Source organism: Ambystoma mexicanum, chromosome 2p (assembly GCF_040938575.1).
Source record: "Ambystoma mexicanum isolate Mex_15411 chromosome 2p, UKY_AmexF1_1, whole genome shotgun sequence".
Classification (NCBI taxonomy): Eukaryota; Metazoa; Chordata; class Amphibia; order Caudata; family Ambystomatidae; genus Ambystoma; species Ambystoma mexicanum.
In genome coordinates this window covers 246,621,409-246,693,497 of record NC_090923.1, presented here as the reverse complement: position 1 = coordinate 246,693,497, position 72,089 = coordinate 246,621,409, and positions in this window count along the sequence as shown.

Sequence of the window (72,089 nt, the reverse complement as noted above, 5' to 3'; positions counted from 1 at the left end):
GCGGTATGGGTTTAACGGCACCGGTAAAGGTGCCGGCGCTGTTAAACCCATACCGCCTCATTACGAGGTTCCCTTGCGGGCCCACTCTGGATGTCTGGTCAGACCAGAAGTCCTTTGCGGGTCCCGCGAGGGGACCAGCATGCTAACAACGGGCCCGTTAATAATGGGCCCGTTGTTATCCCATTGAGCCCTATGGGGGCTCGAATGGGAATGGGGATGGCCTGGGTTTCCTGAATGGGGAAATAACGGGCCCTCCTAGGTCGGAATGGCCCAGTAATTCCCCATTCAGGGAACCCGGATGCGGACCCGAGTTTGGAGGCAGCCATTCCCTTATTAAGGGCATGGCTACCTCCAAACTGGTAATGAGGCCTCATGTGTTTGTTATACATTAGTAATTTGTATAGTTAGTACTGTTAATAAACCTACAGCACATTGTACATGGCATGTGCTGCAATATTAGCTTCATTTATAAAAAGTGCACTATGTCTCTGTGGAAATCAGTGTCCCCTATCAAATTAGTGCATGGTGGAAATGTGTGCACTGCATTGTTCCAAAGGGACTATGAATTGTACTGGGACAATTTTCACTGGCTTACACAAGCTATTTATTTATTAAATGTAGATTCAGTATACTTCCTCTAGCAAACCTCCACAAGGTCTGAGATCCTTCTAAGTCTAATAAATGTCTCCTGTCCCATGGTTACAGAATCCATCTGCCACTTTCTTCTTCTGTGTCCTCTTTATACTAGACATAGGAGATTGTATCTAAGACCCATATTTCTTATGAATAACTGCTATAGTACTACAGGTGCACTTGAACTATTTAAAAAGACAGATGACCTGGCATTAGTTTGCATAGTGGCTAAGAACATCCACAGACCTTGGCTTTTGAGGAAACATATGTAGATGCATGCCCGTGACTTAATAGTCAAGGATTGATCTCACTTTTGTTAGCATGTTAGTACTTATACCATCCTCAAGGTGCTATCAAGACCCACCAGTCATATATGAGTTATCATGACCTTTTGAAAATATCTGTTCATAGAACTGTTACTTCTTAGTTTTCAGCATGAATGTGGTGCATTAATATTTTTACAATATTTGTTATGTATTGTATGTTTTATAATTTTTATATTATAATTTTGTACACCTAATTATGTTACATTGAAAAAACATATTTTGATTCACTGATTAATTTGCGCACCTCCAGAGTCAGTTATGCTGATCCAGTGCGGGAAAAGAGAGACAGAGAAACCCTTGGCCCGAACAGCGCTTCTTCCATGCTCTCAATGTGGCCCCTTCTCTGGGCGACATTTCTTTTTCACTCTGTAAACCTCCAGGTGGGATTTCTGCAGCTTGAGACAACACTCTACATTCGCACTCCAGCACATAGGAGGGCTTACAGTCAGTCCGCTCATTCCATGACATTGTAGGAAGACAACCAAGATATAGACACGCAGGGCTGCAGGGTGCAAACTGCAGCACACAAAATAGCAACGTGTGCATTGTCCACTGCATTCTATTGCCTGCGGCCACCTCTTTAGTGCTAGCCCTGTCTCCCTTTAGTAAGACCAAAGCATCAACTAACAGTCACAACTAAAAATGTGTGGTCACCTTGTATTGCACATCGTTATTGGCTTGCCAATTCATCTGCAAACTATGGGCCTCATTACGAGGCTTGAGCTGACGGAGTGAAGGGGGCCAGTCCCGTACCAGCCCCCTTAATTCCGTCAGGGCTGATTACAAGCTTCCCATCGCAGGACCCGGATCAGATGCCTGGTAAAACCGGGCATCCTTTCCGGGTCCCGCAAGGGGAAGAGGGAGGTAACAACGGGACACTTATAATGTGCCCATTGTTACCTCCATGGGCTCAAATGGGAATGGGGAATGGTTTCTGCATGGAGGATTTACCGGGTCCTCCTATGTCGGAATGACCCGGTAAGTCCCATTGCAGGAACCCGGAAAAGGAGCCCGGTTTGGAGGCAGCCATGGAGCTAATAGCTCCATGTCTGCCTCCAAACTCGTAATGAGGCCCTATGAGTCAAGAAAGTATTAACGAGAGGTAGAAGGAGGACTGATCTGTGTAGATCATGCAAACACCTACTTTCCCCCATAACGAATTCCATTCATCAACACTCTGCCTGTCACTGTAATCATCTAACCTGGCATTCAACAGCATCTCCTTCCCCAGGTAACTAGTCGTGTTTATGCATCCGGTGTGTGCATTATAAATAGCCCTGCTTTATTTACGCACTGCTCGTGAGTTGCCTCCAATGCCACAATTGAAATTAACAAACTTATGATGAGTGCATCCATTCAATTTCGTGTCACATCTCATCTGCAGGCCGATATTGCATCTCTGCAAAGTTTCCCTTCAGTATTTCAGAGAGTTTAGGCCAGAGCACTGCTTCTCAGCCGATGTGATTGCAGTGCAGTTTGCTCGGCTTTTCCCTGGCAGCTCAATTATTTCAATGTTATGGCTATTTGGTTTGATGTCAGCTGCGATACCTTTTATTGGAGCAACATAAACATTGCAAAGGTGCTCTGAAAAGCTGAAGTTGGCTTCTCCGTAAATGGTTGCGAGAAAGGCCACAGTTCTCGCCCCCAAAATGATTTGTTCGTGCGCAAGGCGGGGAAGCATTTTTTCTTTTACTGTTTTGATTTCAAATTCGTGAAGACATTGCTGTGTTTGTCACTGCCTTTACAGATGTGTTAGGATTTGTGCAGGGCTGTAGTGCAGCGGTGAGAAGATTGAGAGAACGCATACAACCTATTAATATTAAAAGTTTGTTTTTATTATAGAGTATTTCGCTAAATCCTGCTACCACCTTTTAAGTTTTTGCTCTTAGTTACCAATTTACTGCCACCAAAAAGAGCAACGACTAATTCCATGGAAGTAAGGGTATTGTGAGACGTAGTGGGAAAAAGTACACGTTTTTATTTGGTGGATGCTTTTGCTGCATTACCTTTCTTTCAGTATTTCTACAGAAACCGTAGGCATCACTTGGGTTTCAGAGTTGTTTTATGGCAACAGGCTTGCAGTTTATGATCTCTCCTTCTGATTTAATTAAGCAAAAGAGAGGACAGACTCGAAAGCCCTGCAGGTTAAAGTCATTGAAGCAAATGGGCCTCTCATTGTGCGAGCAGAGGCGAGAAAAGCTCTGAGAAGTTATCCCCTACACCTGTCAGTCACCTCCTCAGGGCGGCCAAAACCATTGAGATAAGCAGTTTCAAAATATTTCCATCGCTCACTCCCTCTCACCAACTCTCCCTCCCCCATCGTCATCTCCAGCGCCTTTCCAGTTACTATGAGAATTACAGACCTGGGCAAGGCTTTAAGGGCCCGCTCCAATCAGGATAGCTGAGGATGAGCCTGGTGTCCATAGTCACCCCATCTCCTTCCACGTTGCCTCTTTTTGAATATGGTAGCTCATTTCTAGCTTATCAGACAACAAATAATTCTAGCATTCCTTGCATTCCACCACAAAGTGGAAGTCGTTTCGACCATGGCTATCTTCATCCTAGACTAATATAACAGATCTGCTACTCTCCACCAGAGGTATAGACAGGGTAGGGCTTGAATATTCAAGGTCCACCCACAATCTGTAAGTGCGCCCTCAGCCCGCAGCATTGTGTGGGCATTTACAGATATGTCAGTGTACAGGCTGAGCAGCAAGGGTCGCTCTCTGGCTCCCATGAGCCACACATGTCAGGAACCAGGAAGTTCTCCCTGATTCCTAGTTTGTCTGTATGGGGCAATGGGGCCAGAGACTTACGGAGGAGCTGAGTAGGTGGAGTGATATTAAGTCCTCAGGGAAACAGGTACATAAAAGCAGTTGTGTGTGTATGCATGTGTGTGAGGATTGTAATTATGTATGAATGTATGCCTACATGCATGCAATGAGGTGGGTGTGTATGTTTGTATTTGACGGGGGTGTTTATAAGTACATGCATATGAATGAACGCAGTGTGAATGGTGTACATAGGTGCGAGTGTACATGTAAATGAGAATGCAGTGTAAATGTTCTGGGTGTTCTTCTGAATGACATAGAAGCTGTATGGGTGTGTAAATGGTGTGTACAAGTGTGTGAATGTGTTTCTGTAGTTCCTGTGAGCAAATTAGTATCTATGTGTACGTGTGTATCTGTGTGCGTGTGAGTGAATGTGGGTGTTTATCTGTGTATGCCTGTGTGCCTGCCTGGGAGTGTGGGCTTGTTATCTGTGGGTATGTGTGTGTATATGTGTTTCCTGGTGTGTTTGTGTGTATGTGTGAGTGATGAGTGTCTGTGTGTGCGCATTCATGTGTGTCTATTTGTGTGTCTAATTGTGTATCTGTGTTGAGTGCCTGTGTACCAGACCAAGTCCCCTTCTATCTGTGGTCTCCTCTTTAGGAGGCCCCTATGGCAACAGCTCCAGGCAGCACTTACAATCCTGGCTACACATCTCGTATCCGCAAACAATTCTGAGACCCTGCAGTACTGGCTGCTTCTGCATCATCAGGTTTACATGCCGACAATATTAAGGGGAATAGGGAGGGCATTTATATCAGCATGGCAGGCATGAACGCATTCACTGTCCCTACTGTCACCCTCGGATGTCATCCTGAACATGGAGCATTCATGAAAGACCTGAATTTGCTTAACTTCGAGAAAACATTCCACTAGAGGAGTCCAACACTCCAGCTGTTGATTTATCATCTGTGCAGCCATCTAGACAGTGCAGGAATTCACCTACAAAGGAGGATCTTTAAAACGTATTAACACTAGAACATTAATACCAATCAGATCACGCCTGATTTTCCCACAGGCATATAAACGTACATCAAACTCACATGACATTGCATTGAATTCCAGGGTTGTTACCTTTGGCATGTTGTGTTAGTGTCCATCACGGGCCCCATGTCCCCACTTTTCCATACGCCTTTCCCTATGTTTCCTAAGTCCCATTTCTTGTTAAACAACAATCCTCACCCACCCCATACCTTTCCCCCAAGCACTCTTAAGAGTATGCTTTGCATGCTGCATTGTACAAAACATTTAAATAATAAAATAAATACATGCATACCTGGGTTCCTGGAAAATCTTGTGAACAGATGGGCATGTTATTGCCTTAACTCACAATTGGTGCAGTGAGGTACTTTGCATTACATTACACCACTTGGCACATGATGTGGGCATTCTCACAGATGATGGCATTACCTTTTATAGGTGGAAGTATTTTGTGGTAAATGATGGCAATTCCCGGTGTATTTTCTGAGTACCTGGGAATTGGATGCTAAAACCAGTTTACAGTTCGATAATATGAGCATATGATGGTCGATCTTTCTATATTGTGTTAGCACCTTGCCCTAGAATGACAAAACCTGATCCCAGAGCCTCTGTAAGAGTATTTCAGATATTCAGGCCTATTACATCTGGCCCTTTTCTTGCCATAAATATTTTCTTAAATGTGTTATTGCTGAAGAGGTGTATTCTGGCAGGTCTGGGCTGCCATGCATGTTTATAGGGCATAAAGAGAGACCTTAGGTTTAGGGGAAATATCTGCTACTGTAGATAATACACAGGGTTCTAAATGATAATCAATCTTCCACTAGCATCAATTTGAAAACAGGCTGGATAAATATGCTTGTGACTCTTCAAGTCAAGAACTCAGAAATCAGATTTCTAAGAAATCTGAACTTGAGTTTTTTCTTAGTGACCAGGCTCTTCACTCTATCTATAACCTGCCAAACCACAGACAAGATCACATTGTGAATCTATTATTCCGCTCCTGCTCTAAGCCCCCCTATATAATCACTCCATTGTTTCCAGCACCATCTCCTTTCCAACATCTGACCTCTCCTCAACACTTGACTCACCTATTACTAAATAATGTGTAAGTCCTTGGCCTTTCCTCCCTTTCTCTCTGTCCTACAGTTCTCAATCTCCCCCTTCACATCTGATACCTCTTCCACCATTACTGCCTTGTCCAGTTTCCAATCCCTACTACACGACTCATTCTCCTTTCACTTCCCATTGCTAACTTTCACCCCTAAGTGTCAGTGTCCTCAACATGGGCCTCCCCATTCATGTGTTGTCTGCTCCCAGACATGAGTTGATTGCCGTGCAAATGGGGGTGTATCCACTCACATGAGCACACACAGCACTACTTCTCAAACCTGAACTTTCTCAAGTTCTCTCTTGATAGAGTGAAAGGGAATTCTAGAACACCCTCTTTAACTCTCACTCCAAATATCCTCACCAACCCTGTGGTTCTCTAAACTCAATTCTCACTCTTCCTAAACCTAAAATGATCAACTCCACTCTAACAGTAAATTACCTAACTGAATACTTTGCTGTAAAAAATGCTAACATTAGAGACACTCTCCTGACCTTCCTACCACCCCTTCTTCCTACTTTCTAAACTCTGCCTACTCTACCTTCATCCTCTGCCTTTATTCCTCACTTCACTCACAGAAATAATGAAGAGGTCCTATCTCTACTTTTGAAGGATAACTCCTATTATACCCCATCAAACGTCTTGCGTCTCAGCTAGTGAACCCTATTGCCCCCTTTAGTGGCATTTCACCTCGCTGAATACTTCAATCTATCATTTGACTCTGCTTGCTTTTCAAAACAGCACAGTCATCCCTCTTTGAAAAAGCAAGGGGATGTCCCAAACATACCAGCTGACATTCACCCTGTGTCTCTCCTTCTGCAATAATCTAAAGTGCTGTAAAGATTTTTTTTTCAACCGTTTTACCAATTTCTTAGACATCCACAAGCTACAAGAAGGTTTCTGTTTTTGTCACTTCATGTAAATTGCTCTCATGCTTGTCGCCAACTTCATCAGCTCTGCTAAGCACTCCAACCTAACCTCTATCCTAATTCTATTTGCATTGTCCACTGCCATTCAAAGTGTCAATTACTTTGATCTCCTTAACACTCTATCTCTTCTTGGGATTCGTGATCAAGCCCTTGACTGGATTGAATCCTGTCTGGAATATCTGTTGGCGCTCCACAAGGCTCTGTCTTGGGTACTCTCTGCTTTACAATATCCACCTCTGCTCTTGAGCCACTAATCTCCTCCTTTGGAGTCTCATACCAATTCTTCATGGATGACACCCACATTTTCTTCTCTTTTCCTGATCCTTCGTTTGAGCTATCTATCAACATTTCAGGCTGTCCTTCTGCCATTAAATATTGGATGGCTTTGCACCCTTTGATGTTAAACCATTCCCTGCCAAATAATGTGTCTCATCTCCTTCCCCGCTTTATGCAGTTTCCACCTGAAACTGTCCCCTACTCCTCTGAAGCTAAAAACATTGGCATCATCTATGACTCCTCTCACATCATCTCAATTTTCTTCTCCAAAATTGCAATGGCGGCTCACTTCAACCTCCTAAATATTAGGGAAATCGGGCACCTCTTTCCTTTCACCACTGCTAACTATCTATTAACTACTCTTCTCTTTTTGAAACATGACTATTGTGCCAGCAACCTCTTTGGTCTCCCTATCTATTCTTTCTGTCCTCTCAACAAGATCATTAACTTTGTGACTCTCTTTGAACTCCCCCACTTCACACCAACGTCCTCACACTGTCACCAGGCTGGATGGCTAATGAGGAAAACCAGGACCAGATTATAATTTCTTCTTCCGGTTCACAAATCTATCACAGTTAGTCACTACCATAGCTATCCTTCCGTATCCAAATCTTCAAGCCGTCTCTTAATCTCTGCCTCTTCCTCTTCGACCACGCTTTTTGAACATCACCCTCCCTGTGATTCCGCTCTTTCTCTCTTCTTGCTCCACTTGCATGGAATTCTATTTCCCTATATATCAAAGAAACAGTCCACACCAATTTGAACATAGCCACATGGAAAGGCTACCTTCTTGACTCCACGTTATCCTCTTACCCTACCTCTCATCTGCCTTTGAGCTGACATTTTTCCATTGCCTCTAACCTGACACTGTGCCTCACTTTCTCAGCCTTTACTTTAAGACTTCTTCCATCATGGTCACATCTCTAGCATAGTTGTCCATACCACCTACCTGCACATACACATTTCTAATGTTGATTACCCTGTGTAAGTCCACCCATGTATTGTCACTGGTTAAAGTTCCATTTACTGAATGTCACTCAAACTCACCCCATTGTAAGAAGTTCATTGTTTCCTATCAAATCTGATATCTTAGCTATTATACATTCTATTGCAATCCAAAGGATATTTTTCTTCCCTGTATATAAATAAATACATAAACAAAATAACTGTGAGAATGCTGATGCCGTAATACAGGTGGTAGAAGAACATATGTCTAGATACCTTTTATTAGTACCCAGCGAAGGAGAATCAGAATGAAAGAACCATTCTGATTGGTCCTCGCCAGGGCATTACCGGGCAGGGAATCCCTCAGATTCCACGCCTCTGACCCCGTTGGGGGCGTGGCAGCCCTTCAGCCAATGAGGAGACTCGAAGCAAGGCCATCCACACTCCGAGCCTCCACACAGCTGGCGGCTTCCTTTGTCACCCGCTGGGGTTCCAGGTACCTTTATTTCTTTTTTTCCCTCCCTCCCTTCTGCCCTCCCAACCCTACTTACCTTCAGCCTGCTTTGTTGCCAGCAGGGGATGAAGGAAGCCTCCAGCCGTGTGGAGACTCAGAGCGGGGCCATTCCCGCTCCGAGCCTCCACATGGCTGGAGGCTTCCTTTGTCCCCCGCCAGGAACCCAGGCATGTTTTTTTTCTTCTTTTTCCCCCCTCCCTCTATCCCTTCTGCCCTTCCAACCACATTTACCTTCTTCTCTTTATTTTTTCAGTAGCAGTCATGCTGGGAACTGAAGTGTTCCCAGTATGTCCGCTCCTGTTGGCCGCCATGGAAAGGGAAAACGGAATCCGTTTTCCCTTCCCCTGCAGCCATTTTCTCAGTCATTTTTTTTTTCCTGTTCAGAAATGCTGAAGCGTTTCGGGACAGAAAAAAATGCTTTTAGTACCCCGGTCTCGCAGATCTTGCGGGCCAGGGTACTAATAGCAATATGCACCTCGCGGCTGGATTTCACTATTGGCCCGGGGCACTACCGGACTTGGTAATGCCCCGCCGCTCGGAGCATATTGCTTAAGTAATAGCTGTGAATAATAATGGTGATTATTTGCATATTCTAGCAATAGCTTGTAAATGGAGATCATATGTGGACATAACTGGCAAGTGATGTGTGTGCCACTGCATATGATGATAAATCCTGGCAAATATTGAGAGTACCCGAACATAGTATGGCAATAGCTCGCACATAGTATGAACAACTGGATCTATGCTGTTAATACCTAGCAAACTTTGAGTACCTTGTCAAAAGATCACAATACTAGGCAAATGTTTTGAATACCTGGACATATGAGGTTAACTTGTCAACTGACGGGAATACTTGGTTGTATAATGGTAATGCCTGCCAAATGCATACTACCTGTGCACATGATGCCAATTGCTTACACATGTTATGAGTCCTTGAACACATCATTGGAATAACGGGCACATGAAATGAGTAACTGGAAATAAGTTGTCAATGCATCGTGAACTGTGTAACAGTGCACCTGATGGTCACACAAGGTGATTGCTTTACCTAAATTGACACTATTTGGAAAATGGTTTGCATGGAAATATGGTGCCAGTATTGCCAAACGGTGTGAGCAACTGAACATATAATTGCAATGACTGGTATATGTTCTGAATAACTGGTCTGACAAAGTCCATTACCCTAACTTATTGCTAGAAGGTTGGAAGAGGCGGGACCTGCACCAAATTAGTGATTGTTGCACCTGGAGAAGGAATATAGGGAATCCCCCGACCACCCACCTGCATCCACACATGGGGAGGCCATAGTGATATTCAGTGTTGGCCAACTGCTACTGGTGGGTTGAAAACGTCAGGGACAGCCCTGGGAAGGTTCATCCAGAACACCACTGGCATCCTATGGGACCAGACATCGGGACGTGCACATCCACCATGCCCTACTGATATACAGCAACCTTAGGGGCAATAACAAGGGCCCTTGGTGTGCCATCAGTGGCCCAACCCATAGAACTAGTCAGAATATGGATAGGAGACTGCCCCAGTCTCATGAAATAATGTCTGCGCCTGAAGCGAGCTTCATCCATGAAAGAAGAAATGTTACACAAATTGACAAACACTGATGAGTGGGGGAATACATTTATTTCTATAAAGTGGGTTCAGGAGGGATCAGCTCCTATTAGAATCCATGATCGGGCAACCTGAGGAAGTCCTGTGGTTACAAAGCCTCAATTGAACAATGCAAGGGTGATTTCCGTGTGCAGTGTCAACAGAAAAATAAGCAAATAGCCTTGGCTTAACATCATGGTGGTTTCAAACCTGCAGTTCCTTGCAACAATGGAACCAATGGCTTACTTGCTTACCTAGAGATTTCCTGTCCCCACAATCACGTAGCAGGGGAGAAGGGAGACCCAATCTCACACAGGCACTTAGACAAGGGCTTTCAAAGAAGGGAGAGAAATGCCAAGCCGATTTCTATTCCTTCCAACAGCCTACATGGCAGCCTGTCCTTTTGCAAGCCACCACCAAATCACATGACCCAAAACCTATGGCAAAATCAGAATCAACCTCAACCCACTACGCACAGGTGTCTTCCATAACAGTAATTTACACCCCAGAGGAGAGAGCCCAATATTTAATGCAACCTCTTCAACCTGGCAGTGTAGGATGTTTAGGTATGAGCTGTAGAAAGGAGTTTGGGGGAAAGCAATGAAGGAATAGAGTACTGCGAGGATGCCATGGGGAGAGAGCTGGAAGTTGTAGGGCGAAGGAGCTGACATCTGCTTGAAGAGAGATGTTGGGAAGTGGAGGGTGATGGAGAAGAAGCTAAGAGTCACCAGGAAGGTGGGGAGTAAAAGAGGTCAGACAAGATGAAAAGTGTCTTTAAAGAAAGGAGCATTGCTGTGGATAGAAAGTGATGGACAGTGTAGAAGGCAAATTATCAGAGAAGAATGGAGAGCGAGGATGAGATTGGAGGGAATTTAGGCAGAAGGAGAAGAAGAGGAAAAAAGGAAGAGATGTCAAAAGTTGGCTGTCCAGGATCTGTTACTCATGAGAAAGACAGAGAAAGACATAGAATAAGGGAAAGGGAAAGGTTAAGGCTTGTAGCAGTTGTTGCTGGCAGATAAGAATGGAAGGGAAGATGAAGCCATAGAGGGAGGGGAGCAGGCCTTCCTAAAAGGCAAGCATAAGGACGACCATGGAGAACAACCTTGTGGGGGGGGACATTTTAATCAGTATGAGGATGTATGTGATTGTGCAATCTCACAAGGTAGGGGCATAATTGATATGATATAACAATGATATAACATGTGGATCCTTAAATCATAACAAGTAGCTGACTCTCTAACAGGGGCCTCCCTGAATCTTCCAATTGGACCCAAAATATTCATACCCAATTGGAAGAGTGACCAATATTTTTGCTTCCTGGAAGATTTATTCAGGATTTTCCCATAACAGAGGTGTGTTGGCTATGGTGGCACTAAGTGGCATACTTAATTGAGAGGTGCTCTGGGAACCCTCAACCCAAAGAGAAATACCAGTCACTTCTTCTAGACATCCACTTAAAACCAGGATGAACAGCCCTCATGGAACATTGGGAGAGACCCAGTTCTACATTGTTACATTCTTTAAACAACTATAAAAGCTATCACACATGTATATGTTTCCCTTTTTCCACATACATATCCTGCCTTTGTTCAAGAGGACTTAGGAAGACATCCCTTCAGTCTCAGGCTGTTTTGAGTTGTTTTGGTATTCAGTTCTGATCCTGTCGCCTATCTTAAACATTGTATTTTCCTAAACGGTTCTCCCCAACTATGCAACTTCATGTACAGCAAAAAAAAAAACGAAAGAATTACAATGTACAACTAGTATTGTATTGTCTTCTGTCCCACTTAGCAATCTCTATGACAATAGACATAAAGTGCCCCTACACATCACATTTTGTGAACACTACAGCATATGATGGCAATAACAGGCAAATTGGTGTTCCTAGACATATGATTACAGTAGGCAAATGACATGTGTACCCAGGGCCCCACGACAGATGGAGACTGTAGCTAGCATATGAGGTTAGTACCTAAGTAAAGGTTAGAACACCTGGTCAATAATGTTAATTATAAGGTGTAGGAGAGCAATCGGTGGCATATGATGTGAGTACCTAGACATATGGTATCACCATATCTCCAACCTGTCAATCGATGCTCTTCTAGTTTAGCTGTCCTTCTTCCCTACTCAAGCTCCCCACCAGCCTCTTGTCTTTTGCAGTTGGTGAGCTGGTGCAAGAACATCGGTCAATCAGCCTTAGCCCCACCAATCTGTTCAGCCCTGCCCCTTCCATTCTATTCATACTTTTCAGATCAAATGTGTCTTTTGCCTAGGCATATGAATCATAGAGCAGGCAAAGAAAAGGGCAATTCTTGTTTGGATCTGTTCTGAAGGGAAGGCATCAGACACAGCTGAAACATGGAAATGGCAACCATAATGGTGAATGACAATCCTCTTAGTATCCTCGTTGATGGCCATCTTTGTCTTCTGGTTCTTCTTGAACTCTCACGATCATTCAACAGATTAGACAATCAGACACTCACACATTGTGCATCACTGCATGGGGATCATCATGAGCATCCTCAGCTGGTTCAAATAATATATTGTTGACCACTACGAGCTTGTCAACATGTTTTTCTCCAGATTACCAACTATTCACATCACATATGGAGTCAGGCAGGGACCCATCTTATCTGTGGTGATCTTCAACATTTTTACTAGGAACTGCTCTGAATTGTCCTCTTTCCACACAAAATCCACATCCACAAATACACAGGTGACATGCAGTTCTACATCGAGATATGCTCCTTTGAAGACATCCACAGGCTCAAGTCATGCCTCACACTGATCCAGTCCTGGATGTCCAGTGCTTACATAAAGCTCAACTCCTCCACGACAAAACTCCTACTGTTAACCAATGGCACAAGAACACCCTGAAATCCAGACCTGGCTCTCTGCTTTGCTATGAGCCTGCAGGGCTTCATACTTCCAGCAGTGCAGCTGCGTCAGGTTCCTTCGTTTTTACATCAACAGACAGCTCTTCTGAATGCAGCGCATAGCAAAAAAGACACAATTGACATGGTACCAATTTCCTACCTGTGGACAATCAAGCCCATCATCTCAGAAAACATCTAAAAATCTGCTATCCAAGCCATTGTTCTCCCCCAAATGGACGGCAGCAATGACCTAATATGTGTTCTACATACTGCATTCTGACTCATCAAAGGACCTCACAAAATCGACCAATTTTCCCTTACCCTCATAAAACTGAGCTGTTGGATCTTCTACACCACTGTCCCCCTGAAGTCCCCAAGCTACCTCACTGAGAAACACAGCATCGCCAAAGGCCTACCAGCCACCATCAGAAATAAGTAGATTTGAAATCAGCTGGTGCAGGAAGGATATAACCAGGAAACATACGTTCTCCGTCTCTGGAACCTCACCCCCATCAACAAAAGACGTTCTCCTTCACTTCTACATTTCAGGAAGTAGACAAAGGCAGCTCTCTTTAAGGAATAGCTCCTCCCTAGCATGTAGGTCCACACAACCTCCACTCTCCATCTAACCTGAGACTGGTTGATCTGCTCAGCCTTGCTTCCTCCTCTGATTTCTTATAATCTCGTGCTGCTAAATTGCCCACCTTCTCCAACCCTGTTATTAGCTCCCTTGTATCTCAGCTTCCTTTACCATGTCCGTCCCCCATGACTTGTAATACATGCATTGCTTCCCGAAATTAAGACCATGCTCAATAAATACAATAATAATTATTATAATAATAATTATTATTATTATATTATTATTACATTATTATTATCATTATTATTATTATTATTATTATCAACATCTTATGCAATGTATGAGTACCAATGCATGTCATCACATGCCGTAGAATATGTCATGGGAGCATTGGAATAATATGTTCTCCCAGAAATAATGCTGACAGTACAAAAAGCTATGCTTCTTTGTTTTACAAATGCGTGTATGTCATTTTGAATCATTTGTAGTAAACAATGTCTGCAATAGGAGAATGTTTAAAATCAAATTGTTTTGTTACAGGACATACTGACGTGGCATCTTGAATCTATTGGCATTGACTTTTCTTGTTCCCATTATTATGAGTTGTGCAGTAATGGTAAAAACATGCAGCATAGGGACTTCCCTATTTGCCAAATACAATATGAACATGAATGTACAGAACCTAATAAACAATGCATGTTTTACATATTACATAGTGTATTCCACAAACACTGTTTAACAACTAATTATGAGTTTTTTGACAAATTAAAAATTACCTCCATAATATTCCTGCACCACATGTTTTGCAGTTTGTGATCTCAACGAGGAATAGATGCAAGCAATCATGTGTCTACAGGGGTGGACTGGCCTTTAGGGAACTCTGGAGATTTCACAGTAGGACTCTGCACCTTGGGCCTCTTTTGTGTGGTAACCTATTTTATTTCCAAATGTTCTCATAGGAAAAGTGTTGGGCTGAAAATGTAATTTAGGGCCACTTTGAACATTATTTCCAGGGCCTCTTTTAGTTCCCAGTCCACCCTTGCGTGTCAAGGTGTATACAATTGTCAATGAGATGTAAGCATACAACAGATAGATTTGTTGGGTGTCAGTGGAAGCAACCTGCATTTGAGTGTGAGTTTATGATGGTGTATGGGGGAGACATAGTATTGCAGAAAGTGGGGCCACCGAGTTTTAGTAAAGGGAGGATGAGTAGGGCATCTGTACTAAGAGTGTTACAATCACCCTGCATGCTGTGTATGGCATAATTGGCACACTTTGTTCAGCCATGCAATTTCTCTTACACATTCACAATCCATAGACCATCACCTCCATTCTCAAGTTCATACAGGGTGAGAGCAACATCAAAATCCATATTCCTTCTTCACAAGTTGTTGCCATTCATGCATTTCTGTTTGACTGGAAGTTATCGGCATTCCTTTATAATGCTCCACATAATGTCACAGCCAACATTTTCCATTGTTTGGTTTTAGATACACATTTCGAAATTGCCCGAAGGTATGTCTTCCTCCCCATTGCTCATGGACAAATAAATACAGCTGAAGTAGGGTTCGAAGTCATTGAAAGTTACCCAAATGCACTTGGGACTTTGGGCTCTACTCTGATTCCATTGCCCCCGACTCCTAACCTGTTATACAAGGAACCGTTGTATATGTTTTTATTATTTTTAATTATTTTTGTATACAGAAAGCAGCAGAACAAACTCACTGAATGATTTTCCTGATCCATCCATATTGGCCATGATAATATAGTAGATACATGAAGTCAAACAGCCTAACACAAGCATGGATGTAGGGCATGTGACATAAGTGGCACAATGTTTCCACCACACAATTTGTGTAACACACTCATATACCAACCCAAGGTACAATGCCATTACATGAATATACAGCAACACCACATGAATTAAGGGTGTAATCCTCCTGCCCCTGTGCTATTCTCCTGTGAAGGGAGGGCAGGAGAGGGCCAACTCGCTGGTCTTGGAAGCAAGACGATGCAGAGCAACAGAGCTCCGAATACCAATCCCGGAACCGCGCTTTCAAAACCAAACTCGGGTACGGTATTAGGTACGTTATAAAAAAAAAACAATTAAATAAGTAAAGAGTTATTAAGGGTCATTGAATGTCCAATGTACCTGTAAAGCAAAATATGTTGGTGTACCGCATTGCAGCAACATTCCCATTTAAATTTGGCTGGGGTAGAGGAAGAGAGGACAAAAGCGACAAGACTACATGTGTCACAGTATACTGTCCACATAGTAACCTAATTAGACGTGCCATTAAAATAAACTGGCACGTTATTCAACATGACTCTCAGATTCAGAAAAGCCCACTCTTTGAGTTCAAAAAGGGCAAAAGCTTACATCAAAGACTGGTCAGGACATACACACAACCTAGGGAGCTTACTTTGACTGAACACCTGGGACTACCACTGATATGGGGACACTACGCGTGTGGGGATCTCATAGAGTCTGATTCCACAACCCATACAAAACACTTCACACATGCTTGAGTTTAAGAGTTGTCCAGGGTCATCGAATGTCCGGTGTACCTGTATTGCAAAATGTGCTGGTGTACCCCATTAAAACAACACCCCCATTTAATTTTACAGGGGATTAAGGATATTCTTATAACACGCATTTGGGACCACTACAAAATGTACAACTTGGCAAACACAAGATTGGGCATTTACACTTCATAATTGCAATATGACATCCCTTTTCAGTTGTCACCAACCAAAAATAAATAACAAAATAACAACACTGAAAATGGGTTATATGATTCAGCTCAAATGCCACAATATGTTAAACTTGTAGCATGCATCCCCTACTGTTTCTCCAAGTACTGAGATATTTTGTAGAAACCATTTTTAAAGGTAGTGCCAACTTTTAATTTACCAGTTTTTTATATAATTACCCATTAGTTTATAAACATTCTACTTTTGGTGACTGCTGAATGCATCATCATAATTATATATTTTTCACACCATTGGATGGGGTTGTCAGGGCTTGTAGAGGTGGAACACCTCAAGCTTGGACCAGATCAGTGCTCTAATTAGAAGAAGTCATTGTAGTTCTGGCCAACCAATCTCAGAAACACTTAAAGGTACCCCTATAAAATAAGATTCAGAGGAGCTCAAGAACCCTATTTAAGCAATTTGTTTAGGAACTAAAAAGCAGCCCTTCTCAAACCAGTCTCAGAGGAACTTGAAGCCATAGTTGCCAATCAGGTGTCTGACACACATAAGAGATAAGCAAACCTGACCACGCCAGTCTCAGGGGAACTAAAAACATCTTAAACAGGGTTAATCTTAGAGGAGTTTAGAGGATTATATGCTAGGCTCTACTCAAGGGCAATCAAAATGGGTCCCAGTTAAACTAGTTTGTTTGTTTGTGTGTTTGTGTGTTTGTTTGTTTATTTATTTATAGTGCAGACCAAACCCGGAGGTACCTGGACGCATTACAAGGTTATACTGTTACTTAGTTACACATAGTAAATTATAAAGCAAAAATACAATGTACATTATTTACAGACACAGGAATCTACAAATAGACAGGCAAAGTTAAAAAATATGCATTTAAATATTCCAGGCAATTTACAATATACAGATGTGTTATACAAAGGTTCAGATTAAGTCTCACAGGGACTTATACGGTGCATCATTCGAAATTATCCAACTTTTCATATCTTTTCTGAATGTGAAGAAGGACAGTTGGATCGTAATGTAGTGGGTAGAGAGTTCCAAAGTTGGGCAGCCATGACTGGGAAGCTGCTGCTGCCAGCTTTTTTGAGTTTATACCTGGGCATTTGTAGGCGGCCAGAGTTGGCGGACCGGGTAAGTAAGGGCAGATTATTTTTGGAACATTTTTCCACCAGGTATTGAGGGGCTGAGCTGTTGAGACATTTGTAGGTCAGGGATGCTGTTTTGAGTTGTATTCTCTCTTTAATAGAAAGCCATTTGATATCACATCTAGTGGCGGAGATGTGTTGTCCACGAGGTAGGCTCAAGACAGTTTGGATAGCATTATTCTGCAAGATCTGGAGTTTCTTAATGATATATTTACTGGCACCTAGGTATAAAGCATTACAGTAGTTGATTTTCGATAATACTAGTGCTCTGGCCACAGTGGTGCATAAATGAGTGGAGAGAAAGGGCTTGCAGGCATGGATAAGCTTACAGGTATATTCTGTTGTTGAAGTTAGGGTACCGACCTGTTTGCGCATATTCAAGGAGGAATCTAAATAGAAGCCCAGTGTTTTTGTCTCTGGCAATCTTTATGTTATTTTCATCAATGTTGAACGATCGGTATTGAGCGCTCAGTTTTTTAGTGTTGATAGGGTTGGCTAGAAGGAGTAACTCAGTCTTCTCATCATTCAGGTACAGACCATGTGTTGCCATGCAGGCCTGAATGATGAGATATATTTTGTTTAGAAGAGATAGGTTGTCGTCATAGTTGCCTGTCAGAGGTATAAGGATCTGGGTGTCATCTGCATAATTTGTGTATGTGACACCCAGGTGGTCCAGATCATCAAACAATGGTTTGGTGAACACATTATACATGGTAGGCGATACACACGATCCTTGAGGGACTGCACAAGATATTGGGATGGGGTCGGCTGCAGCCGATGCAGAGAAGACTCTTATGGACTTATTGTTTAAAAGCGATTGTATCCATGCTGTTGCTTCTGTTGAGAAATGTGTTGCTGTGGAGAGGTGCTTAAACAGAACCTTGTGATCAACCAGATCAAAGGCGGTGGACAAATCTAACAGAAGCAAGATGGCTGATTTCCCTTTGTCTTTCAAATCGTCTATCTAGATCTTTAGGTCAATCAGGGCTGTTTCTGTGCTGTGTTGGGGTCTAAAGCCAGATTGACAGAGTCCAAGTAGTTTATTGGTTTCCAGGTATTTTTGTATCTGGTTACAAGCTACTTTGTCGATAATCATTAATAAAAAAAAGGGACTGTCGTAATAGGCCTAAACTTAGTGGCTATATTAGGGTCCAGTGATGTTTTTTTTAGAAGTGGGAGTACCCATGAGTTCTTCAAGTTGGTAGGGATGGTGCAAGTGCTAAAGGAGACGTTGATTAGCGAAGTAATAAAGGGAGCAAGTAGACTTGCCACTTCTTTTATGATAGTTGCTGTACAAGAGTGGCTTTGGCAATTAGAGGGTTTAAGAGAGGCTTTGATTTTTTGTACTTCATGGGGGATTCTGAGGTAAATTTGAAGTGCTGAGCCAGTTTAGGTAATGTAGGGTTTTGTTTCCGGGTATTCCCTTGTGGAGGCAAGGTACTCCATTGTAAAGTCAGAGTTTTTTGGGGTCTATTTTCTTTTGAAGCATGATGATTTTATTGGCTAGGGGATCTTGCATTTTGGTACACCAATTCTGGTCCTTGATGCAGCTCTTTGTAGGGGGGGTGGGAGATTCGAGTTCTCTTAGAATGGTAAATAGTTCTCTCGTCCTAGAGCAGGCTGTATCAATCCTGTTTTATAGGTGTCTTGTTTTGCAGATAGGATTTCATTTTTATAGCTGGCTGAAATGTTTAGAGGGCTTCTTTATTAGCTATAGAGGGGTTCTTTTTCCAGGTAGTTTCACATTTCCCTTTTTTCATTCCTTACGTTTTAAAGTTTAGGAGTGTACCAAGTGTTCAGATGTACTATTGGTTTACTTTTGTGCATTTCTAGAGTTGCAATAACATCTAAGGCTGAGTTGATGGTTTTGTTATAGAGGTCCACTAATTCCGATGGATCAGAAGAGGCAAGTAGAGGTTTAAGCAGCTTAAGTTTCTCTACTGTTATGTTTTTTTTGTTACTTGTTAGAACAGATGGAGCAATAGGATTCTCTCTAGTAGGGAGTGTACAATCTTGTAGATTAAATGTCAATAGGAAATGGTCAGTCCAAAATTGCTATTCGATAGAGGTTATGTTAGTTACACAATTGTGGTCTGCTACCCAGTCTAGGATTCTTCCTTTTTCATGTGTGGGGAGGAGTGCTCTTTGAGTGAAGCCTAGTTCAGACAAGGAATTAGCTAAAGTTAGGGTAGGTTGGTCTGTAGGGTCATTGAATCCTAGGTTAGAGTCGCCTAGTATGAGGATTTTAGAAGTTGGCTTTGTGTTTGTGGTTCTCAAAGTGTTAATTTCTTTATCAAATGAGCCTATTGCTCCAGGGGGTCTATAGATTAGGTATATTGTTAGGGTACGTGAAGAGGTGAGGGTCAGTTTCACTGTAAGTAGTTCAGTCTTTGGGAAGCATAGAGTCGTTGGGAAACACAGCATTGGCCTAAAACATTTCAGAGGAGCTAAAAGGATCCATGCTGAGAACATTTGCAAAGTAACTCTTGCAGGAACTTACATATCTTTGTGCAAGCCTTTTTCAGTAGAGTTCAAAGGAGTACTATTCAGACCAGTCTTAAGAAAGCTAAATGGAAACTCTAGTATACTGACCTGCATTGCCTCCCTCAGGAGAAACCTTAAATACACTAGATAGAAAAAGACAAAGCAAAATTCAAAAAAGCTATGACAGGACCTGGTTCTTAGGAATTCAATGTTTTCCCCAGCAGAATCATTCTAAAGGATCCCAGAATGCACATTATCAGAGAAACTCAAAAATAAGTCTTGACAAATCAGTTTATGACAAAATCAATGGAGCACTGGATGGACTAATCACAAAAGAATCCGAATGACCCAAGGCTGGACGTGTCTAAGAAGATTCCAACAGAGCTTTGGACAGAATAATATCAGAGAAACTCTAATGTGCCTTGGTTAGACCAGTAACAGATGACTTTGAGAAGTACCGGATGGACTGACCTCAGAGAAATTCTTCAACGGTCTGACTGATTCAGTCACAGAAGAGCACAAAGGAGCACTGCATTGTCTAATCTTAGAAATACTCTAAGCAGACCTAGCTGGAATAATCATGGCAAAACTCAAAAGTACCATGCCTAGATCAGTCTCTACAAAACCAAATGTTGCACAGAAATAGGAATTCTAATGTAAGAGGATTGCCTAGACCATTTTTCCTGAACAGAGAAGATGTATTGCCTGATAATATTGGGCAAACCCAGGGTAGTCCTGACATGATGAGCATCAGGAAGTCTTTTAAAAGCACGAGTGCCTCTCAGAGGACTGTGGAAAAACACTGATCTGGTAAGAGTTCTATGTAGCCAGTAGCCCATCTGAGACACGGCTAGAAAGGGCTGCAGGATTTTCCCGTAAGGAAAAACCTAGAAATAAAGAAATAAAGACACATACACAAGTATTCAATAAAAGGTTTTATTAAATATTGTATGTGTGTGAGTGTGCGTTTTACATAAGTATATGCATTTTAGAGTAGCCCATCCAGTACACCATATGAGTGGATGGAATGTTGAAAGGGAAATAAAGACAAAGACACAGAACTGCCCCATTGAGGAATGGACAGGGCAGGGCAGCAAATAATCTAAAGGATATTTGAACAAAAGAAGACAGTTCTGAGACAGAAACAAGAGAAAAAAAAGAAGAGACAGCAGAGGGAGAGGAAATAAAACAACTCCAGGTTGGAGGGTGCCCCCCCCAGGGCCCAAAGAACATGTGATGCTGGGTTACATTTGAGGAGCCTCTACGTGAGTTAACCTTGGAGTCGGGCTGCCCACAATGTCATGGTACGGGGCAGCCTGTCCGGGGTCCAAACTGGACAGCCACAGGAGATCAATGGGCCTGAGAAGCATGCATGGGGCTGCATGGGCCAACAATATGAACTGCCCAGTCTGGCCCATGTGAGGGGGGCAGCATGGACAAGGCAGCCTGGCCATGCCACAAGTCTGCCTACATTCTGGCCTTTGGGAGGGCCTTTTGAGAAAGTCCTCCTCTGCCACTAATACCAGGAGGTCCGGGAGGTGAACAGAGGAAAGCCAAGGTAAGTCCTGCAGGGCAGCCTGGGTGAAGAGCGGGACACTACATGTCCCATGCTACCTCTTCATGGCAGCTTGGTTGAAGAGAAGTCATGGGCTGATATGGCGAGGCATCCCTGGTGAAGCTCCAGTGGCCCACCAACGATGTCTGTGCAAAGCAATGCAGAGGGGGTGGGCCAGGAAGGGAAACAGCATGCTGTCACAGAGGTGCACATGCCGGGTTCCCCATAGTAACTGGGATGACGTCTGAACCAAAGACTGAACCAAAGATGTTGGCCAGGGCACGGCGGTGAAAGCACACGAACGGGGTTGCCCAAAAGGGTTTTAATATGGCCAAGATAATGGCAGTGATGTGCGGGTGGGCTTCCCTGAACATTTTTACCAGTGCAGGGGGTTGTAACAGTGATGGCTAGACCCCCAATGCACATTGCAGGCCACCCAAAGACATTGAACAAAGAGAAGGCGGTATGTAGGTGAGGTTGTCCCGATGCAGTGGGTGGGGCCACCCAAAAGAAAGAACAGTGGGACCTGCCCCCAGCACTAGAACTGGACAGATTCCCATTCATGACACCCAGCCAGTAGAGGCAGTCCTATAAGATAATGAAAGTGGGTGACTGCTGCAGTGGCATGATGTTTTATATGTTTTTTATTGCATATGTTGAATGTCAGATACGAACTGTGGGCCTGGAATAAAAAAGAATGACCACATATTGACCCTTAAGAGCTACGAACACGCGGTGAATGTAGTTCACGGGTTTAAGAAACCACAGCCCTATGTCATTCAGAGCCCAACCCTGCCATGTGTATATTACTCCTGCGTCTATGTATTAACCAGTTGTCAATGATTACCGTTCTGAAATCCCAGCTGACAAGACCTCCTGCAAAAGGTATTGCAAAGTTTGTAAACTGCAGCACATTTCCCAAAACACCTGTTCATGGACTGTATGGAATTTGGTACCTATAGATAAGCACCTATGAGGGCCTGGTGAACGATTATGGTTTGATAAGGCCAGTTAACTATTCAGACTACTGTTTAAATACCGAATCATTGTCGGTGCACATTGCACTTTATCGGGTATGTTTGCAAATTAAAAAATTGATAACAACTTGAGCAACCGACCTGATAAGACAGTTCGCTTAGGGACGGGGCTGGTCAGATTAGTTTTGAGAATTTATATTGCGTAATTGCACACAGCAGCTTTGAGTAGAGTAACAGTAGAATAACAGTATTCTAACGTTTTTTCACGTTCTGATTCTGTTTAACTTATATATTTTTAATTTCTGAGTCATATACATTGATACTGCATGACGATGGAATATGTATAATAACTGAATCATCTGGTGAATTTTAGGGCTACCTTGTTCTAATTGTGATGAATTTCTAGAGGAAAGTGAATAAATATAATTGTGTTTTAAGATATTTTACTCATTGTGTTTGATAATGCACTGTATATGTGTTGTATAGGTATGTATGTTTTAAAGTATTGTGTATTATGAATAATTTGGAAAAAGTCTTATGACTACATACAATAAATACATAATAAAGTATGTCATTGTTAGTGTTTATGTATATTTCTGTATATATTGTTAATTGTGTATTAAATGTTAAGTAGTGTAGTATATATTTATAAATAGTTGAAATGTTAAGTAGGGAGTATGCAGAGTGAAGCAAGTTATTGGGTAGAATGGTAAGTAGGTAATGTTAAGTAGGTTAGCTGTGTAGTGTCTGAATAATAGAGTAGATGGGAGGTGCCTGCTGTGAGGTAGTGGAAGGAAATGGCACCCTGACTAAATCCCTCTTAGGAGATGAAGGCACACACCTGGCCTGTAGGGTATTTTGTGGAGATTTGGGGCCTGACGGTATTTTATTACCGCCGAAAAATAACTTAGCAATAATCACTCTTTGTATTCAGATTTGGCCATGTGCAACAATAATACAATGGACATGCATTATTTCAGCACCCAGACCTGCATATTTGGTATACGTGGTTGGTGTGCCACCATGGGCGAACTCACTGACTTATTTACGACGGAGAGCTATATGTGGTAGTCTTGTGGTAATTTCCACTACCTTATATACGGTAGGGAGCTATGTTTAGAGAGTCTCTCTTCCCGTTGGCTCATGTACCTCCAACAAGCTATGCTACAGTCACTCACAATTATTCATACTGATTTTGACATGCACACATCTGTCTTAAAATGACCATTGCACCGTTTAAAAATCTCCCCACATCATCAGCATTGTAATGGTAAACAATAAACATCACCCGTCTGTTTTCAAATATTTTTCTGTATTATAAAAGTTGTATTTAAAAACGATCTCATTCTTTACAGAAATAAAATGGTACAGTCAAAGCATTGTCTGTGACACTCTGCAAAGAGTGGCGGAGAACAGAACTCAAATTGCAACATTAGCACTTGATTAAGACACGCACAGGAATCCTACACTGACTGCATATTACCGTACACACTCAGCTCCCACACTTCTCATTACCTTATCTTTTTAGTTGTTCTCTTTGTGAATGTGGCTCTCTTGGATTAACTCCAGCAAAAAGGAACGCTTGCCTTCTCAAACCGGAGTCATTGCCTGGAATTCTCAGCTTTTGCAGATAGGAATGCCTCAGCCAGTGGAAAGGTCCTTCTTTCAGCTCTCCCCAATCTCAACTGCAGCAGGACACAGGAATCTGCATTCAGTCAGGAGCCCCACAGCCAGGTCTTCTCCCCAATAGTGCAGAAAGATGTCTCCTGTCTTTTTTCCTGATACTGCCCACTAAAACTTTCCTCTCAGCCCTCTGTATGACGTGTCCCAATGAAATCCATCATCTCTCATCCTCCTACTCTTCAACAATAGCTTCGCTTATACATTTGCAATTGTTGCAAATCTGACTTCCTTCTTCCTGCAGTTACTGTGCACAAAAACACGGAGAATCAGGCAGAGAAGAGAAGAAAAAAATCTGCACACGCATTTAAATGGTTTTCAGAGTATGCCTAATTCTGCAGTGGAGAACACATTTTATTAGTGGGTTATGTTAAATAAGGTTTTATTAGTCAGGTTAATTGTTAATAGGTTAGCTGTTAATTTTCAAATGTGTCTCTAGCAATATAGGCATTTCAGGTGAAAAATAGTGTGCATTTTTAAATGAGCACGTGTGCTTTTAACTGTAAAAATAGATTTGCATCTTATATGTTAAAATCGTTTTTGACTGAATAGCCTGTCTTTCCTTGTTAATCTGGTAACCCATATAGCAATGCACCGCACCCTTGTGGTGGTAATGCAAAAAAAAAATGTGCTACTTGTGCAGTAGTGCTGTACTCTGTACTGTAACACGCCAAATATCCTTACAGGCCACACATTTCAGTGGGTGGTACCAGGAATTAGGTAGACGGTCTGCTGCATCAGTCTCACCCTATGGTCCCTGACAGCCCTTCATTGAAGTATGTGCTAATGGAGCAGATCCCCATTTAGCCGGAACTCACACTCAGGGAAATTTCGGGAAGGGGATTAGAAATGTATAAAAGTGAATACATGTTTTTAGAAACAAAGAGGAGTCCCCGTTTGGATCCCTAAAAAATCCACTTTGTTGCATGTGTCCAGATTAGTAAGGTAAGAACCCCTGGTGTAGCCCATCTCCTTTTTACAGCAATGTTATTTTACAGGTGCAGTGCTCCTCCCTAACCGGCTGACCTGTGGGTTGTGGGTGTTGGTTCCCATGGAGACTGTCCCTTGTACGGGATGAGGAAGGTGGACGCTTTTGCTTGGACCAGGACCAAAACACAGTGGCTACATATGTGGAACCATACAAGATAAACAAAGCTACATGAACAGTTTCTGGAAAAAGTGAAGGGTGAGAGGCATCATCACAGCATTACACTGGGAAATGCAGTGGAGAACTCCATGACTGATTTTTGGGAAACTGAAATGAGCACATCTCTGGATGGACTCTGAAAACAACTAAAGCATAATAATTAGTCCAGTTTTAGGAAAGAAGACACAGAGGTGTGTTGTTCTTACAAGTCTCTGGAAAAACTGACTAACCCTCAGTATAGGAAACAATATATATGCCCAGCCTTTGAGTGCTCTGACCTAAAAGGTGTCAGGAGAACCATCAGGAATACTGACATTACATGTTTAACCAGACTGGTGTTGCCAAGCCCCTTTGAGGTCCTTCTCAATTGTTATTGCAATCAGGGAGAATTGATTATCTTGCTCAGGGAAACCCTGGTGGATGCTTGCCTTTATTGGTCATACTGCATACTTGTAGAGCACATGCTGTATTTTTCCTCATTAAAAAAGATATTTTTTTGTATTTTAGGAACTCATAGATTATAACAGTGATAGAGAAATGCATCAATCTAACAAAGAACATTTCTCGTGTACGACCAAGTAAATCATGATTGCACAGGCTTGACACTCAACAGGGAAACCTTTGTAGTCCTTGACGTTACTAAGTCATATGGGTTTTAGTCCTGATTTCCTGAATTTGGTAGACCTTTTTACGTAGGTGCAGGTTTAAGAGTTAGGGTGCATGGGCGATGTGCTCAAGGGTTTGGATTGTTGAGGGACACAATATATGGATACCCCTGTCTCTGCTCCTCTTCGTCCCGACTTTAGAAACATCCTCATCATGGATATGACAGGATCCCAGGGTGGAGGGTTTCTGTTGACCATAGGCGATGAAGGAACCAATATCACTTTACGAGGATGCCTTCTGATGTATGAAGGGAATCCCTATTTAATATGTCCAACATTCACAGATATAATTCAAACTATCGATTTGTGAAGACATTTGCACACTATGCCCCCAAAATGTTAATTCCTTTTACATGAGCCAGTGAACACAGCATGTTCACTACCAATAGCCCTGCAGACCAAGTCTGTTGGTCTCTATCCAGGGTTCAGTCCCAAGTATCTGCAAGCAAAAAGCAATGTCCTTGACCAGACAATAGACCGCCTTGAACCTGTGGATTGGGAGATGGCGTGCAGACCTGTAGGGCTAGTGGTAAGATGCCGAATTGCTTTGTTCAATAGGCCTATCAGTAGCCATGACAACAGACCACTGTGAGTTGCTTTAGCGTTGATAATAGGTGTGCTTTACATGTAATAATATATCAGAGCAGCTAGCAAATCTTATCCTAGTGCACCTGACAGTTATTCATGAATTACTAGATAACAACATTTTTTGTAATGGGTTATGCTCCCTATTTATTATATAATAGTGGCTTTGGGTGCCCAGGTCATGGCCAAAGGTCATGCATCATACTAAGTGATCACTGGGTTATTGGTAGCATGTGGACCAAGCATTGTCATTGTTTGTGGCCACATGCTTTGAACATTAGACAAAGCAGGTTGGCCGGGATGTCATGGCAAGGCTGATGGCTGTGCCCCGGGAAATTTGCCACTGGTCATGGCCTCATCCCAAATCAATTGAGCATCTTGTGTGGTTTGATGGTGCTTGGCGTACATCCAAAGGTTATGCCCAGTGAATGGGGGCAGTGAGCATGGCCTAAGCAAACTGTGTGTGTATCGGTTGGCAGAATGTCACACGCAGTGAAATTTAGTCACAAAGCATAGCCACAAGCTGTCCAAACAGGTCATATCATGTGATTTAGGGTGCCGTTGGCATGGAAAATGTGACCCTGTGCATGGCTACAAGGAATGCCCATCGTGCACATTGGTTGGCTTGAGGATTCATGGTGTATGGACAAAGGCCATTTCCTAAATAACGTGGCCACTGTACTTGGCCACAAGTATCACATTTGGTAATTAATAAGATAGTGGTTAATTACACATTCACCATACACATTGATCATTATTCCCCCTTTCTGTATGTTTATAGCAAAATCCTGATGCTCGTGAGTGGGCAGGGCTGGTAATGGGCAGCCAACCCATGCCCAAGTAGAGGCCTGTTCACACTTGAACATGGGTGTAAATGCCATGAGCACAAAGGGGGTCCTTCTGGGGTGACACTAGCGATGTACAATATATTTTAGGGGAACATGATCCAAGAGGATTGAACATGCTCAAATTTCCTTAAAAAAAAATACAAATGTGGCCACCAAAAAAATAAAGTGACTTATTCCCAAGCGCAGTCATAGAACATCGAGAAAAGCAGAGTCAGGTGGGTGGGGTGAGTAGTGGAATTCCAGATAGGCAGGAGAGAGATTAAGGCAGACAGAGAATGGCGGTGATGGGCTGGACATCGCAGAAAAACATGAAGACACCTGAAATTGTGTATCTGACCGAGAGAACACTGACGGTCACTGATGGAATCCACCATTGTAAACACCCACTTTATTGGTCAGACGCGCTGTTCTGTGTGCTCATCTAGTGGTTACTACTTGCTTGGTGTGCAGACTTATTTATTCATTTATTTATTTTATTTATTGATCGTTGTTAGGCGCTTATACAGGAAGTAAATAGGGTTTCAAAGCACCCACAGGGCAACAAGGAGGGGACATCAGGATGTAAAACAATTAAACAATGAATACAATGAAATACATAAAGTATTAAATACAGTGGGTGGCGGGGGGGGCGAACCTACTATGCCTTGTGAGTGTCCAGAACGTGCAAGTGCAGAAGGGAGGAGGAAATGGGAAAGGTGCTGTGGTGCTCAGGGGTGAGCAACAGGTGAAGTGCAATGAAGGGTAAGGGTGAGGGTGAGCCGAGGCAAGGGCAAAGGATAGAACAGAAGCTGGGGCAATTTTTGTGGGAGGTCAGAGCCCAGAGGATGCCTAATGACCCTGCACACCAAACAAGTAACTTAGCCAGTAATTGCTAGCCAGCACAAGCCAGGTAGGCTTGAGCGTAGAGAGGACCATTAATGGCCATTTATTTATTGGCTATTTAAAAGGTGCCTATACAACTCAACAATGTCTCAAGGCGCCATGAGGCAAAAGGATAAACTGAACAAGTGAGGAAATAAGACACTAACAATGAGAATAAATAAGTAATAAAACTGGAAGCGGTCCTACTAGGCCTTGACACATTAGGAACATCCAAGTGCAGAAGGTGGTGTGGGTGTAATTGCTGAAGGGTTCCCCTGGGCGGGGCCACAGGGGTGAAGTGCCAGAGGTGCCTGTGTGGAGGCACCGGGTAAGTGCAAGGGCGGATGGATGATCCAAGGTGGTGGATGTATGCCGACCAGCAATCAGGTGTGGGCTCAGCAGGCAGTGCAGGGAATGGTGCTTGTGGAGATTGGAAAGAGAATATTTAGCAAGAGAAAACTGCAGATAGCTTGGTCCTAGGCCCCAGAAAGCAGTGTGAATGATGTAGAGGGTCTTGAATTTGATCCTGGCAACCACTGAGAGCCAGTGTATAGATTTTAGGTCTGGAGAGATACAGCCCCAGGGCTTGAAGCCAAGGATAAGTCTTGCAGTCCTATTCTGGATCAGCTGAAGGGGGTGAAGGGAGGAAAGGGGCAGGTTAAGGAAGAGGATGTTGCAGTAATCCTGCCTGGAGAGGACCAGAGCTCTAGAGACATTGAGCTTCTGGGGGAAGATGAGGAAAGGCAGAATGCCTCTGAAGAGGTGAAGTTGAAAGTGGGCCTTCTTGGCAAGATCCAGGATGTGAGGAGTAAAGGAGAGAGAGGAGTCACAGATGACCCCAAGGTTTCTGGCCTTAGTGGAAAGAGAAGGGGAAGAGCCAATAGACAGTGGCCAGAGTGCTGGAGGGATGTGGGGAGCAGGTGTCCAAATAGAAAGAATCTTTGTCTTACTGCATTAAAGCATAGATCATAGAAGCACACCACAACTGAATGCCAGACAGACAATCAAGAATGATGCAGAAGGAAGAGGAAGAGAAAGAGGGGATCTTGAAGAAGCGTTGTGTGTCACTCATGGAAATGAGGGGACAAGACGGAGACCAGGTGAGTGAGAGGTGCAAGGTAGATGATGAAAAGCCAAGCCGAGAACATAGAGCCCTGGAAAACACCACATGTAAAGAGAGTGGGGGAGGAGTTGAAGGAACCCAGGTGCACATGGGAAGGATGGTCAGTGATGAAGGAGATCAGACAATCCAGTGTTGGTCTGAGATACCGAAGGTATCTGGTAGCCGTTTTATGAGGATAGAGTGGTTGACCGTGTCAAATGCGGAAAGAGAAGCCAAGGAGAATAAGACCAGTGGGAGTGTTGGAATCGAGATTTGGCAGCAGTTTTTTACGGGTGTTCGGGAGAGCAGTTTCTTTGCCTCTGGATGCTCAAAATCCAGATTGATAGTCATGAAGACAACCAGCAAGTTCAGTGTGATGGGTGTGGTAGGACCAACTTCTTCATGAGTTTCCCAAGAAAAGGGTTAGTAGAAATAGGGTGGTAGTTGGCAGGACAAGAGGGGTCGACCGAAGGCTTTTTTTAGGAGTGGGATGCATAAGGGAGTGCTTGAGAGTAGGAGGGAAGGAGCCAGAAGCTAAGGAGTGGTAACAGAGGTGAGCTAGAGCCAAAGCGAGAGATGAGATGTTGTCCTTCATGGTTCTGGAAGAACAGGGAGAAATCTGTTTCAATGAGAACTTGTTAGAGCGGACTACTCTAGAGACCTCATCGTTGTGATAGTTGAACAGATGGAGAGACTGGGGGGTGGAAGAAGAGCCAAGGGAGGCAGGGGGCAGGAAAAGGAAGTGGGAGGGAGAGAGAGAGCTTAAGATGGCCTGAGGTTTAGAGGTGAAATCGGTGGCCAGTGCAGTGCAGAGGGCCTGGGAATGAAGAGGCGATGTAGAGAATGCAGATGGATTGCAGATTTTGAAAAGCTCAGCCGTTTTATGAACCCTCTTCTTGGAGTGGATAGAGAGACGGTATTGCCTTTGGAGTACACGACAGGCCAGTTTGTCAGAGGATGAACCCGAGGTCTGCTATTTTCATTCAGTGACTCTGCACTTGCATTTTAGAGAGGATAGATCAGAGTCAAACCAGCTGTTACACTTGAAGGCAGGTTTCAGACAGATCCTCATGACAGGGCCAAGAATGTGAAGAGTGTTAGAGATAGCAAGGTGAAAATTGGCAAGGACAGAGTCAGTAGGATAGTCAATAGCGGGGGTAGGTGCGAGATAAAGGTGGCGACAAAGGCCACAACTGACTCTCGTTGCATCAGTCAGATGACCACTGAGGAGGCTGGCAGTGCTGAGGTGGCTCAGTCAGAGGGCAGAGTGGTCCCAAGTGGGAAGAGACGAGGTGGTGGTCGGACCAGGTGAGAGGAGTCTTGAGAAGGTTGGAAATAGGCAGATCACGGGAGATGAAGGCATCAAGAGTGTGTCCGGGAGAGTGGGTGGGATCGGAAGGGAGAATAGTGAGGGACAGAGAGGTACAGCAATCACACAAGAGTGGGGAGGGGAGAAAGTGGAATCAAGGTGGATGTTGATGTCACCAAGGAGGAGGAGTTTAGAGGTAGAATCCAGAAGAGAGGAGGTGAAATCAGCCCATTCCGAGAGGAAGGGTGAGACGATTCTGGAAGGCTTGTAGATAGTGGTGAGGGTGAGAGAGAGAGTAGGAGAGACACCAAGGTTGCAGACAAGGCGTTCAAAGGAGGTGTAAAGCTGACTGGGTATGATGGAAGCAGAGACCCATTCAGGGAAGATCATGGTAACTCCACCACCAGATTGGTTGGGCCGAGGATTGGAGAGGGTCCTGTAGCCATTCAGGAGAAGGGAATCAAAAGCAGTGATGGAACAGGCACTGAACCATGACTCTGTAAGAGTGAGGACATTGAGTTGAAAGTCGTCAAGTTGGTGGTAGGTATCAGAAGAGTGTTTGAAAGCCTATCGAGCATTCAGAGTGGCTAAGTGAAGCCGGCTACCACCTTTGAAAGTTTTCCACAGGGGTGGAACACCCATTAGAGGTGGTGAGGGGGTGAGAGAGAGAGGAAGGACGAGTAGCAGGAGAATGTAGGAAATTGATGAGGGTTGGCAGGTGCCAGTCAAAGAGGAAGAGATTGGGTTGAGAACTCTGGGCCATGATATTGCCATTGTGTTATGGCAATGTTATGTTAAAGACACTTATAAAGAGAACTATCACCCAGAGGCATCATGGCGCTATAGAGATCCAGTGAGGGAGAGAGCCAGGGGTGGAGCACTCACATTATTGAAATAAGGCAGTTTTCAGACTGCAATGAAAGGCCAGGTGATCTGTAATAGCTCGACGTTTCAGGGGCAGATTATATCAAGATTGAGCAGCTGCAATGTAAAAAGCTCTACCACCTAACCTGGTCCAGCGTACTCTTGGCACAGATATACGGAAATCCAGGGCAGAGCTTAAAGACTGTGTTGGTACATAGCAGCAGAATGGCCAATTAGAGCACAATGTGAGAGGCATAGTGCTTTGAACTCCACCCACGGAGCCACCGGAAGCCAGTGGAGACTGCACCTTCCTGCCGTGATGTGGTCCCATGAGGAAAGTCCCAGGACAACCCGAGCTGCAGTGTTTTCAGCAGCTGCAGCTTGTCCAAGAAATAAGCAGGTTGAGACAGGTAAAGGGCATTACAGTATTGCAATGAACTCAGCATCAATGATGCCACCACCGGGGCCTGTAGTGAGGTGGGAAGGAACGAAAAGTCTTTACGTAGCACTCAAAGTTTAAAATCGCCTTGCTGACACACTGCACTGACCTGTGACTCCACAGACAGAGAGGCCAGTATCTTAACACCTAGATTGTTTACCATTGGGGCCGGAGCTGGAAACAGGCCCAGGGACAGGGGGCAGTAATAAAGTGTCCAACGGGAGAAGACTGAAAGTAGTCCGACAATTAAAAACTCTGTTTCGATTCAATTAAAGCACATTCTTCAGCATCCAGTTGCCAACTGCCTTTAGGAAGTACTTAAGATTAGTAGCTCCAGACCACTTATCCAATTTAGGCGGGACAATGATCTGAGTGTCATCAACATACATTTGACAGCACAGACCAAAATACTGGATAAGATGAGTAAGGGGCAGAACGTAAATGTTAAAAAGAATGGGCGGGACGCAGACCTGTGTGCTGCACCGCAGGAAAGTGTACAGGAGGAAGACATGCAAGGCTGCATGGAAAGAGTTTGAGACATATCAGCCACGTGATAGACATTAATGATGCTCCTCGAGGATGGGAAGTGAACCATGAGTACTTCCCAACTAGTGCTCCCATTAATGGGTGACGAGGAAAAAGGGTAGAGGGTGGAGATCAGATGGGGGGTCCATAGGTCTGGAGAGGAGACAGAGATGAGGATATCAGTGATAGTCTGTCTGGAAGTAGCACTGACATAGTTGGCATCAATAGTTAAGCCAAGATTAGATTAGAGGCCAAAATATATAATTTTTTTTATGCCTTCCAGACTTCGTGAGAGAGGAGTGATAGGTGATAGGCCATGTCTGTCCCTCAAGGAAATATCACATTTAGCACTGCTTGGCTTTTTGTTATGGCATCTAATAGACTGCTATTAAGGGAAAATGAGCAGTTTGTTTAGCACGTGCCTGATTACCCGGAACAAATCAAATTTAAAATGACTGCTTGCTATGTGCAAAAGGGACACAATCCCTTTTCCATGTGTGACATGGATGGACTTCTGAACAGTAGGTGTGAAGCACCAAACCAGTAAGACTTTGGAGTCAGGTAAGTGGGGATAGATGGATGGACTGGAGGTGGATGTGGGATTACAGGTGAGGTGAGACATGGGGTAAGAGGGTGATACAGATTACAGGCTGTTACTGACAGCTCAAGCCCGTTTTTTCCACCCATTCTGTTTGAGCCAGGGCACTTTTTGGATGATAATATGGACATTGTGCTATGCTGAAAAATGCTCACTATTTGCCATTGGCTGTACCTGATGGCAATCCTGAAATGTGTCTCAGATATTAAAGGGTTGCTCATTTTACTCTACATTTTTATTTGTAGGTTTGGGTCATTTTTCTACATTTATTTTTCAATAATAATGTTCTCTAAATTACAGAGAAATGGTCTAGTTACAATTTCTAACAGTTTCAAGCAGGACATACAATGCAATGCATGATGAAAGCAAATCAAGATCCGAGAAAAGAAAGTAAATTATTGTTGTAGAGAAGACTGGGTTTCAGTGATATGAACAATAATGAATGTGATGACAAAAAGGTTTTCACAAGTCATACCTGCCCAACATCGTTCAGATATAGCAACTAGAGACTGCTACCTATTACTTCCCCTACCAGGAAAGGCTAATAGATCATAGGACACAGTGGCTATCTCGCAAATAGTGTTTGCAAGCTGCATGCATTGGGAGTGAGTGTTGAAAGTAGAAAAGGCAAGAAGTGATGACTGCCCCTGATTTCTGGCCAGTTGTGCCATTAGTTCTGAAAGAGATTCTAGTGGGCAATTTAGGAATAACTGTATTTTTAAATTTGGCAGTTTATTGTCTTTAAATGGAAATGTGATTCTTAATTATGTGTAGGTGTTTAACTTTACTGTGCCATTAATGGTCAACAGAAACTTGAGTCATTTCCATTTGTGTGCTCAGGAAATCCTAGCAGCGATAGGTAGGCTGCGCATTTTTGGGGACATCACGGCCTCAGGAAAGGTATTATAGATGAGCAACCTCCAAATTATTGTGCCAGAAATACCCTGATCCAACTGGTAACTTCCTCCGTATATGTTTCTATTAGGGAATAAGACACTCTGATATGAATTAAAGTACCTTTTCCACAACTGAGCCACAGACAAATTAGGATATGTCTTTGACAGGCCACTAGTAGTCAAATGCCATCTATATAGGATCTTAAATGTGGATTCATCATATTGAACAGAGCTAGAAGATCTTGCTATGCCCTTTAGCTAGGTCTTTGTTTTTGGGGTAATATCCAGCAGCGTCTCACATTCTTTCTCGAATTGCAAAGAGAAAGTATCATTCTAAACAATTCAAATGTGTATAGTATAGCTATTGAACCCTTTCATCTGTATCCTTCGACAACATTTCTTCTATCAGTGACAGTGTTTGCTTCAGTTTATCCAATCAGCATGATTGATTAATTCAGCACTTCCTTTAGTATCAGATAAGTTACATATTCTAAGGGTATTCAAGGATTTGGTTATACAGTGTGTGATAATGCAGAGGGGGGGTGTCATCCTTGTATGGATAAGAGATTATTGTCAATCCCTGAATCTGTTTGAATCTCTTTCAGACACGGTATAGGGGCAGCCACATGGGTTCAAACGTAAAGGGCGAAGTAAAACACTCATTAGTTGAATGTTGCTTACAGAGGGCATTTAATAAAGTCCTTAGGGAAGGAGGTTCCTTAAAAATGTAGGACTACATTGTCTGCATCTGTGTGATATCTAACTTGGAGAGTGTCAAAGGAGAAGTTTCCAACATTCAACCAGTGTTTAAATGGAGTGGCAGTAGTATCCTCTCCTGTAAAGTGCAGTTGTACTGTTGTGTGGGATAGGATGAGATCAGAAATGGTTAATGCTGGTGCTTTGGGCAGGGTAGGAGTCCTCCACACCCCAAAATACAAAATAATTGGTCGATCAATTAAAAACAGCGCAGAAGGATTCAGGGATGCTTATTTGGAGAGGTATCAACAGAAATACAGCACTGGACATTATATTAATGTTAACGTGGGCAACATATAGCCACACCAGGAAATAATAGCCTTGTCCATATAAATAGATTCTCCTTTGTTCTGAACCGCAAGAGGTGGGGGGGGGGTATTTTCTTATAATGTGTCAGATAGGAGAATATGTGAACTGGCCTATTTTTAAGTGAGTTTATTTACCATTGAAATGTACTGAGAGGGTTGGGAAACTGCCTCTTCTGATAGGACAGAAATACTCTTGAAATCCAAGAGAGACCCATAGTGGTAAAGTTCAATGATGACTGTTTGTACCAAATCTTCAGGGGAGGAAAATACAATTATATATCATCTGAAAATATGACAATATCATGGAGGGATGGTTCAACTGTTATAAGTTGATTTTCCCAATTGCATTGTGTTCTATGAGCAGCGGCTCTATGGCAAGAACAAGAAGTTTAGGAGGTAGGGTGCAACCATGTCTTGTACTGCCCCACCAGAGAAAGCACCTCTTACCTGGTCTGATTAACTTAAATTGAAGCTGGGAGACTCCTATTGAGGGACTTTACCACTGAGAGAGAGCCGAGGAAGAACCCACATTTTCATGAGATGGTACGAAGAAATACCCTTTCCCCTGAATCAAAGGTCTTTTCGGTGTCCAAAGAAAGCCTCTTCCAATTGATGTTACATGTGAACCATCATGTCCTCATTGTATTATTCTCACCCTGCCAGCATACAATAAACCCTTTCTTTAAAAAATTTATTTTTTTATTGTCTTTGGTAATTTATAAACCTTTACAATTTAAATAAATATAAAAATGACAAAATATATTACATTTTTCAAACATAAGTAAGTCCAATTCATCACTCTCCAATAGGAAACATATAACTTATAATACAAATTTCTAAAAACTAAATCAAAGTAAATAAAAAAAAACCCCATATACAACAATCGCAGAATAAACTATTCAAATAAAGATATATAACATTATTTCGGAAAATTATTAAAACCTTTACACATTGGCAATTCATTTCCTTCAATTTAATATCAAGTACAGACAACAGCATAGTCAGCTTAATAACCAGCTTAATGTTGTTTACCCACATACACCTATACCATAGAGTCTTTCTAGACAGGACAGAGCATGAGTAAAGATAATTTCCAAATAAATAGAGTCTCACATGTTCGAAATGTTCACAAAATATAACCAAATGTTGTAAGGACTCTAACACTTTATCTTTTTTACAAAATCTGCAAGATCCAAATTGATAGACCAAATTACACCTTCCCCATTGATGTAACCTTTTGTTTGTGTGAAATTGATTAAGCTTGTATCGCAGATACAAGTTACGTGCCACTGAAGAGGGAACTGTAAAATATATCTTGGTCGATCTGCCCATTTCCTTCTAACCAAGGCAAACTCATGATATGTTTTATAGTAGCCAATTAGATCAGATTGGCAACTCCAATAATAGAGTTGCATTTTCCGTTGATAGACTTATAATTAGATCGTTCTTGGAAATAGCTATCAAAACCAAAAGACAATTCATTTTTTCTGCAAAAGCTGATAAAGAGCTTAGGCACCCCAGGGTTAACTGGGTGTTCAATTCCTCAGAGAATTAGGTGGTGGCCTTAGAATCTTCACATAGTTATTTAACGGTTGCCAACACCATTTTGCAGACAATGCTAAGAGTCCCAATTCATGACAGATAATATCATTAGGAATGGAGAAGGCCAGGCCCAACACTGTTTTCCAGGTAGCACCCTGTAGTGCATCAGGTACATCATCTATTTCATAGAGACACATGTCCAACATATGAAGAATTCATGGTTCAACTTTCAATAGATAGAATTGAAGGACAGGTAATAAAGAAAAGACTGCAATATTTACACATAATTATTCTCATTTGTGAGGTTAAAGATCTTATTTTCTCTTGAAGTCTATCCTGCCACCAGGTCAGGGAATATGAATCAGATAAGGTATAGCCCATATATTTAATAGATTGTACCACCTCAATGTTAACCCCATCCATGGACCAAGTAAATCTACCAACCCTTTTTCTCCCATCCGGAAAAAAGGATTATATTAGATTTGGACTGATTCACCTTTAGGTTGAGAGCTACTGCATAAGCAGAGAACATGTTCATCTTAGTCTGGAGCCCAAACAGGGTCCTATCGAAAAGCAAGATATCATCGGCAAATCCAATGTAGTTCAGTTTCGACATACCAAGTCTAACCGGAAAAATAAATGCATTTGCCCAACACTCCTCAATGTCATAAATATATAAATTAAACAATACTGTTGCAAGAGTGCAATATTGTTTTAGCCAAATTGCAGTCAGTATTAAATCTGTGAGTGCACCTTATTTATTTAATCTCATTCTATAGCTGGTGGAGGAGTGCAAAAGGGCTATGAGCGACACCAGGTGTTCCGGAAACTCCATTTGCAACATTTGTTCCCACAAAAGCTCTCTCTCAACGGTGTCAAATGCTGAACTTAAGTCCAGGGCAGCCATATAAACTGGCCTTATATGATTATGCTTAGTATTCCATTGAATACGAGATACTAATGTAGCATTAAGAGGACAGCCCACAATGCAGCGGAATCCATTTTGGTATTTAGAAAGGATGGCATTTGTCTTCATAAACTCCAGAAGCTCCTCCAAGATAAGATGACAAAACAACTTTGGAGGAATCGTCAGTAAGAGCGACCGGTCTAAAATTGCTGGGTTCACTGATCAGACCTTTCTTATAAATTGGAATTATGATCGCCGAGCATCAGGAACTCGGTATGACTTGGGTAAGAAACACAGCATCAAATTTATATTTCAAGGTCTCTGCCCATAATTGCGTGTCAAATTTAAATTAACACGCCAGAATACCATCCGGCCCGACTGCTTTGACACATTTACCTTCACAATTGTCCTAACTATGTCATCAAAGGACTATGGAGAACTGACTAAAAATACATTTTTGTAAACATTTACTTTTTTCTTAAAAACATTTGATAGCATTTCATATTTGGACTTTATGTAATTTACCCACTCAGACGCCGCAATAGCATTTTCTTTTTGTCCGACATTTACCCCATTTGTGGTCCTTAAAATAGCCCAAATGTTACGAGTGTCACTTTTCAACAAATAGTGCATCAAATTTTGATTATCTTGTAGAAGAAGCTTAGCTTTTAGGTTCTTAACAGCATTTTAATAATTTTGTAGGATGCCCTTTTTTAAATTACAGTGTATTTCTCTGTCAAGATTCATTTATTTAGTTGTCGGATCTTTACATTTTTATGTTTCTTTAAGTTTTAGATCTTTATGTTGAAGTTATGCTTATGCAAGTTTGATTTATGGACAGGCACCACCTTCTTTGCCAGTTCCATTAGGTGGAAGTGAATCCTGTTTGATAGGTGGGCATCCATATAGGCAGAAATATAGTTTGTCTGGGACATCATGTTTACCATTACAGGGTAATCTTTAATCCGACAGATAACCTGGTGGCAAATTGAGGTATTCCATCTAACAGACAATCCCGGTCTGTCGATTTCCACCAATTCCAGAAACAGGTTAGTTTTATATCCCCAATCGTGAAAATTTAGCTTAACTGAGATTCCATGATGATGCCCAAAACATAAATCCTTGATTACAATAAGGTCGGAGGTTTTGTAAAGAGCAGTGGACAAGAAGAAATGATCAATGTGTGAAGTCAACCCACCTCTCGACCATGTATGTGGAGACAAATTGTCTTGCGTATCAACCACCTCAATATCCCTGTTCAGGAAAAAATCCACCCATTTTTGTCCATTCCTGACCGTAGAAGCGGAAGACAGCAGTTTCCGACCCAAACCCCGCCCACGGAATAAACAGGTTGAGTTAAAGTCTCCCTCTACCAGAAACCCCACATGCATATGACGAACTAGGGCTCCTTCTAGAATTAAATCCAGGGTGTCTGCAAGCTGATTGAATGTAGTAGCTATCTTATTCCAGTAAATAGACCCAATTAGTATTTGTTTCTCATATACATGGCAGGGGGTCAACTCTACAGCTATCACTGCTGCATCTTTGTAAATAAGCTTAGAAGCTAGCTTGCAGGAATTATTAATAAGAATGGCTAGCCCACCAGAAGGCCTGTCCTTCTCCCTTCTGTAAGCAGGTTGGGAGTAACATACAAACCTCTCAACATTAAAATGGGAAACATGCATTGTCTCTTGTAATAAAATAACAGCTGGGTAACTAATGGAATTTACGGTGCCCCACCAGCGATAGAAGTTTGCTAATCCACAGCTGTTCCATGATAAACACACAAAATGAATCTCATTATGGTACGGGTTGGGGGGGCACTAAGGAAGCAGAACCAGCAGCATTTGTAGGCACATTGTTGTTTCCACTGAATGCAGCTACCAAAGCTAAGAGTTATCTGATCATAGCTTCATTGATATGTGGGGACAAACCCAGCTTGGTGTTTGGTTTTTAACTAATTGCGGAAACAACAGGTTTATCCAAAAAGGTTTTGGCCTCTAGGTCACTTTGAAAAATACTAGACATCAGGCCTACATATTCGAAATTCTCCCTCTGCTCCCAAACCAATTTCATGATCAACATTGAGTGAAAGCCACATATCATCCTGTTGTTATGGTTTGTGGCTAATCGCACCCAATCAATGTCATCTCACCAGAGCGTTCTTAAAGAGTGAATCGTCTGAAAGGCTTTTAACAAGAAGGATCGATTGAGGTTAGATTTGCCATTAACCTTAACATTACTTTCCCATCGCAATATAAGCGGCCTCTCCGGATTTAATACACTATACCGATTGTCCACGTTTTCCATGACGTTCAGGCCTAGAGTCTGACCAGAGGGAGAAACTTTGTGTCCACCAGACTGCCCTGTAAGCACTTGTGTTGTCACACCCTCCTCTCTAACTAGGGATGCCTACCAAAACATTCAGGATATCTTTGCTCTGAACCCTCATGGCATCTGTATGTGTGATAGAATCCGGTACTTGTGCATCTTTGCCCAGTATCCCCAACATCCATGGTCACCAATACCCACCTTCGCAGTTGACTGCAACTTGATAACCCCTGGACCCTCAACTCTTTCTTTTTGATTTTTAAGAGTAGTACTCTTGTGAACCATAGGATATTATTGAAAAAGGGAGGATTGGAGACCACCATTCCCCACACCTAAGGATTCAGTCACATTTTTTATTAGATTTTTACTATCAACACTTTGCCTGGATTGATTATCATCAGCATTCCCAAGCACTTTCCTTTTAGAGCTCTTATTTCTCTGATCCTTTGGGGCAGCCGTATTACCTGACAAATTGTGGTCTAATAAAACCCTCGATTCCTAATTGAGTTGAGATAGAGCAATGACAACCTCGTCCTCGTGAATAGCAATCACCTCTTGGGGGAGTGGCCTATGTGTATCCTTCAATACCTCCTTGGCGAGCTTCTTCTTAAGGGAATTAGCTTTAGCCCGTCTTTTCTGTGCTCTCCCAGCTAACCTTTTTTCTCTACGTGTAAGTACTGCTATGGGTTTTTCTAGCACTTCACCCCCCCCTTTGATTGTATACTTGGGGGCACCCTACTGTGGCACACTCATCAGAGAGGTCTATCAGATCAGTCAAGTGAGAGGGACTATCTGGTCCCTCATGTCTTATTATCAACTCCTGCATGAGTGGTGCATCTAACCCCAACTGTCTCGTGGACGCAAGACACTCCATCAGTTCTTCAATATCACACCCTATTATATGCAGCCTTCATAACTTTAGGAGGGATTACTTCTGCAAAGGTTCTCTTTTCCCTATCTGTCAAACCAGAATCACCATGGATTTGGGTAGAATTATCAACCATAGCTTTCTCTTTTTTAGGCCTCTCAGATAACGCAACCACAACATCGCAGGTAAACAATTGTCCTTCAATGCGATTTATTCAAGAGGTCCCCAATTGCAGCCCTCATGATTCTAATCTCGCAGTGGGACGGTTCCCGACCTTTATCTAATAGATCAAGGATTCTCGCCAACAGTGCCTGATGATGGCCCATCCAACGTATATATTTCAGATCGGGCTTCATGTGAAGTAACCTCCTTGTCTTTCTCATTTAAACTTGACTGAAACTCTTGAATATCAAAGTTAATTTGATCATTAATGACCATTTGGGGGCTTTTCAATTTGGGTGAACTCACCTAGGTTTTGGAAGCATGTGATCTTTAGCTAGATCTGATTCACGGGGGTGGAGGGCCGAGAGACAGCCACACCTGCTTCCCTAATTCAGCTTCAATTGTAGGACCCATCATTGTGCAATCTATTGTGTCTTCCTTATATGACTTATTGTCAACACTAAACACACCATTAGATAGTGGTAGCTGTGGATCTTCATCATGGATCCCAAATGACACATCTGAATGTTTAATATCATTCATTTCCTTTAAGTTGAATTTAATTATAGGTATGGTCGAATCACAACCCCCATTAACATTGTGGACCATTGCTGTTACAAGTTTGCTAGGGATAATAACCATTTCATCCAGAACCCTCTCCTAGAATACAGTCAAGGAAATTGATTCATTACTGCTGGTCTCTCCCCCCATACCATCCAACAGGGCTATTGTGTCATCATAGGGTAAAGGCAATGTAGTCTCATTACTAAGTATCGGAGCGAAAGAACATTGTGGGTCAATCCATTTACCATGATGCTGGTAGGTAACCCAACTATGTCGAGTACCAACAAGAATGAATACATGAAAATAATAACCATGATACAAAGTATGGAGCAAGACCTGGATACTAACCAGGTTACACACCAAGGATATAAACACAATGTAAACGCCTGACTCTGATAACACAGCAGACTAAACAAAGCACAAATGGCCTGTGCAGGATATAACATATAATTGCATGTGGGGTGGCTAATATTACACCACAGTGCGCGTTCCACTTATGAAAATGACCATGAATAAGATTCCCTGCGCAACCGCCATGCAGCCGAACAGCCAAACAGTCACTTGCAGGCACTTCCGGGTGGACGTGCGGGTGCGCGTACACCTGGAGTCTTATCCTTTTGGAAACATGGGAGCAACCAGCCAGGGGGGCGGGCCAGGAAATTCAAATCTGCAACAGGAAAAGAAAAGCCTTAGTTACACTAACAAAGACTCCTGTGGTAGAGCACGCAAATGCATGCAAGAACAGGCACACAGTGCAAGTACAAAGCACAAGTCTTTATATAAATAAGTAAAATAATTACTCAGTGTCTCAATTAACACTTGCAGCACCACGCGAGTTGCGAATGCCAGAAAGCAACACAGGACTTCCTCTTGCAGACGCCATCTCAGTAGACCAAACTAGTTCAAACAAAGCAAGTGGACGCCGGACAGCAAAACCAGCCAAACAGTCACTTGCAGGCACTTCCGGGTGTGCGCGTGGATGCGTGTACACCTGGAGTCTTATCCTTTTGGAAACGCGGCAGCAACCAACCAGGGAGGGCGGGCCAGGAAATTCAAATTCAGAGTCTCTATTAACCCTTGCAGCACCACGTGAGTTGCGGATGCAGAAAGCAACACAGGACTTCCTCTTGCTGACGCCATCTCAGTAGACCAAACAAGTTCAAACAAAGCAAGTGGACATCGGACAGCAAAACCAGCCAAACAGTCACTTGCAGGCCCTTCCGGGTATAAACCCGCTTTATATGTTCACCAACATGGCTGGTGAGTCTGTTAGCCATCCGTTTGGTAAAGATATTTACATCTGTGTTCAGGATAGCTGTACAAGATGAACGAATTGTAATAGCTGAGTGATTATGATATGTATGCTGCAGTGTTTGAGGAGAGAAGAGCTGTAGCTACACACAGAGTTGTCCTGCTTTTGGCTTGTTCCCCGTGGAAATTAACTGTGACTTTAAGGAAAGTAAGCCCAACCTTCCTTTAAAAACTCCTTGAGAGCACGGAGCTCACGCAGAGTTTCGTGCAGAGTTTCAGTCTGCTGTAGTCCGCGGCAGGAGGCCAGGAGGCACATAAGACTCTATTAACTCATGGATACGGGTCCTCAGACCCGATTAAAAGCAAAACAAGCTTCAACTGTGTGTGGAAAAGTGCCAAATTGAAAGATGTGAAAGTCTTTGGAGTGCGTGATAGCCCCCTACGTGATGTTTCAACGCTGGCAAATAAAACATGTAAGCGAGAGGTGGGTAGGGAGAGTGAGCGATCGCGCGGTGAGTCTGTGATTTCCCCAGCCCATGTCACGCGCGCGCTCGAACTCGATCAGTCCCCCCACCTCCCCCTACTCCCCTACGCCTCTCCAAAGTACCAACGGTCCTGAAACCCTCGCTCACTTGGCTGCCCGTTGCCTCCCAGAACTTTTAACTACACAAACAGGAGAAAGGTTGATGGAGGAAAGACCTCGTCCTCGGACGACCGCGACACAGGCAGCCCTCCAGGATATAAATACCGTGTCCAAAGTGGTCTCTAGTACAGAGACAATAGTATCATCACACCAGACGCAGCATGCTGCGACAAGCAAAGAAAATAAGCTCAGCCGCAATGAAGGCAACGAGCATTTTGGGAACGAGTTTCTCACAGGCGCCCGGTTCTTTGGTCTTGGCCAGTAAAACGGATCTCACTGGCAAAACGGATTCAAAATCGATGTTTCTCCCAACTTTGACCAAAGATGAGAAAAATGGATTTGGGCAATGCGCAACAGTTGGAATCACAAAAATATCAGCAGCCGACGCACAACCATTAGAATCTGAAGATGGAAGAAATGAAGCAGGCGAAGACCTGTTCTATTCCCCATTCGATGTGATGGATGCAGAGCTGCTAAACTTGGAATCATCACAAACTTTACTAAAACCCAAAACATTTAACTTTCATACTCACCAACATGAAACAAGCTGCAGCAACCGTGAAGAAGTCACACGTTTAACTAGTACAACACAGCCGCCTCTCGAAGACAGTTCCCTTTCAAACACGGTATTGAGACAGCAGGCGAGACTGAAAGAAAATGAAATGGAAAGTGAGAGAAAAGTCACAACACAACTAATTGCAATGGAGAGTCCGAGTTACAGTGGCATAAGAAGATAACAGCGGTTGCCAAAACCCAGTACCTACAGAGCCAGTCACCAACTTAGATTCAGGTCTCGCAAATATCCCATGCAAAGCGCATTCTCTGGTGAGCAAAGAGTTCACAGTGGAAACCCGGTCGAGAGGGGAGAGGCAAGTGTATGGGCACCAACAGACATTTGAATTTGGCGACAGACTCGTGACTTCCCATAGTGAATCACTCGGCAAAGGGAAAAAAATGCAGAATAAAAGGGAAAGAAGGGCACCAAACTGCTCTACCCCAACAAACCAAGGTGCAAGTGAAACCAGACACATCTGGTATGTGATTGCTTGGACTCAAAAATACCAGGCATGGAAAAATCATCAAGTACATCAGAAAAAGAAAATGAAACAAAATCAAATCTATCTGTTGCGGCGTCCATCCAAATTCATAATAACGTATTAGCTGCAACTTCCCTGGCGCTAATCCCTTTCATAAAATTGTATGACAACATGAATGAAGCCACACAAAACAATGCAACAACTTTGGGTAATCTGGTTGAAAAAGTTTCAAAAATGTAAACTCTAGTCCAATTACAACCACAACAAAAACATAAACAACACATTGAGATGGAAGATGGCTTTAACAAGATCTATGAGTTAATAGAAAAACAGACAAATGAAGGAAGAAAGCAAATGGACGACCTACTAGATTTCATGAAAAAGTCCTTCTCGGACCTAAGCTTGGTAAATTCAACCTCGGCTAATACAGATGATGTACTCAATTTTACCACTATCCCTACCGGCTCAGAGCCAAAAGGTGAGGATACATCGATAGGAAAAGCTTTCACAGGTCCAATTCCTCACCCGGTAGAGCTAAATGTGAGTACTCGAACCACACCCAGTTGCTGGGAGGCAAGTACTCCACCTTTTCCTGCAATGGCGATGGAAAAGCGTCCTGGCGACGCACATGAGAAAAGTAAAGGGACTTTGAAGACGCAAGCTTTGGAGTTTCTGCCGGCTGTTCCGAGTTGTTCAACCACCAAGCCCTCGTTTGGGATCTTTCATGGACTGGCGAAAAACATCAGATCAGGAAAAACCCCTTAATCAAATCTGCCTGTAGGATGTAGTGTACCTTCAACAACCATTCAAAAAAAAAAAAATAAGAAAAGAAAAAAATGATTGACAGTCAATAACCAAACATCAAACTCAAGGAAATTCATCAGAAACTTAACAACTCCCCAGAAACAAAAGTTATTTGCATGAGTAAAAACTGTGGAGAAAACGATCAATAAACTGTCAATACCAAATGACATTGAAGCAGCAAATGTGGATATCTTGGAAAAGGAAAAGAAAAAAGATACTGAAACATGCCCTAAAGATCATTCTGTCCAAAAGCTATGAAAGAGTGTTAGAACAAATCCAAAAAAACGGATAAGAATCGATTCAGACAAAAGTAGTGCTTCACTCTCTGATGGTATTGAAGAACTGTGCAACCTCTCCACATACTCCAATGATATTGGAGAAGATGAAAATCAAGACATTTCTTCATCTGAGAGTTCGAGCATCTTAGAAGCTCCCCCTCAGAAGCATCAGGACAAGCAGAAAGGCAGCATGAAGTTCTTGAGAACTGTCACAAAAAGAATGGGAGACAAGAAAATACCACTATCACAGGCAGCGGCTATAAAAATGGCTGACAAGCAGTTGACTGCAAACCGTCTCACAAAAGTAAAACTGGAGACGGTACTGAATCCAAAACACACGTCAGCTCAAAATCAAACAAGAACAGAAATGTCAAAATCTCTCAAAGGAGAACGCACACGTGCCTCAGGAAAAATAAAAATAATCAATGTGCTCGATGATGATTCAGAGGTAAACTTGAACCGAGGCAATGTAATGTGCTTATTACACTCAGTTCCGACATTAAGGATACTCAAGTCTGAAGACATACGAATCGTCGAATATATATCTGAAGAACGGGTTGATTGTGTCTTATTACACATCAGCTCTCAAGCAGTCAGAAAGACGATATTGACTGCTAAAGATGAATTATTATGTCTCGACTTTGAGATATCCAAACAACTGGAAACGTTAACATCGTTGGCTGCAGGTTCTGAGGAAAGGAGTGAGTAAGAAAAAATGCTGACTCAATGGCAAGAACAAATCCGGACCCACTTGACTAACAATGCATCATCTGCGATAAACAAAAGGCTTTCATCGCAAGCCAAAAGAAGACATTAATTTTTTTTTTATTTTTTATTTTATTGGTTGGTTGAAAATCAACCTTTCAATTTAATATATAACATAATTGATCACAAATTAAAACAGGATAGAATCAAGCTCAAAATCTGCATTCAACAAAACCCTACAAACTCACCACTTCAACCTTCAATTGTTTCTCATTAACAGCAAAAAAAATAATAAAATCACAATTCATATGTATACATCATCTGAGTTTTCATCTAAAATCAATCCAAATAGATTCAAATTCCACATCATTGGAACCACTAGTGATCCACCAGCAAGGAGGTATTAGTTGGAAAACACATGTCATCTATTTAGGGGCTCGTCTCAAGATTTAGGGCTAGCAGAAATTGGACTGTGGCTATACGAACAGCTTGGAGAGGTGAGGAGAATATTCTAGACCACAGTACATCTTTAGTTAAACAGGTATAGTTTTCGTACAGTTTTTTAAAATATTTACAACGTAAATCCTTTAGTGAGGGGCAACCTACTATCAAATGTTTTAAAGTTTCCTCGCACTCTGGTAATTGACAAAACCGACATTTATTTTCTTGTTTTGTTATTTGACCTCTTCGAGCTAAAATTTCTCTAGTGGGCCACAAATTAAATCTAAATCGAAGATAGTTGTTTCTAAAATGGTGCGAGGGAAATTTAAGTAAATAGGAGGCTGCAACTCTCATTCTTTTCGTACCAAAAGGCAGGCTGCAATAATCTTTGTACTGTGAGCAAAGCTCTAAAGTGCAGATCCAGTCATGCTGATATAATTTTCTCTGGGCACGATTGGGATTAGTTAGAAGCAGTTCAATGGTTATATCGGCCTCTACTAACAGATTGGTAACAGAATTTCTCCACTTATTGGGAAAAAAGTGTGTGGATTTCAACATATATGTGGCCAATATATAAGATAAATCCGAACAATTAGTGCACAGCAGAAATTTCTTCATTAGCGAACACAGTTTCCATGCATAAAATACAAACATTGAAAGAGCACCCAACTCATATCGTATCAAAGGCCCTGGTGTTGAATTCGGTAACTTAAGCACTGACCGCCAGAATTTTGCCTCCAGTCGATCCCAAAACATACGGTCTCTTGGTAATTTACATTCTGAGCCGTATGTTATTATTGGTAAAACTTTTTGCGTATAATATAACAATATCTGCGAACATGTGAATTTACCAAATTTTTGCAAAAGGACTTTAGCTTGACTTGTTAATGTTTGCAATTTTTGTTTTATATCCTGCACATAGGGGGTGTCACACTTCAGATTATTAATAATCACTCCTAAGTATTTGTATTGCGGGGTGATAGAGATAATCTCTTCCTGAAAAGTCCAGACGGACGATTTTAGGGGGCGACATTTTTTTTTATTATTATAACATTGCATGATCTGTGTTTTGCTTAAGTTAACAGCCATATGGTTTCTTTGAACATACAATGAAAGCCCTTGTAGTAGCCGCTGTAGACCGGCCGGCGTTTTAGAGATTAAAATAAGATCATCCGCATATAATAGCCATGCAATTTGATGCGGCCCAAGTTTTGGGGCATCTGAGTTGATATCAATAAAATTCTTACCCATGTCCAATATAAATAGGTTAAAAATAGTAGCTGCCAGAATACAGCCCTGTTTCAGACCTCTTGCTGTCGCAATTTTAGTAGTTAGATGCCCAGCTAAAGTGGTTCTTATCTGAATTGCGGTGTTTGTATAAAGAAGCGCAATCAATTTAACCACTGAACTAGGGCAGCCCATTTTGATCAATTTGTTAATTAGCAGGTGTCTATCGATTGAATCAAAAGCCTCTTTAAAATCTACGAAAGCTAAAAACAAGGGCTGGTTGAGATATTCACATTTAGCTTTAATCGCATTAATTGCTGTAATGTTTATTGCCGTGCCTTTTCCCGCAACAAATCCGGTTTGAAATACATCAGCTTTACCAGCAGTTTCAATCCATGCTCGCAAGTCTCTAAGAATCAACCGGGCGAAGATCTTGCCCGGTGTATCAAGAAGGGCAATCGGTCTATAATTTGACGGATCTTGTCTATTACCCTTCTTGAACACCGGGACAATAATTGAGAGAGACCATGATCTAGGCAATTGTTGAGTGCGTATGATTGTAGTATAAAGTTGATACAAAATCCTTGCCCATAGGTTCGGATCTTGTTTCATCATATAATTAGATATCCCATCTGGACCGGGAGCACGTGAGCTACTAGATTTGGTAATGTAAAATAAGATGTCTGCTACTGAGAATTGCAAGGTAAAAGCTCCTGGATCACACTGACTAAGTAATGAGTTTGTAGTCTCAGGACAGGCATACAAATTTGCATAATGTTCAACCCATTGAGCCTCTGCCACATCATTGATTTGTAGTGAAATCTGCGTATTAGGGTTAGTCTTATTAATTAGAGCCCATATTTGCGCAAAGTTTTTTGAGCCCATCTTTTGGAGCATGCATTCTCCATCAATTTGATAAAGAGTAGCTCGATGGGCCTTCATCCAGTTTTTATGTTTTGTTTTCAATGATTTAAGGGCTTGCCATTTAATTTGGGAGGGCAAAGCTAAAACTACTTTTTTTTCTCTTCTAAACCAGGACTTTTGTTGCTGTACTTCCTTGTTAAAAGAATGCAAAGGGAAGTACTTTGTCTTCACCTTATTTGTTGTAGCAAATGTATGCAATAAGTCACTATACTCTAGTGACTTGTTGGTTCCTAGTGTCTTTTCATACACAATTGATTGTTCGAAGACTCTGGCAAATTTTGTCAGGTTGGGTCCAGTCCAGTGAAGTCTATTCATACCTCTATTCACTAGTAGAGGATGGTGTGTATTGTATATCTCCTCTTTTCGCTGTGGAGCCGTACAGTGCCATTTCGCATTCAATATGTTGTGATCACTGTCCTCAGTAGAGATCACACAAAACAACTTAATATCAAAGAATAGTTCACGATTAACGTAAATATAGTCAATAATTGCACCGGAATGACCTCTTTTCCACGTATAATGTGGTGGACTATCGGCCGAGCATGAACCATTTAACATAACCAAGTTTTTTGACTCGATAAAGGTGTTCCATAAGACCAGTCTGCTATCTCTGCGATTATGGAGAACATCCAGGCAGTGTAAATTTAAGTCGCCTGCCAAAATAATATGCGGGTATATAGGGAGTTTAATAATCTCTGACCATAACTCTTCCAGATCTTTAAAAAATGTTTTAGTGGATATTGCAACTGGATTCCAATTTATATTTACAATCGCATATTTTTGTTCTCTTATTGTGATGATTACCAGTTGAATGTATCGATTTGGAGCAGACTGGTGTTCTAGAACAACTTCGGAGGACTTGTTTAGGGCCACAAGGAGACCGGACATGGGCCGACCTTTCATAGATCGTATTGCTGGATTAAAGACTATTTCAAAGTTATCCCACACTGGTCGCTCCGTGAGCCAAGTTTCTTGAAATAAGATAATATCATGCTTCGATATCTCATTAGAACTATTCCTCAGTAAATGCCCATGTCCTCGAGTATTCCAACTTATCATAGATAAAAATGGTGGGAGGTGTTGCAAGGTTAGTTATGACTGCTTAGATATAGATTGTAGCATTGGGTAATAATTTTGATTACTCGACTGAGCACATAAGCCATGTCTCTGGTTAGAAATATAGGGCTGCATTGCAAGATGTTGCACCGCAGGAAAAGGAACTTGGTTTGACACATCGGTGAGAAGCTCAAAACCTAGTTCATATATTTCGTGTTTAGCAAGCCACAATGTGTTTAACACCACTCGTGAGGACACCCAAAACCGTGCAACAGAAAGATCATTATCGCAGATAAATTCCACCAAATCAATATCGGAGGATTGCAGATCATCTAACGCAGGGATTTCAGCTAAAATTGCAAGTATACTAGAGCGATTTAAGTCATACTTCGCATAAGGTAAATCTCTGCACCGAATGATCAATGGATATAGCGGTTGTTTGGATGGTATTTTCAAATTTTTTGATGGTACAGACGAAAACTTGTCAGAGTACGGCCAGCTTGTACCCAATGAGTGATTTTGTTGTTGAGGATGTATATTAATCTTTGCAACAGGGCCAGCTGGATAACGACTCAGATCTTTTGATTGTGAATGTAAGGTATGCTGGACAACCTCTGACTTTGTAAGTAATGTAGCATTTTTGTTTAGGTTAGTCATGTAATCTTGTACTGCGGTTTTAATTACTTGTTGTATGGATATTTCGGATACATCAATTATGGGTTGTTTGGAAGAAGCTGTATCAGCCGAGTTAGTAGTAATTTTGAGGGGAGCAGACATTTTTTTTGAAGAAGGTGACCCAGAGATCAAGGGCGTAATAAGTGGTTGTGCCACATGGTTCTTTTCTGTATGATCTGTCATATGGGATCTCTCTCGAATGTTAGGGTCTTTCAGTATCTCTACTTGGACATTCGAGGGTCGTTGTTTGGTCATATAGTGATCAATCTCCTTTCTAATTTCGTTCCGTCTGGCTTCAGCATCCTTATCTATAATCAGCTCAGGAGAACAAGATGATGGTGCTACAAGGGTATCACACTCTTTTACTTGTACCGCAGGACATAAGGGTACTAGGGGAAGTGAAGCTTGTGTGTTTACCACCTTATCATGTTCAGCAGCCTCGACCAATGCGTCTAATGGGCCATAGGCTACTATCTGGGCCGGGCATGCTGTTGGCTGTGTACTATTTTTCTTACCATTAGCCAAGGTGTTATATTTTTTTTGTACTGCTTCCGCAGCCATGATGGTATGTTTCCTAGGCAAGGATAGGGCTTTAATAAAGGCTTTAGTTGCTGAGGTTGTCGTTTTAGTTATATCTTTAACATTTTTTGTTTTTTTACTACTCGGGTTCTTTTTTGGTTTAGATGTAATTTCGGGTGGTTTAGGTCCGTTAGATGTGAATATATTAAACACTTGTTTGTCTTCGGGCACTATCGGGTCTAAGAGCGGTTTATCTTTTGATGGTTCAATTTTTTGGAGCAATGAGAAATCGTCGTGAATTACATTTGAAAAGGCAGGTAAGGGCGTGAACTTCATAGGTAGTGTTTGTGTAATGGGCTCGGTGGGGGATTTATCAAGGATCAGTGATTGCTCAGAATTTAATTTTAGTTTTTTTCGGGTATTCATTTCAATACTGTATTTAAGCGTTGCCTGCCAATGTAATAATTTCTCAATCTGTTTATCGTGTGTCTGCAGTTTTCGATCGAGTGTTTCAAACAGCTTAAAAAGAGAGGAAATGGCCAAATTCATGGCATGCAACGTGGACTCAATCAAAATAGACGGGGAAATAGCTGGAGGCAAAATAGGGCCATCAGATGGTAGGACCGGAACATCCGGAATACGTCTAGGAGTGGGAGCAGCAAATGAAGCGACTAAACTATGTGCTGCGTCTGAGTATATGAAAGAAACTTCAGGTAGCTCTAGTGAGTTCCGACAATCATCTCCTGCCAAAAGAGAAGAGTTTGAACTCAGTTCAATTACTGCAGGTTGAGAGTCAGCTAAACCAGCACCGCTTTTAATCAGGGGGAGGGGCGGGGGAGCATGACAATCGTGTGGTAATATACTCCCACCTCGGACCCCCCCGGTGGGACCTAAAGGGTTCGGACGTGGAATTTGAGGTTCTTGATTTCTATTGGGATCGATAATAGAGCCTGGGGATCCTGGTGCTTCACATATTATAGGCATTGTATGAGGCTCTTTTAAAAGGGGGATGTCGCCCTCTTTAATAAGGGTGTTATCAGAAACTCCCAAAGAATTTTTTGCATTAGAGCCTTGGGCGTTTGTAGTAAACTTAAAGCAAGAATCAATTGATTTCCCAGTGAAGTCACAGGATAGGGGTTTTGTCTCAAAGAAGTAGCGTTTTATATCACCTGAAGATGTATGCCTATTAAGGTTAGAGGCACTAACAGGGTGATGCCTTCGGGGCGTACTACCCATTAATTGTTGTTTCTGGGTTTCAACATTTTCCTGGACTAATATTGGGCCATTCATCTTTGTACTTCTTAAGGTACGACATTAACTAGACATCACCGGACAGGATGCCGATGCCACCCTCATTTCCTGGAATACCAGGGGTTTCAGCCATTTATACATCGACTTACCAGTGGACCTAACCAACAACTTTGCAATTTGCTTGCCGGAAACTTGGCTGCGTCAACCACCAGTAAAAGACGGCTACCATATTTTGATTAATCCAGCCAACAAAAACATAACAGGACGCCCATTCTCTGGCCTCCTAACTTTCATAATAATAGGAACAAAGTGGGAAGTGACTGAAACAATCAATCCAAAAGGGCATGTGCACGCGACTCTCCTTGAAAGAAATAGTGGCGAAAAAGACAAAGCCCAAAAGTTATTGTTGCTCAATGTCTACTGGAATCCAAGAAAGATCTCAGGCAGTAAATACATCTCCTCCATAACAACGTTAATCGATAAGAACCAGTAGTTCCATCAAAATTAGTGGATCATCGTGTGCAGGGATTTAAATCAAGCATGGTTCAATGGAAAAAAACAACTAATTGAAGTATGTCGACCAGATGAACGTAAGGCCGGCTCTAGACGAACAAGATGGAACGATGCAATGGAGGCACGAGACTGCACAATGGTCAATGGAAATGTGAAAGGGGATATCCCGCCACAAGCCACTTGGCGAAACATGGGATATGAGAAGACTTTAGACTACATCTGGATGTCAAATAATGTGACGAATACAATCCACAACTTGGCGATAATTCCGTCGAACACCAGCGATCGTTCACTTTTGATAATGTCTTGGCAACCAAGATGTAAGCCATTGGCAGGCTCGGCCTGTACACAATTGGAAGTGAATTCTGGGCGTAACAGACTCAGGATAAAAGCAAACTAGATCCTGAAACTCACGTCTGCTCTGCAATCAAAAACCAATGAAAGCCTGGATCCACCAAACGACACTGCACTTCTGCCGTACTTAAACCTGCCCAATAAAAGGCAATATCACCAAGAACATAATCATTTGCACATGCGGAGTAACACCTTGAGAAAGGAAAAACTGAAATTAAGAAAAGATCTACGAGAGTTGAGATCTGGAAGCAACAGAAGTGTAGCTACCATGATAAAACATCTTGTAACTGGTTAAAAGCGTTCAACTCTCAGTGTGACCAAGAACATGGTGAGGCAATGTTAGCACTAATTAAAACAAATAACACCAGAGATATCTGAAACATTCTGAACCAAGGCAATATAAAGCATGGAAGCATAATGGCAAATGGCGTATCTGAAGCCAACTGGGTGAGGCATTTTGAGCAACTATTCACGTCACGATCAAGTATGTCGAAAGTAGCAAATGAGACACCTAAAATTGCCTGGGACATAATTGAGTCTGAAGATGATATAGTAAGTGCAATATCAAAGTTAAAAAACTCAAGAGCCACCGGACCTGATGGCATCACAAATGTGATGTTAAAACAACGCAAACAAGAATGGTCAGTTTTCATTTCGGAGCTGTTTTGGGAGATTGCAAAAACCAGGAAAATTCCATCATCCTGGTCTGAAGCAATAATTGTACCAATACATAAGAAGGCCGACAGAGAAGATCCTGTTAACTATCGCCCAATTGCTTTATTGGACACCATTGGGAAGGTACTTGCAATGTTCCTACAACAAAAAATAACAGCATGGGCATGGAGGTTCGAAATTGATGACGAAAGACAAACTGGCTTCACGAAAGGAGTGGGCACGGAAAACAATCTTGCCATAGTAAACATCTTGAAGCTCGAAGCCATGTGGAAGAGGGAAAACTTGTACCTCGCCTTCATTGATATGCAACAAGCGTTCGTCTCCATAAACCGAGAGAAGCTCTGGGATAAACTAAAGAAATGGAAATGTCCTTTCCCATTGTTAAATCCAATACAACCCTTACACGAATCAACTTCAATAAGAATAAGGCTAAATGAAAATGGTGACCTCTCAGAATCGATCGTAGCAAACAAAGGGGTGAAGCAAGGCTGCCCCTTGGCTGTGGTTCTATTTAAATTGTATATTGCCGATGTCTCGAAAGCCCTAGCCAGTACACATTGCTTTTCCCCAAAAGTAAATGGGCACCACATAAGATGTTTGATCTACGCTGATGACCTGGTGCTGGTCGACAGAACGCCAATTGGCCTAAAATGACTCCTAAGTGCATTGGAAGGGTATATGGAAGGCAATGACCTTAAGATCAATGTGAAAAAGACAAAAATCAGGAAGTTTGGTCACACAGAGGGGGCGAGAAATAAGAATTTCAAGTGGTATATCAACAAGGTTCCGATCGACGAAGTTATTGAGATTCGATATTTAGGAATCTCAATTAATACATCAGTCAGAGAATGGAGTTGGGTGAATGAGCTTGACAAGCGAATACAAACTCTTGCACTACAAGGAGCAAGAATTCAAATGTTATATGGAAAATTCACGCTTGTCCCAGTTCGTTCATTCTACTTACAAAAAGTCATACCAGCAATCACATTTGGGGCAGAGGCAGGCTGGAACATTGATCTGAAAATCTGAACAAAATTTGAAGGAACTTTTTGGCGTTGTGTGCTAAAACTGCCAAAATACCTATCAATTACAATAATTCGGCATGAACTAGCTGTGGAGCCTCTGTACGGTATAGTAATGTGGAAATCCATGGCTTTGCTAAGAAAGATGGAAAGCAATACTGTGGAATCCGCATATAAACTTTTTGGTCCTCATGGAAAAACAAATCAGGATAATCTCTTGACAGAATGGTCTTAAAAAATAAAAGTCTACATGCGTTCAGCAAACATCACAATGGAGATGTTACTGAAATGGCCCCAAATTGCAAGAAAAAAACTGAGACAGTGGATCGCAGAGAAGGTGCATGCACCACACGCAGCACAAAACAGCTTTTTCACACACCGCGTATTCATGGATTTCCTGAGCCATTACCAGCCGTGGCGCAGTGAACATCCAGCAGTGCCAATTAAGTCCCCAACACCACCCCTTGTGCAGGAAAAAGCCAGTGAAATGTCCAATACGGCGCAGAGGCTATGCGCTACCCTTGGCCCAGCACACAGCCCCCCTCCATCGTAATCTCATGAAAATTTGGAGTGTACCGAGCTCGCGGCAGCAAAATCGCATGAAAATGGCCTTGCATACATCCGTCAAATCCTGCACCCCGCTCGCGCCAGCCAAATCGCGTTAAAAGTGCTTTGCATACTCCGCAAAATCCCATACCCCGCTCTCGCCAGTCAAATCGCGTGAAAAGTGCCTCACGTACCCCACAAACCCACGTACCCCGCTAGCGCCAGTGTAATTGTGTGAAAACACCCTCACGTACATCTGTGCCAGCCAAATCGCGTGAAAACTGTCTTGCGTACCCACAAAATTGCACACCCACCAGTGAAATCACATGAAAACAGCCTCGCGCACACCCGTACCAGCCAAATCACTTGAAACTGGCATTGTGTACCCCTTGCGAAATACCATACCGTGCCCACGCCAGGCAAATTGTGTGGAAAGGTGCTGCGTGTGTGGTGAAGTGTGTTGGGGGTGTCCCATGTGGTGTGGGCTGCCTGCAGGCTATGGTCACGGGTGTTGGGGGTCCCCTGTGGTGTGGGCTGTCTGCAGTGCATGGTCACGGGTGATGGGCTGCCTGCGGGGTATGAACATGGGTGTTGTGGGTCACCTGTGGTGTGGGCTGCTGCGGGGCATGGTCAGAGGTGATGGGCTGCCTGCGGGGTATGGACACAGGTGTTGGGGGCCCTGTGTGGTGTGAGCTGCCTGCGGGGCATGGTCACAGGTATTGGGGGTCCCCTGTGGTGTGGGCTGCCTGCGGGGCATGGACACGGGTGTTAGGGGGTCCCCTATGGTGTGAAATCACATACCATGCTTGCGCCAGTCAAATTGCTTGAAAATGCCCTCACATACACTCGTGCCAGCAAAATCACGTGAAAACACCCTTGCATTCACCCGTGCCAGCGAAATCGCGGAAAGACTGGCTCGCGTACCTCCAAAATCGCACACCCCGCTCGCAAATCGCATGAAAATGCCCTTGCGCCCTGTCATCAGCCGCCAACACCGCCTAGAGGCAGCACACATCACAGGGGACCATCCAACATCCGTGTCCATACCCCGCAGGCAGCCCATCCCCCGTGACCATGCCCTGCAGGCAGCCCACACCACAGGGGACCTCCAACACCCGTGTCCATGCCCCGCAGGCAGCCCACACCACAGGGGATCCCCCAACATCCAATATCATGCCCCGCAGCAGCCCACCAAACGTGACCATGCCCCATGGTCATGGGTGTTGGTGTGTCCCCTGTCATGTGGGCTGCCTACGGAGCATGGACACAGATGTTGGGGGCCTTCTGTGGTGTGGACTGCCTGCGAGGCATGGACATTGGTGTTGGGGGGTCCCCTGTGGTGTGGGCTGCCTGCGGGGTATGATCACGGGTGTTGGGGGTACCCTGTGGTGTGGGCTGCCTGTAAGGCATGGTCATGGGAGATGGAGGGTCCACCCCACAGCCAAATCGTGAGAAAATGGCATTGTGTACCCCCTACAAAATTCCATACCCTACTCGTGCCAGCCAAATCGCGTGGAAAGGGCTGCACGTGTGGTGAAGGGCATTGGGGGGGTCCAATATGGAGAGGGCTGCCTGCAGGCTATGTTCATGGGTGTTGGGGGTCCCCTGTGATGTGGGCTGCTGTGGGGCATGGCCATGGCTGATGGGCTGCCTGCGGGGTATGGACACATGTGTTGGGGTCCCTTGTGGTGTGGGCTGCCTGCGGGGCATGGTCACGGGTGATGGGCTGCCTGCGGGGTATGGACACAGGTGTTGGGGGCCCCTGTGGTGTGGGCTTTCTGGGTGGCATGGACACAGGCTTTAGGGGGCCCCTTGTGGTGTGGGCTGCCTGCAGGGCATGGAAATGGGTGTAGGGGGTACCCTGTGGTGTGGGCTGCCTGTGGGACATGGTCACAGGTGATGGGCTGCCTGTGGGTTATGGACAAGGGTGTTGTGGGTCCCCTGTGGTGTGGGCTGCCTGCGGGGCATGGTCACGAGTGTTGGGGTGTCCCCTGTGGTGTGGGCTGCCTGCCGGGCATGGAAATGGGTGTTGGGGGGTCCCCTGTGGTCTGGGCTGCCTGCAGGGCATGCACACAGGTGTTGGGGGTCCCCTGTTGTGTGGGCTGCCTGTGGGGCATAGTCACAGGTGATGGGCTACCTGTGGGGTATGGACACAGGTGTTGGGGGTCCCCTGTGGTGTGAGCTGCCTGCGGTGCATGGTTACGGGTGATGGGGATTCCCTGTGGTGTGGGCTGCCTGCGGGGCATGGTCATGGGTGTGGGTGGGTCCCCTGTGGTGTGGGCTGCTGACAGAGCCTGGACACGGGTGTTGGGGGTCCCTCTAGTGTGGGCTGCCTGCGGGGCATGGACACGGGTGTTGGGGGGTCCCCTGTGGTGTGGGCTGCCTGTGTGACATGGCCACATGTGATGGGCTGCCTGCAGGGCATGGTCATGGGTGTTGGGGGGTCCCCTGTGGTGTGGGCTGCCTGTGGGCATGGTCATGGGTGATAGGGGGATCCACCCCACAGCCAAATCGCGAGAAAAGGGCCACGCAAGCTTGCGGCATCGAAATCGCGTGAAAACTGTCTTGCGTACTCCGTGAAATCGCATAACCTGCTTGTGCCAGTCAAATCGCATGAAAACGCCCTCACGTACACCCGTGCCTGCGAAATTGCATGAAAACTGGCTCGCACACCATCTGAAATTGCACACCCTGCTCGTGCCAGCACAATCGCGTAAAAAAAACCTTGCGTTCACCCGCGCCAGCCAAATTGCAGAAAGGCTGGCTCGTGTACCTCCGAAATCACACACCCCGCTCTCAAATCGCATGAAAATGCCTTTGCGCCCTGCCATCAGCCGCAAACACCGCCTAGAGGCAGCACACGCCACAGGGGACCATCCAACATCCGTGTCCATACCCCGCAGGCAGGCCATCACTCGTGACCAGGCACTGCAGGCAGCCCACACCACAGGTTAACCCCCGACACCAATGACCATGCCCTGCAGGCAGCCCATCATTTGTGACCATGCCCCGCAGGCAGCCCTCACCACAGGGGAACCCCCAACATCTGTGTATATACCCCGCAGGTAGCCCACACCACAAGGGTCCCCTCAACACCCATGACCATGCCCGGGAGGCAGCCCATCACCCCTGACCATGCCCCACAGGCAGCCCACACCACAGGGGACCTCCAAAACCCGTGCCCATGCCCCGCAGGCAGCCCACACCACAGGGGATCTCCCAACACCCAATATCATGCCCCGCAAGCAGCCCATCACCTGTGACCATGCCCTGCAGGTGGCCCATCACCCGTGAACATGCCCGGCATGCAGCCCACACCACAGGGGACCCCCCAACACCCATGACCATGCCCCGCAGGCAGCCCATCACCCGTGACAATGCCCCGCAGGCAGCCCACACCACAGGGGAACCCCATCACCCATTGCCATGCCCCGCAGGCAGCCCATACCACAGGGGACCCCCAAAACCCATGACCATGCCCTGCAGGCAGCCCATCACCCATGACCATGCCCCACAGGCAGCCTACACCACATGTGACACCCAACACCCATGACCATGCCCTGCAGGCAGCCCACACCACAGGGAACCTCCAACACACATGGCCATGCCCCGCAGGCAGCCCATACCACAGGGGACCCCCAAAACCCATGACCATGCCCTGCAGGCAGCCCATCACCCATGACCATGCCCCACAGGCAGCCTACACCACATGTGACACCCAACACCCGTGACCATGCCCCGCAGGCAGCCCACACCACAGGGAACCTCCAACACACATGGCCATGCCCCGCAGGCAGCCCACACCGCATGGGACCCCCAGCACCCATGGCAATAAACCACAGGCAGCCCAACACCCATGTCCATACCCCGCAGGCAGCTCATCACCCGTGACAATGCCCAGACGGTAGCCCATCACCCGTGACCATGCCCCACAGGCAGCCCACACCACAGGGGACCCCCAACACCCATGGACATGTCCCACAGGCAGCCCATACCACAGCGGACACCCCACACTACTTACCTTCAGAGACATGCTGTGTCCCTGCAGCGCAAGTTCACTTTCACTTTCGTGATCGGGAACTGGTGCCACAGGTTCATTTATTTTGATTATTTTTTGTGCAGCTGCAGAGGTTTCCAGCCCGCAACCCCCGCTCACTTTACTGTGTAGTGTAGTGAGCGGGGTGTTGCAGGGTAAGCCCCCGCAGCACCCGCAATTTTTTGGGGGGGAATTGCCTGACATGCATGCCACCAAAGGTTCAAACTTTTGGTGTTCTAACCTCTGGTGGCATGCATTTATGTCCTTTTGTTATGTGGGATGTATTAACCCACTTATGCTCTGCCCTGCGCATCACTGTGTTCTGGTGGTGTCTGAATTATCAAAATGGCCGCAAAACCCTTGTGCACGCCAAAACCTATGGAAATCGCGCTTTACAACATGAAAAGATGGCAGGAAAATTTACCATGCATGTTGTCAGCGGTGAATCGGAGACCTCAATCCTAAAACCTGGGAGGATAGCTCAGCTGAAAAGTGTTCGGCTTGGAAGCAAGACGACACAAAGCAACACAGGTTCGATCCCCGGGTCCGCGCTTAGACCCCTCTGGGTGTTTAAGCACGTTATAAATACGCAACTAAGACAAAAAACAATTACTCAACTAAAACACAATTCCTGTAACAGCGCCTCGATGCCTGCGGGCTGTGTGAGCGCTTTCAAAATGCAAAATATAAATATAAATAAATAGAACATGTCACTGGGCTTCACAACATGTAAAAATGGAGCCTGTATGAAAGGCAGTGCTTTGCTGAAAGAAATCCAGAATCTTGTTTTTAAATCTTTTTCTTGGTTGCTGAAACTGCAGAATGTCAGTACAAAACACCCTCAAACATCCAATATTCTTGCTGGGTTCTACAATGCATTTAATTCAAGAAATCATTATGAGCAGACAATGTTCTGAAAAGCTGAAATTGTCATCAAATCATTTACAGCAAAAATGCGCCTGCCTGTGAAATCTGTCAAAATCTGAGTTCAGTACCCATGGCCGCCTGTATGACAGCTGTCAGTAGATTGCATGATAGAATTTAAACTTGTACAACCAAAATTTAATATCTGAAAACTAAGTGACCTGTTATTGAGAGTAACCTAGGTTTTAACTGTCGAATCTCATGGTTTCAAAGCTGGAATAAGTGTTCTAGCTGCTTGTTTTGAAATTGCAAGTATGTTTTAAACCAAGAAAAAAATGTAACAGAATGACATTGAATTTAAGACTGCCTTACAGCAATCAAACCAGTCCAACAACTTCCCCCACGGAGGCCAGGCATCTAGCTTCTGCTTCACTCCACCAGGAAATCACACCTTTGTGATGATTAGATTAGGGGAGTAGAATTTGGTGCTGCACGGGAAGGGGACAGTGGACTTCCTCCAGCTCAAGGAGATGCTAATCATGAAGGGTCGCAAATGGCCTCTGCCAGGAGGAACTGGGTGGAGCCTGCTTCTTACAAGAATTAAGACGGAGGCAGGGACAAACCACCATTTGCTGCTTTACAAAGGCCAAAAGCACATTTTTAAAAGACTGATAAATTACTGTGTAAAATTGTGAACATTATAGAAATAACAGCATTGTTAATATGATTTCTGGATGCACGTTTTAAGATACGCCAGAATTCTGTGAGATGTTCTGGGAAGTAATAGCGGAAAATATGGTTTTACACGAAATGTATTTATGCCCAAAAGCACGAAAATTTATACTTTTATGCCCATATTCAATACGCACATTTGTACATATTTTCTGATAAACTGAATATTGTGTTCCGGACAAAAAGGGCAAAATTCTGTCAAATGCAGACACAAGATCCTACAGCGACAAGGTTTGGAGGAGTATCTGCTACACAAAATATGTAATCTATATATGTTATTGATATAGAGATTGCACACATGTAAATATGTATTGTACTAAAAGTAGATTTTATGTTCAAAGGGATAAGAGGAGAATTCTCTGACTCATAAACCCACATCATCATGGTGACACCTTGTTTTCTCCTTCAATCAAGGGAGAGAAGAGCCTCCAGCCAATCGCCTGCCTAAGGGGGCATGCATAGAATAAACCAGCACACACCCCCTTTATCATAAGCATAAATAGAGACAGCTGAGGACTTAGAAAGACACACAGATTCACCCACTAACCGATTGCTGGCGGAGCACCCTGCAAGAGAACCATCCATATTCCTTACTCCAGACTCCAGAAACTTGGCAAGCAGAAAGGCTCATTCAAATAGTTGAACCATTTTCAATTAGGCCTTGAAATCCAGAACCAGAAAGAATCCCACAAAACCTAAGGGGAACAAAAGAAACAGCCGGGCTGTGCTTTAACTGATTTCCTCCTAAAAGAATTATTACCAGAACCAAAAGATCCAATCCAGTTGTGCTGTGCTGTGACCAGAGAACCATTGCAGACCCGATACAGTGCTGTGCCGAGCTGTGACCAGAACCATTGCAGACCCAGTCCAATCCGGTGTGCCCAGCAGTCAGTCCCAGAACCAGAATCCCTGACCAGAATCCACGACGATTCCATTTGAAACCCATATAGTGAGTATCTATAGATAGAACGGTGTCACTAGCATATGTACTGTCCATAGTAATCCCTGTCTTAAACCCATCCTCTTTTGTATTGAGAACCGGTAGTGTTAGGAGTATGTTTGATTTGGCAGAGCTTTTCTTGCGCTAAGTTTCTCTCATTTGTTTTCTAAAACCATAAATCATTAGTATTGTGAAGAAATAAATTCAATCCCAGAAAGAAAGTGAGTATCCACCACTTGAAGGGTCTGTGGCCAGGACTGTGGAGATTCATGTGTGGCATTCTCTTGGCATTTTCTTTTTCTATAGTCATAATCTAGTATAAGAAATCCTATTTGTCTTTTTGTCTTATTTGTCCTATTTGTCTATTTGTTTTCTAACATCCACAGATTTCCATAGAACCAAAAACCACATTCCATATAATTCTCCCACAATCGCAAATACTGCGCATGGAAAGTTTGCCGCACATTTTCATTTTTGGCAAAATATTACACGTGTAAAACAGCTTTTGATTGCACCCAACCTCAGTTTTAAGATTTCACATTGTTCATTAGTATCAAATCATTGCTAGTGTTTGTCTGCAACTATTTAAAGCGGCTCCCATAAAAATTGAAACAATTTCAGCAATTTAAACCAGATTTAGTGTTTTTGCACAATCCATTCCGTAAATAATTTTAAACCATTTTGAAAGCTTGCCAATCAATTCTGTTTCTCTTTTGTATTTTCTGGGGGAAATTGGGATTGACGTTTTGTTTGCATTCCTGAATACCGGCTCTCTCTCCTCTTATCTTTTTACATTGCCTGCTGGGGGGTTGAAGGGTGTGCAGGGGGAAATAGTAACCATACTGCTATTTGATCTCAACACACACAAAAGTATTATTTCTGTGCTGAATGATTTTGCTCACTATTACTCCCTATGATTAAAGAGATTCCTTAGTGTTACATCACCCCATAGGTGATCATTGTATACCTATTAAACATAGTGTGATTATATTGTAACTGCATAAATAAACATTTTAACTTTGCAACCAGCCTGATTCCTAGTTCAGTGTGACCGGGGGGGAGGTTCCAATAGAGGGGCGTGATATGAGTGGTACATTGTTCAGAATAAAAGAACTTTTAGACACAAATAAATAAGGATTTCAGTTGTGCATTACATGCTAGGCGTTGACTCAGGTGAAGTGCCGGATTGAAATCATTTACAGATATAGGTTGGATTTTTTGGATCAGTCTTTTCCTCGGAGTCCGTGTCTGAGGGAATTGTCTCTGGCCTGTTTCCATTTGTCATGGTGCACTTTGTGACAGTTGTGTCATGTGTTGTGAATTTATTTTTGAGTTTCCACATTGCATGCCATGGCATGGTGTGTCGGGTGGGTGACGTGGGTGTGAGGGGGGTTTAGGTGACATAGTAGGATATTGATGTGCTGTTTTGCATGGGGATGGTGGAATCGTTAGCTTGCATGTGTGCCTTTTGGTCACACAGGATTGTGTTTGTTTCAGTGGCTAGGGATGCACACAATGCTGCAATTCCGAGGACACATTCTCAGGGTGGTAAGGTTTTGACAATTGACTGTCCCTTTGTCCTCTTCGATTGTCACCTTGAATGTGCCAGGCCTGTGTGCACTCCGCAGGGGTGGGAGTTTAGGTGAAAAATGTTGCCACAAGCTGGGTATGGGCTGTCTCGCCACGTGCCCTTTCCTCTCCCATGTGCAGTGGGCGTGCATGTGGTTGGAGATGTGGGGGCACCACCATGTCCACCGGTTTCCCCCGCTGTGTTGCAACGTTGTGCAGATCACATGCTGCCACAATGATCCTGCATACTACTGGGGGCATATATAGTAGCTGCCCACCAGAGCGGTCAAGGGAGCAGAAACGTGACTTGAGCACTCTGAACTTGTGCTCCACTATGCCCCTGGTTGCAATATGGGCTGTGTTGTATCTTACCTGGAGTGGTGTGGTGGGGTTCCGTATTAGCGTCATCAAGTAGGTACTCAGAGGGTAGGCACTGTCCCCCTGGGGAGGTGATAATGGTTGTAATTAGTTGGGTTTATGTATTTGTCTGTGCATGCATGTGCACAGGCATTTGTACTCACCAATGAGCCATGTGTTGCCATGCCATCCGGCTTCCAGGTCCCGGTGTAGGGCTGACTTTCTGAATATAAAACTCTCATGGGTGGACCCGGGATAGTTTGCATAGACAGAGGTAATGATTCCCTTGGCATCGCATACAACATGCACGTTGATGGAAGGCCAGTGCTTGAGGTTGCGATAGATGTGCTCAGTGGCCCAAGGTGGACATAGGGCCACATGGGTGCAATCAATGGCACCAAGCACTTTGGGGAAGTGTGCCACCCTGTAAACGTCCTGGACCATGGCCTGCCTTTCTGCGGGTTTTCTGGGCATGTGTATGTGCCTGAGGACTGAGGGGCGTGCAGTCATGATTACCAACACCTGGTGTAGGCAGCATGACGGCGTGGGTTGTGTGACACCCCCAACTATGGCAGTTGTCAGCTGAAATGACCCAGCGGCCAAAAGATGCAGGACATTGAGCACCTTTTCCAAGGGGCTCAGTGCTTGGGAGTACAAGGTGGGTGATGTGAGGTCATCCTCCCACTCAGTGACAGGGCAGGGATGATATGGGGTGGAAATCTATACCTGCCATAGACCTGGTCATCAGGCATCCCAAAAAGGCTGGTCCTGGTTAAAGAAATGCGGGGCCTGGCTATCCTCCGCCTCCTCCTGCGGTGTCCCCCGATCACTGCTGCGAGAAATGGGACATTCATCGTAGCTGTATATGCTTGTTTGTTGTTTGTGCACACTTTTATGCTGCGCGGGGGTGCTTAAGCCTGCTTTAGCATGGCATACGTGTTTCTGGCTTTGCGCGTCTTTTGGCACACGCGGGTTTGCCCTGTTCAATTCCATGAATACGTTTTGTTAGTGCGCGTGTGGGCGTTGCGAGGATTTTGCAGCGGTACTTCCCCTGTAATGTCCACATGTGTGCATGTTGTTCCCCATTCCGCGAGTTCTGCCCCCTTTTTAGGTGTGTAAGCTGGACCGTGTGCACCTTCTATGGGCGTTTCACGCATGGCTTCTGTGATGTTGCAATGACGTGTGGAAGCCCCGCTGATTCGCGCAGATCAAGGGTAAGCCATGTTCAATGTGTTCCATGAATAAGGAAATGGGCGCTTGTGCGCGTTTCACACGCGTGCACTGCGATTTTCACGCTTGCGTCCCCGATTTCGCCGCACATTATTTCCATGAATTACCTCGTGTCTTTATCCACTTGATTTCCCTATGTTTCTTGCACTGAAGTCCTGTTAAAATCAATCATGGGCAAAGCCAGCAATTTTGGATCACGTATAGGTATTTTCTAGAAACTGCAATCATATGCCCAGGTAATTATGACATTTTCAAGGGGTTGTCATCGTATGTCCAGATTGTACCATTATGTGAGTGTCAATCAAATGCCTATTTCAAGCTGCCACAAAAGCCAAGCATTTTTGATTGGCAATGTTTGTCCTGAAATGTGTGTCACAATTTGAAATGCCTTGTGGCATGGTGGAGGGCTCTGATATGGTGTATTAATGTATGTGAATGTGATATATTCATTAAAACGCATATGTTTATATCTTTAAACCTTTAAATCTTAGTCTCATTACATAGTTTCGTACAAAAGGATTTTAACATGTTTACATGGATTTTCCATGGAGAGATATTTGTCCATGACCAGACATTACTTGTGTCTGGATTGCTTGCCAGAAGCGAATAACCACAGTCGTCATTGAGTTGTTGTTGCCAGATAGTATATGTGCCCATCGTTCCTCAGGGTCCATGGATTTGTTGGACTGTAATGCCAACTGCAATGCGTTCATCTGCTAAGGCCGGACATTGCATTAATAGATGATAGAGACTTTCAATAGTATCTTCTTCTCTGCAGTACCTGCATGTCTGATTTCGAAGAGTTTTTTGTGCTCGTATCCCAAGAATTTGTTGTGTTGGAAGAGCATTGAGGCGGAGCCGCATGAAGGTGTCTCGGATGAGGCGGTCAGGAAACAGGTTAAGATAACGAGGGATCACTTTTAAGGCTCTAACTTTGGTGCTACAATTTAACGTAAGTTTGTATCCATCTTTTTCCTTTATCGTTGATATCCAGTCCAGTATTGCAATTTGGATTTTGGCTCTTCGGGGTCTGCAAAGTAGAGTTTCAATTGATATATCATATCTTATCCTTTCTTGTTCGAGGAATTCCTTCCATTTATTCAGGGCCATTGCGTTGATGTTTCCAGCGATTGGACGAAGAATGTTCAGGGCGGGAATCTTCTTGTTATTAATTATTTTTCTGAGAATTTCAAGTTGTTTCCACTGTATGATTGATTGCAGTGATTGCAGACCAAGTTCGAATCGAATTCGTGATGAAGGAATGGATTTTGGAATGGCTAAGACCTTTGTCCAAAAGATTTGCTCAAGTTGATCCCATACGATTGTTTGTAAGTTTATCATCGAATCACCGCCGTATGTCAAGATGGGAACAACTTTTTGTTTGTAAAAAGTTATGATTGGTTTCGTGGCATATTTCCCAAATTTTGTATGAAGCACTAGGCTTTGACGCACTAGAGAATGTGCTTTACATTTCAGATGATCAGTCCATGGTTGCTCGACAGAGGATTTATTGAGCCAAACCCATAAGTATTTAATTGTTTGTACTTGCTCAATTTTTTCCGTCTGTAGGAAGAAGGATGATGTTTTCTGAGGAGGGCCCTTTAAACTGGATAATGTCATGATCGTAGACTTTTTGGTGTTTATTTCCAGCTGATTTTTATCCATGTATTCTTGAATATTATTCAAGGCGGTCTGCAGGCCTCTTGGTGCTTTGGCAAAGATTGCAATATCATCAGCATAGAGAATCATTGGAATTGCTGTTGAATTCAATTTTGATGGGTTCATTTGAGGGATATCTATAGTCTCTTCAAAAGCTGAGGTAAACAAGTTGTACAGGGCTGCAGCCAATGGGCAGCCTTGTTTAAGCCCATGCCATGTTTTTATTGGTTGCGTGACCAGACCACTCTTGCTTAGTCCTATCTGCACTTGTGTGTTTGAATATAGCAGCTTTATGAGTTCCAGTATATTGTTTGGGCAGCCCCGTTTTGACAATTTCTCCCATAAGATTTTTCTGTTGATTTTATCAAAGGCGAGATGCAGGTCGATGAAGTCCGCATATGTAGGAGTGCTGGACCTGATGGTTTTGTGTTTCAGCAGGTTTAAGATGAGTACATTGATGTTGGTCCCAATGTTTTTTACAAAGCCAGTTTGGCGAATGGCATGTCTGTTCACTGTGGTGGTCCATTTGTTCAGTTTAAGAAGGAGGATGTTTGCAAAAACTTTCCCAATGGGTCCAATAGCGCAATGGGCCTGTAATTGTATGGATTCTCAGTTGGTCCTTGCTTATAAATAGGGATTATTATCGCTCTTTGCCATGAGGCAGGAATGTGTTTTGTACGATTTATCAAGTCAAATAGATGGCTACAGAAGGCTGCCCATATGTCTGGATTATTTTTTATAATGGCATTAGATAGGCCATCTGGACCAGGGGCCTGAGATACATTCAGTTGTCGTATCACATCTTTTATATCCACAAGGTCCCACTCAAACCTCCAGTTTGGTTGCAGGCTTGTTGGTTCTTCACTGCCGATAGGTAGTCGTTTTTGATATAGATGGTGGTAATGGCTTATCCAGCTTGTCTCCAGGACCTCGGAAATCATATGGTCACATGTGTTTGTTGTTTCATTCAGCAGTTTGCAAAGATCTTGTGAATTTCTCGTACCCATGGCTCTTAGCATGGTCTCTGCATCGTTTTGTTCGAGGTTCATCTTTGCATTTTTCCGCCAGTTCTTATATCTTTGTTTCAGCTGTTTGATCTTGTTATACTTAGCTGTATTAGGCTGTATTAGGTTGTTTCATTATGTGCTTGATCTGAATTCTTAAAGCTTTTTTCCTTAGAACTATTATGCGGCTGTATGCGTGGTGGTGTTTACTTCTCTCTGTGTGGCTGGCAGTTGGGAGTTGGCGAAAATGTTGAAGTATCCATTCATAGTTTAGTTTGGATTCATCTATCATTGTTGTGTTCTTGAATATATCTGGCAGGGACTTTGTTTCAGGTTGTGATAATTTCAATCTTGTTGCCCTAGAATTGGCTTCTAGCTCTAGAAGTTGTAGTCGCAGTGGTGGTTCTCTGGTGTTGGACCATGGTCTGTTCAAGATTTAATGATCGCTATCCTTTGTGACAATATTTTCCATCCGGCGTAAGGGATTTTTAATGTTCTCCGAACGATATATATAGTCAATGATCCTAGTATTAGTTCCACGTGACCATGTTGGTGTGCGGGAATGTGATATTGTGCATACAATTAGCTTAGTTTGGAGTACAAAGACATGTAAACTTCCAAATTCAATATGTAACGCAGGAAGTGGAAGACAATCTTAAACCATTAATCTAGTCGAGTAATAGTGGGCTCATACCCCAACAACAAGCACACGCCTGCCTGTTTCCACTTAAAGCAAAGCAGATTTGACTAGATCTTATTTGCCTCCTGAAATTAAAAGAAGTGCCCACACTTAGCATGCACTTTCATTCACAAAGCACATTTTATTATTCATCGGTAGGATGTCTCTTCTATTAAAGGCCTCACATAGAAAGAGGTAATGACAATAAAGAGGGACGCTTCATGTATGGAGAGAGGCCAATAACAAGATGTCACTCAAGGATGGCCCAGGTGTGTTTCTGTTCCTGGTTCTCTATAGACACTCCTTGTCTTGGAGCCAAAATGGGAAGGTTACAAAGCTATCTATTGTCTACCTCAGTGAGGAGTAATTAGTAACAATAATGATCCAACACAACACAGGCCCCTCCAGTGTGACATTGTAAACAATGTGTGTGCTTATCAATGTAAATATGATAATGAGAATGCCGGGAAAGCATTATGCAGTTCTGGAGCATTCGCTGTGCCATGTGATTTGGTCAGAGGCTCACCACATCACTCTGCTTAGAGGTTAACAGGCAATCACAATAGAAGGAGTAATCAGCAACTGCACATGTGGAACATGGCCACATGATCTCTGTTGTACACGTCTCTCCTGCGAGTAGTCAGTAAAAGGCATCCGTCCATGCAGCCACACTCAGCGATGAGAATACAACTTTTTAATTCCAACCAATTATAGAATTTGAAGCACACCTACCACACAAGCACTCGACAAATCTGCCATCTTGTCCAGCAACCTGGACTTGTGCAATGATGGGTTTATTTCTGCGGAAAGTTAAGCAGGGTAGAGGCTGATCATGTTAAGATTTTCCTCTATGTAAAATACAATGTTTCATGTTTTTGAAATGATATTCAACATTCACTGAGCTGCATTCACCCGCAGTCACCAAAATCACACACATTCACCAATCTTCAAAGACCATGCAGGGATGACCAGCTGGACAACAGGTCACGAACCAACTCAAATCCTCAGACAAATAGGAAGGAGTAATACAATTGCATTGCTCACACTAAAGCACCAGCACAACGGATGAGAGGAGAATCTGGAGAATATGCACACAACTATATGTGCCTTGCAATCAAACAAAGGGAAAGAATGAGCTAAGGCAGGGAGGCCGCACAGTTGATCGCGCCCCAGGGGGCACCCCTGTAACACTCAGTGCAACCACAGAAAATTAAAGCAGAGAGCAAGCAGAAAGGGAGAACACAACAGCAAATGTCACACCTGAGAAACTACCTTGGAATAGTCGAAATGTGCAATGTATTCAAAACCAGACAATGAAGTCACCCTAGCACCAACTGTATGATTTCTTTCTATTTTAAGAATGACCATGGGATAATTCCCAAATGTATTCAGAATGAACATTGTAAAATGTTTAAATAAATATGTTCCTTTTATGTCTTTTGCCAGAATTATGCTCCATTTGTCTCTCAGTAGGTCTTCCTTCTTAGAAAGAGTGAACCTCAATTTAATGAACTGTTTATTCTGTGAGCAATTAAATAAGGCAATGAGTAATTGTACATTCTTCCCACGGATAGGTTAGCAGAGCTATGAATCTCATTTGTTTCAGGGTGAACAAACACTAAGGAGCTTATTTTCTATAGTGGTGTAACGTGAATGGAAGGCGTAAAGCCTTCAGTAAGGCTTGAATGCCTTTGATTCATGCCACGCCAAATTTTCAATAATTTGTATGGTGTAAAGGAAGGACAGAAAGCAACTTGAATGTATGCCACCTCCTCCCTCTCTGCCATACATATTCTCCAGTATTTGTGCTGGCATGGATTTTCATGTGGTTCCAATGATGGTGATCCCTATGGGTTCCTCCTAATTTATGTACCAGCATTTTTATTTCATTCTGAGTGCCGCTTGTCAAGCAAGTGCTCACAATTACAATAAAACCCAGCAATACATGTGTGCACGTTGAAAAGGAGCGTGGGAGCCTCTCCATTGAGAACGAACATGGGTTAAATATCCAGTTCTGTGGAATTCTTTCCACTCAGGAGGGTCTACAACCAGGTTTTTGCTCACTGCACCCTTCACAGAGGAGAAATATCCATTTGCATATCAGTCGTTGTCCCACCCACAAGGGCCGTGCAGCACCGAAAAGCTAGGAAATTCTCCTCTGAACAAGAGTACCATCAGCAACCCCAGATACATCTTTTGGCATTGTTGGGCCTCCTCAGTGGGGTGAAGATGAGCCTCTGTAAAGCACAGTGAGCAAGGGGTCCACGTCTGGATTACCTTGTTTACTTACCACATTGTTCCAAAATTGAAAAGGAGTGTGAAAGCCCATCTACTGAGAACGTACATGGGTCAAAAACCCTGTTCTATGGAATTTCTTCCACTCAGGAGAGTCTACAACCACGTTTTAGCTTCTGCACCCTTCACAGAATAGAAATGTAATTTGCATATCAGTCTTTATCCCTCCCACAAGGGCAGCCCAGCAGTGAAATGCTAGGCAGTTCTTCTCTGAACAAGAGTACCATCTGCATCCCCAGACACATGTTTCGGCCTAGTTGGGCGTCTTCAGTGAGTTGAAGCTATGTTTGCATGTTGGGCAGAGTTTAATTGTAATTGTGAACACTGCTTATCTTGCGTGCATGGTAAGCACTGTTCACAATAGAAATTAAATCCTGCCTGGCATGCTTAACTGTAATTGTGAGTGCCACATAGCAAGCAGCACTCATAATTAAAAGTAAATTCTGCCTGGGATGCGAGCATACCAGGCAATCTTTACTCACTTTGCACAGCACATACAATACATACTTGTACACCACCTTTTGCCCTGCACTTTTGCACTCTGCCATGCAAATGACAAAAATATGGCAGTAGTGACCCATTTACATTGCAGTGCTAATGTAACAGCTCTCAACCTTCAAATTTATATTTCACAAAACATGATCTTCCTTTAAGTTACAATAAAATAGAAACAAACACAAAGTTGAAGATCCTACAGCCAACTCCTATATTATCTTACAAGTTCAGAAGTCAATAATCATCAGCAAAGTCTATCCTCGATTGGTGCCTCAGTTGATTGTTGAAATTCCTGCTGGAACTACATAATGACGAAATAAGTCTCCAAATAATAGGCGATAGAATCATCTCTGTCACGCATGGTGTCTTTCAAAATAATAATAATAATAATAATAATAATAATAATAATAATAATAATAATAATAATGATAACGATAATGATAATTATTATTATATTTATTGAGTGCAAACCTAGCTTCGAGAATCAATGCAGTGCTTTACAGAGGTACACAACAATACAGATACACAACGGAGTAATTTATAGAAGTATGCACAGTACAGATGCATACTATAGCACTTTTCCGAGGCAACAACAGAACAGATATACAGCTGGGGTCAGATACAGAAGGGCACAAAGGAGGGGTACAGCTATAGAGGGTGTGGGGGAGGGCGGACTGCATCTAGTGAAACAACTTGCGAGGGGGTGACATGATAGCCTAGGTGCCTTCTGGTGGTGTGCTGTCCACCGGAGATGCTAAGTTTCTCAGCGAGGTAGCTGGCTAACTTAAGGATGACTGCCTTATAGAAGATGCAGCAAGACTGGAAGGTGATTTGTGTGTGCAGTGGGAGCCAGTGAAGGTTGATAAGA